At 40.8% G+C, this 72,089-nt stretch overlaps 1 protein-coding gene across 1 annotated transcript; it reads right to left on the bottom strand.

Moving 5' to 3' along the window:
• Positions 1 to 11,704: 11,704 nt before the first annotated feature.
• Positions 11,705 to 40,906, bottom strand: ERICH6 (glutamate rich 6). Its single transcript, XM_019748818.2, has 14 exons — positions 40,222 to 40,906; positions 39,352 to 39,409; positions 34,943 to 35,034; positions 31,759 to 31,821; positions 31,447 to 31,502; positions 31,241 to 31,357; positions 28,478 to 28,591; positions 27,360 to 27,517; positions 26,328 to 26,398; positions 25,309 to 25,454; positions 19,951 to 20,036; positions 17,976 to 18,131; positions 14,831 to 15,059; positions 11,705 to 12,136 (listed from the first exon to the last, which is right to left on the bottom strand). The coding sequence occupies exons 1-14, from the start codon at positions 40,571 to 40,573 to the stop codon at positions 11,873 to 11,875; spliced, it is 1,962 nt and encodes a 653-aa protein (XP_019604377.2). The 5' UTR covers positions 40,574 to 40,906; the 3' UTR covers positions 11,705 to 11,872.
• Positions 40,907 to 72,089: the final 31,183 nt, after the last annotated feature.

The raw sequence follows: 72,089 nt of genomic DNA, 5'->3' as shown, positions 1-72,089 counted from the left end.
TTCTGGTTTTCTTTCATTTGGGAGGTAGTTCTTTGTTTCTTCATTTTGCTGCTTCTCTGTTTGTTTCTATGTATTAGGTAGGGCTGCTATATTCTTTTGCTGGGTGGCCTTACATAGTAAGTACCCTGTGGGGCTGTACCACAGTCTCCCTGGTCACCTGCTCTGTGTGCTCCAGGAGTGTCCCTTGTGTGGGTTGTGTGTGCCCTCCTGTTATAGTTGAGCCTTGATTGCTATTGACACATCAGTGGGTAGGATTGGCCCTCAAGTTGACTGCCTGTAGGGTTTGGCCACATCCATAGCTTATGGGCTGCTGTGTGTGGGGTTTACTACATGGAGTAGGATTCAGCCCAGCAGGCTCTGGTGCCTGTTCAGACCACTGTTTGTGTGTGCCACTAGTGGGGCTAATTGGGTGGTGCTCTGCTGTCATCTGAGCCAACCTTCAAGTATGTTGTTTCTGGGGCCTCTTGGGAGGGGGTCCATTGCAGGCCCAGGTCAGACACTGCCTGTGACTGGCCAGGAATTACCTAGTAAGAGTTATAAAGCAATCCACTGTTGGTTGCTGTCTGTGCTGGACCTGGAGGCATGTGGGAGAGGCCACACTGTGAACTGAGAATGCTGCCACCAGTATCAGGTCTGGGGTAGCTCTGCAAAATGCTAGGACACACTGAAGTGTGCTGCTGCCCAGTGCTAGTTGCCAGCTCCCATAAGGTTCAACCACCAATCAAGCCTCCTGCCTTATGGAATTGGGTGTGGTGGGGTCTCAGTGAGTCAGCAGAGCAGAGCTGCAGAGCTCACCAGACCAAACAGATTCAGATTTGGCCATAAGCGTAGTGGGTGGGCTTAACACAGGAAAGATGGCACTTGCCTGCTGGCTGCACGGGATGAGAAAAGGACCTCACACAGGGAAATTGCCAGCTGTCCTCCAGGCTGCCCTTCAGTCTGCCCCCCGTGTGCCTCTGATGCTCCCCCAAGGCACCATCCCTCTGCCGGATCCCAGGGTGAGTACCTGTGAGTGAGTGAATCTGTGTGTGGGCCCTTTAAGAGGACATCTGGGTTTCCCTCAGCCTTCCATCCCACCTAAAGTCAGAATCCCCACTTTTTTACAGCCAGGTGTGGGGGCTCCTATTTCCAGCACCAGTATTCCTGGGTGGGAAGCCTTGTGTGAGGCTGAGATCTCTTGCTCCTCCATGCGGAATCTCTGTAGCCGAGATACCCCTCCCAATTTTCATCCACCACATGACAGATGTTTGGGACCAGCCCATTTTGTGTCGCTGCCTCTCCTACCAGTCTGAATGAGGCTTCTTCTTTGTATCCTTTGTTATAAAACTTCTGTTCAGCTAGACTTCAGATAGTTCTCCAGGTTGATTGTTCTATAATTTAGTTGTAATTTTAATGTGTTCACAGAAGGATGCAAGCACAGTGTGTATCTACTCCACCATCTTGGATCATTCAGCTCATTGTGGTTTTTATTTACATTTTGTTTTTTGATAGCTAATAACGTTGAGCATCTTTTCATGTGCTTATTGACCATTTGTATATCTCCTTGGAGAATGTCTATTCAGATCTTTTGCTCACTTTTAATTGAGTTGTCTTGTTATTTATTGAGTTGGAAGAGCTTTGTATATATTCTGCATACTAGAATTTTATCAGATATGCAAGTATTTTTTCCTAGTTTGTGGGTTGTCTTTTTACTTTCTTAATGGTTCCTCTGAAGCACAAAAATTTTTAGTATTAATGAATTTCAATTTATCTTTTTTGGGAGTCACTTTTACTTTTGGTGTTTTATCTGAGAAACCATTGCCTAATTCAAGGTCATCAAGATTTATGCCTGTGTTTTCCTCTGAGTTTTAGTTCTTACAGTTAGGTCTTTGATCCATTTTGCATTAATTTTTTTAATATGATAAGAAGAGGGGTCCAACTTTATTTTTTGCAGGTGGCCATCCAGTTGTCCCAACACCATTTGTTGAAAAAGACTATTTTCTCCTTGTTGGAAAATCAACTGATCATAAATGTGAGGGTTTATATCTGAATTCCCAATTCTCCGTTGATCTACATGTCTCGCCTTATGCCAGTATGACACTGTCTCGATCACTGTAGTTTTGCAGGAGGTTTTGAAATAGGAATGTCTGAGTCTTCCAACTCTGTTCTTCTTTTTCAAGATTGTTTGGGCTATTCTGGGTCCCTTGTATTTCCATACGAATTTTAGGATCATCTTGCCAATTTCTGCAAAAAAGCAGCAGGATTTTGGTAGAAATTATGTCAAATCGGTAGATCAGTTTGGAGAGTATTACCTACCATCTTAACAATTTTACATCTTTTGACCCATGAACGTGGGTGTCATTCCATTTATTTAGGTCTTCTTTAATATCTTTCAACAATGTTTTGTAGGTTTCAGTGTACGAGTCTTTACTTCTTTTCTTAAAATTGTACCTAGGTATTTTATTTTTTGATGCTGTCGTAAATGAAATTGTTAATTTCATTTCAGAATGTTCATTGCTCGTGTAGAAATACAGTTTATTTTTGTACATTAATCTAGTATTCATTCTGTAACTTTATTGAACTCATTTATTAGTTCTAATATTTGTATGTATATATGAATTACTTAGGATTTTTTCAATATATAAGATCATTCCATCTGCAAAGAGAGAGAGTTTTACTTCTTTCTGATCTGGATGCCTTTTATTTCTTTTTCTTGCTCTGACCAGAACCTCCATTTCAATAAGTAGAAGTGGCTAGAGCAGACATCCGAGCGTGTTCCTGATCTTGGTGGAAAGCATCCAGTCTTTGATCATTAAGTCTGATGTTAACTGTGAAGTTTTCATAGATGTCCTTTTTCACGATGAGGAAATGCGCTGCTTTTTCTGCATTTATTGAAATGATCGTGTTTTCCCCCTTTATTCTGTACTATTGTCTATTAAATTAATTAATTTTTTCAGATGTTAAACCAACCCTGTATTCTGGGATAAATTTCACTTGCTTAGGGTGTATAATCATTTTTATATGTTGCTAGATTTGGTTTGCTAACACTGGTTGAGAATTTTTACATCTATATTCATCAGCTGCATAGATATTTAGTTTCTTTCTTGTGCTATCTTTGTCCGATTTGGTATCAGGGTAATACTGACCTCATGGAATGGGTTGGGACATGTTCACTCTTCTATTTTTGGAACAATTTGTGAACAATTAACATTAATTATTCTCTATGTTTGGTAAAATTCACCAGTGAAGCCATCTAGGCCTGGGCTCTTCTTTGTGGAAATTTTTAAATTACTAACTTGATCTCTTCATTTATTGTAGGCTGAGTCACATTTTTCATTTCTTTTTATGTCAGTTTCTGTAATTGGTATACTCCTAGGAATTTGTCCATTGCATTTAAACGATCTAATTTGTTAGCACACAGCTGTTCATAGTATTCCCTTATAATCCTTTTTATTTCTGTAAGTTTGGTAATGAATCATGTCCCCTCTTTTATTCCTGTTTCAAGTACTTGGAATCTTCTTTCTTTTTTCCTTTCGCCAGGGCTTTCCTAACTAAGGGCTTGTCAATTTTGTTGTTCTTTTCAAGGAATGAACTTTTGGTTTTTTGTTGAATGTTTTCCCTGTTTTTCTATCTACTAAAAACTGAAAATAAAGAGAAAAATCTTCAAAACAGCCACAGTAAAACAAGACACATTGCTTATAGAGGGAGAGGAAATGCTGCAATACAGGAGATAATGGACTGATGCTACACTTACAACAGATGAATTGATTTTTTTTTTTTAAGTTGATTAAGAAAAACATACTTTCTTTGAGTCTAAGGCTGTCAGTTTGATCTCTCTACAAGACAGTCTGCTTTATCAGGAAGAACTCTTTCCCTGTCCTCGAGTTCCCAGCCACCATGTCCCAGAGTTTCTCATGGTGGAGGTGATTGTTTACCCTTCAAGCATAAAGGGAAAAAACATCCAAAAGAGCAGTGCCGACCCCAGTGTAGGCAGGAGTCTGTGCTGATTATGATGCTTTTAGGGAAATACTATTTTTCTCCCTTATTTTGGTCCTAATCCAGTCGTGATCAACCTTGTCTGCATTTTAGAATCAGCTATGGGAGCTTTAAAAACCTACCAAAATCGCTCTACATCCCAGACCAATTTAAATTTAGAATCCAGTGGTGAAACCAGGTAATCTGAGAGTGTGTGTGTATAAATATAAAATATATGTGTGTGTGTTAATATAAAACATGTATGTATGTTGTGATTTCTTTTTTTACTTATGTGGAAATTTAAAAATATATACCAAAGTGGAGAGAATAGTGATCTTCAAACAGGGGGTATGAGAACCCCCAGGGGTGAAGGCTTCTCCACGGGATCAACGTCAGCTGAATAGCCAGGGTAGAATTGACACCCCAAATATGCTTTGTCCAGCTTCCCCACCCATGTGAGGTGCAAAATGGATGTGGTTCTTGGTCATAAAGCAGATACCATTACACACACACACACACACACACACACACACACGCGTGCGCACACTGCTGTGAAGAAAACTTTTCCTCTATGAATTTACGTCCTAGTGGTTGGAGGCCTACCAGTTAACTGACAACTGCCAGTTTAGAGATGACTGTCCAGTGATTTGCAATTCTTTGCTTTCAACCAAATTTTAAAAGGATGAGCCAAATTTCCACTAAAATTTTACTTTCAATTTACCAAAATTTGTCATGTTGTTGTGATCAATTATGTGGTACTAATAATTGTAATGTTAAGTCAATCAAAAGAATTTTTTTGAACACTTAGAGCCATAAGAAGGTCATAAGAAGTAAAGTTCTAAAATTTTAAAATAATACGTACTTTTGTGGTCAAAAAGGATTAGGATGTAATCAGTAATATGATCTTCAAGCATAAAAATATATCCCAGTCCAACAAACTTCCTTGGAGGAAGTAGAAATGAAAGTATACGTTCAAAAAGAAAAAAAATGTTAAAGAACTATTTTATAAATTTTTTAAATAGATAATGCTGGCTATCATTGCTATGGTATTTAGATTCCATTTGATTCATGTTAGAAAATAGTGTTTTAAACATGGATGGACCTAGAGGGTATTATGCTGAGTGGAATAAGTCAGACAGAAAGACAAATGGTTTCACTTATATGTGGAATCTAAAGAACAAAATACACAAAAGTGAAACAAACTCATAGACACAGAGAACATTTTGATGGCTGCCAGCTTGAAAGGGGGTTGAGGTGGTGCGTGAAAAAGGGGAAGGGATTCAGAAATACGAATTGGTTGTTATACAGTAGTCATGGGGATGTAGGGGATAGCAAAAGGAATATAGTCGGTGATATTGTAATAACTATGTATGATGTCAGATGGGTACTAGATCTATTGGGGTGATCACCTCGTAAGGTATATAAATATCTAATCACTATGTGGTACACGTGAAACTAATATAATATTGTATGTCAACTGTAATTGAAAAATAAAACAATTATTAAATAAATAAAGAAAATCAACTGATTAGCAAAAAAAAAAAAAAAAAAAGTTTTATTCCAAAGTGTCAACATTCACAATACATTGGAAATTACATTCTTCACAATTGCTTAAACTTAGGAATCACTATAAATGTCAACTGAAAAATGTGCAAGGGAGAACATGCATTAAAAATAATTTTTAAAAAATTTTAAAGGTATGAGAAGGGGATAGTTTGAAGGTCACGGGTCTAGATGGATTGCTTTGTTTCCTTTTGGAGGGAGGGCCAAGGACCATTCATTAGAATGTAATTTATTTTAAACCTTGTCTTTGTAGTTTAATGGAGCAGAAATTGATCCATATTTTCATCTGTTTTGGGATAGATAAATAATAAATGTTGCAAAAATTTACATGCGTGCCTATGGAAATTAGGTGGGAGTGTTTTGTATAACACGTTTGATCTATTCTCTGTAAGTAAAGGAGAAACAAAATGTTGATATGGTACAAAGTTACTTTTACTACTTCTAATAATATAGCTTATTTTATAGTAATAATTAAGTCATTCCGTTCAGTCATCAGCTTTTAGTTTCTGTTGATTATTTAATCTAATTATGTAACCTAACTGTAAAATCTATTTCTATCTTCAGGAGAAAGGTGAGTCCATTCCCTAGTTTGGTTAGGACTTGTGAATGCGAGGCTAGGGTCTCTGCACAAGCTTGGCTGGGCTCTGTAATAATCACAGTTGTTTCCATCACTGAGCACAGCTTACCGCAGGCCGGGCACTGTACATATATTCTCTCTACTGGTCACTACCACCATGCAAAGTTGATGTTCTCTTTTTCAGCTTTTATCAGTTTACAACTGAAAGAACTGAGGCTCCCGGAGGTTCAATAACTGGCCGAAGGACACACAGCTAGTTGGTGGAGAGCTGGGACTTGCCCGAGGACTGTCTGGTGGTTTCCACTTCATGCCGGCCCTGGGCAAAGAGCCACAGGCGAGAAATGAGGGAAGAGCCCTGGATGCAGGTCCTCAGACCTGGGCTCGTTTCCTGCTCCCTGGTTAGCTGTGAGGCCTAAGAATGCACTTACTGTCTTTCAGTCTTAGTGTCAGGAATTTGTAGGTTTATGTAAGACATCAACTGTAAGCAATGTAAGAGTACGAAGGAGAATTATTTTACTCTGTCTCCTAACTCTTATTTTAGAATTAATGAAAAGCTATCATACCACTTTTTGGTCTCAGAAGTGTTCGTAAAAGATCATTTGATTTCTGTGGCATTGGGAATTAAGTTGTGTTTTTCCATCTGCTGAATGCTACAGTAAATGGATTATCAAAGCTTAGAAGTGTGCGGAAGTGCACAGTATCTCCACCTAATTTTGGCACTGGGGAAAGAAGTCAGGTTGTGTGGGTGCCGGACAATGGAGCACATCTTTCTTTTTTTTTTTTTTTTTTAAAGATTTTATTGGGGAAGGGGAACAGGACTTTATTGGGGAACAGTGTTCACTTCCAGGATTTTTCTCCAAGTCAAGTTGTTGTCTTTTCAATCTTAGTTGTGGAGGGTTCTGTTCAGCTTCAAGTTGTTGTTCTTTCAGTCTTAGTTTTGGAGGGCACAGCTCAGCTCCAGGTCCAGTTGCCGTTTCTAGTTGCAGGAGGCACAGCTCACCATCCCTTGCAGGAGTCGAACCAGCAACCTTGTGGTTGAGAGGACATGCTCCAACCAACTGAGCCATCCAGGAGCTCAGTGGCAGCTCAGCTCAAGGTGCCATGTTCAATTTTAGTTGCAGGGGGCGGAGCCCACCATCCCTTGCGGGACTCGAGGGATTGAACTGGCAACCTTGTGGTTCGAGGGATTGAACCGGCAACCTTGTGGTTGAGAGCCCACTGGCCCATGTGGGAATCGAACCAGCAGCCTTCGGAGTTAGGAGCACGGAGCTCTAACCCCCTGAGCCACCAGGCCGGCCCTGGAGCACATCTTTATAGCTAGTGAAATATTACCTGTGTGAATTCCTGATCATCCAGAATTGAAAGAACTTGGGTAGAAGACGTCTAAGGGGTTCATGTTAAACTCTGAATCTGGTCTCTATCTCTGGAGAATTATGTATGTAAGCGTAGAGTTCAAAAACAAGAACACAGTTGGTATTAAAGGAACATTTGGGATCAGAAGAAAAGACATTTGTAAGTTCCAACCTTCATGGCCCAATTCCCTAGTCTACTTTTAAGGATTCAGTGAAAGCCTCTGCTGACTCACAGAATTGTTGCTTCTCCCCAGTAACTGCTTCAAAAGTCCTTTCTATCTTTACTTGTCTGCTTCTGGCTAGTCTTTTAAAAAACAACAATTTAGGATATTAAAAATATATGAAGAAGAATTAATAAAGGCCGGTAAACTTACCACCTTGCTTAAGAAATCGTCAAAGCCCCCTGCTTCCTGCTCCCCATCACATGCACCTCCAGGGGGAAGTACCAGCCTGGAATTGGACCTCATTCCCATACCTTTCTTTATACTTTTCCTGCATAGGTATGTCTAACGAAATGATACACAGGATTGTGTTGCATGTTTTAAAACTATATAAATAGAATAATACTAAATGTACTTCTCTGCTCTCTTGATTTTTTCATTTAAAGTGAAAATGGTTTTGGGGGTTGTTCAGATTGATTTAGGTAGTAAGGAATTCCACTGTTTGCATACCATGTCTCAGTTCAGACTGTTACAACAAAGTACCACAGGCTGGGTGGCTTATCAATGACACAACTTTATTTCTCACAGTTCTGGAGGCTGGGAATCTGAGTCAGGGAGCCAGCAGGGTCGGGTTCCGGCAAGAAGCCTCTCCCAGGTTTCAGACTGCTGGCTTCTCCTTGTGTCCTCACGTGGAGGAAAAAGTGAGTTAGTTCTCTGCTCTCTTCTTATGAGGGCACTAATTCCATTCTTAAGGGCATCTTTATGACCTACTTACCTCCCAAAGGCCTCACCTCCAAATCCTACCATGTTGGGATTAGGTTTCAACGTATGAATTTTGGAGGGACGCAAACATTTGGTGCATAGCACACCCCAATTTACCAACTCTTCTGCTGAAGACCATTTTGTTGTTTTGCTATTACATCAGTGCTGCAGTGAACAAGCTTGTTTTTGTCTGTGTACATGTGGGATTCTCTAGGATTTATCTGTGTAGGAATGGAACTTTCGTGTGTTGGGTGAGCACATCCTCAGTTTTACTAGATAAGGCGAATGGCTCTCCAAAGATGGTACCAATTTATAATTTCTGCAAAGCTACTTCAGCATTCCCATTGCTTTCCATCCTTGCTCCCAGCTCTCATTATTGAGTAGGACAAAACAAAAAATACAAGGTGATGAGCAGTCACCTCTGCAGGCTTTTGAAATTGGCACCTCTTGAAGAAAAGGCAAGCGTCTGTGGAATAGAACCCAAGCTCCCTACCATGGCACGTACAGTCCTGCTTTTGGTGGCTTCCTGCCTCCTGGCCAGCGTCACCTGGCACCACACGCCCCACCCTCACAGTGGCCTTCCTTCTATCACTGGAACGTGCAGGCACCCATTCCCACCTGAGCACCTGATGTTCTCTCTGCCCGGACTCCTCTTTTCTCAGCTCGTTGTATGACTGCTTTCTTCTCAACCTTTACATACCAGCCCCTCCACGAGGCCTTCTCTGACCACATAATATAAAGTAGTGCCCCCACTTACCTGCCTACTTACCCCATGACACTCATTCACATTACTCTGGCTTTTTATTGCATTGATCACAATCTGAAATGATGGACTTTGCTGTCTCTCGCTGGAAGGTAGACTCCCTGAGAGCCATGTACAACGTCTTGCATGTGTTACATCTTTAATGAATGAAGGAATGTGCACATGGATGCCTTCTCTACTCGGCAAGCTTGTTACCCTTTCCTGTACTTCTATTCACCGTCCCAGCATGTTGCTGACCACTGGTGTATAGATTAGGCAGATAGGTTCCCAAATAGATACTCTGTCCAATGCTCTATTTCCTTCTGAGCTGTCCCAAGATCTCATACATTGACTCTATCCACACTTGAACCTTCTTCTTTGGACTGAAGCCAGGTCATACCCCTCTATCCTCCATCCTGGAATGATACACACACACATATGTATTTCCTCTAAAAACGATGATCATTTTATCAGTCCAACAATGTATAAATAAAACCTGAAATATGTATAAGCAAAATAAAAATAAAAGTCATATTTCTGAAATCAAGAATAAGAGGAAGCAAGGATTTTTTGTACTACTTTAAGTTTTAGGTACAGCAATAATTTCGTTAATATTTACATCTGGAAAACCTTACACTTTTAAAGTGTTTTCTTCTTCCCTAATCCACTTTTGGTACATATAGGTGCTCAAAATAAGATATTATTGTTATTTTTAACAAGTCAAACCCTTAAATAAATATAACTGCCTTGAAATATGACCTTAATAGATAGATAGTAAATAGATATAAGCATTTTTCACTAGGAAACATTTTCTTTTTAATACATTTTAAGAGACACAACATATATTTATTACATGTAATAAATTATCATTGTTTTAAAAGTAAAGCTCATTCTACATAACCTTCTGGTTAATGCAACATGGTGTAAGATGCCGTCTCCTTATCCTGCCCAGGTCCAATTAATCAGGCCTCATTCAGTACCTACTGTGTGCTAAGCACTCCAAAAATCATTTTTAATGATGTACAGAAACTGATTCCATTAAGGCCTTGCTGTGATTGTTACTTGTTGTACTGTTATGTGCTACTCTTCAGAGATATGCTGATGCATATTAGCTCAATTAATTTAATATTTCTATCTCACTTGATAGAAATGAAAAGATTCTCTCATCAATGAAAAGGAGGAGGCAAAAGGCAAAAGTAAAAAAGAGAGATTTAGCATTGATCAAGATGTAAGTCTAGCAACCTTATTTTCACAAAGACAGCGGTGGAGATTAGCAAGAGTAAAAATGACAAAATAATAAAACTGAATCTTTAGTGTTAACGCAGTTCCTGTAAAGCAGGCTGGCTGACGGCAACATAAAAGGTGGTGAATGGGTTAATACCAGGACTGAGGAGCGTCTCCCGGTAGCTCAGCTACTTCCTTATTAGTCCTACTTCCTAATCGGTGCCCCAAGCTCCCACTTACTCCTTTCCCTTCCATTCCCTGCTTGCACTTCCTCAGTTGGCTCTTAGGAGGAAAACAATATGATTTAATTCTTCACACCAAGTGGTGAATGGTAGATGGGCTCAATCCCTCTTGTGCATTAGCACCGAACTGGGAATTCACTATAAGGAAAGGCCCTCTCAAACTGCATTTCACCCTCTCCCAAAGAACAGTTGGGCGGAAAAGGGGTACAAACTTCCAGTTACAAAATAAGTCACGGGGATGTAATGTACAGCATAGGGAAGAGAGTCAATAATATAATAACCATGTATGGTGACACATGGTTGCCAGACTTATTGTGGTGATCACTTTGTAAGGCATGTTAACATTGAATCACTGTGTTGTACACCTGAAACTAATATAATGTGTATCAACTATAATTAAAAATATATTTAAAAATAGTGGTGAATGACAGCTTTAGGCTATATGTGGCCATTCCATTTCAAAAAAACGATTACAAAATTACAAAAAAAAAGAAAAAGAAAAAGAACAGGGAACCAAGAAGTCTGGGCAAGCCCAAGAGACACAGTGTCCGGGTGCTCCAGCGACCTCTTTAGGGTTGTCCACCTCAACTCTGCTTTCTGCTCTAAAGCGATTTTATCACTGAGCAGGAGAAACTGCTGGGCTGTCCTTGCAGATTGAGCAACATCCATCCCCTCTCCCCTTGGAAGGGAAAAGAAAAAATGTCCCACTGTCTTTTGCCAGTCCGTTCCAGTTACGATTCCCCATGCGAGATGCCTGCCTGAATTTTGCGAGGTGGGAGAGAAGCTGCAGCCATCATCCATCTTTGGCAGGAGGGGGGTGGATATTCAGCTAGATGGCAGTTCCTTGTTATTCCCTCACTCTGATGTGAGCTGCAGCTCTTCCCGCAGAGCAGAGCGCAGAGCTCAGGCCACTTTCTCACTTTGGTGCTCGTGGCTTCCTGGCTTCCTGAGATTCCTTCACTTCCAGATTTCCTGAAAGCCAGCAGGGTTTTCCTTGGCTTTCACTTCCCCAGTCTTTTGCATGGTTTTGGAAGCGTCTAATCCCTCCCTGCAGTTTTCCTCACGGACTCTAAGTGATCGGGATACTTTTGATGATTTACTTATTCTCTGCTGTCCTGAAAGTGAGTTGTTCAGTTTTCTGAGCCAGAATGTAAACCTATGATGACTCAAGATGTGTTCTAAATTTATAAAAAAGCCTATGTCTTGGTCTTTCCTAGTCATTTTATACACTTTTCTTCAACTCTCCCACATCCCCCTTAAAAAAATCAACAAAACAAACGAAAGCACCATCATTCTTAAATTTTTTCATTTATTATAGCTGCTATTGTTGTTATTGTATCTTGCTTTATACCGGAATTGTTACAAAGGGCAATTAGTTTTAGAGCAAGTGAAGAAAGGTAGGAAGGTTGCTTAAATTTTTCCCAAACCTGGCTGGAGGGAAAACTCACACATCCTTCAAGTTTATGAAACAGGCGTCGAATCTTTATTAAACTGGCCAGCAGAAGAAGGTCGTCCCCATTCACGTATCGGAGAACTGGAATCTCCTCAGGGTTTGCTAGCTTTTCAGCAAAGAAAGAGAAGGGAAGCTCAGGGTGCCGTAGTGGAAATGGTGCCTGTGGAACCAAGGAGGTGGAGGAGGCGGCACTAATTTGTAGCTGGATTCCCTCTTGAGTCTAATTATCTATGAACTGCGGGGGTGTTATTCGAATCTGAACAAGGAATGAGCTGAAATGCTGCAGAGACTTGAGAGAGGAGAGCAGGCCAGAGCAAACAGAAGTTGGACACGTCCAAATGCTTACAATGTATTCAAGTAATTGAACTAGCATATCCTGAGCAGAACACAAAGATGCCTTCCTAGGAAGTGCCCAAGCGGGGGGAGCGTGGTAGGTACTGGCCTGAGGCTGGGAGGGCACTGAGGGGAGAGCCTTTGTCAGAGAAGGTAGCACCTGAGCTGATATTTTCAAGAAGCACCTGGGCAACTAAAACTTCTTCAGGCTAATGCTCCTTGCAGCTGCTGGAAGGTGAATATATCTGCTAGGACCGTCTTGCCTAAGGAGTTCCAGTTTGCGGCTTCAGGACCAGCCTGGGAGTGGTGTGTAGCCTTAGTGGGACAGGCTAAATAACAGCTGAACTGCCTCCTGTCGGCACAGTGACTACTTACCTGCAACAGACAAGAGAACTCACAGGATCTGTCTGCCTTTTCATCCCCCCATCGGGAGAAAGGAAGGAAGGTAGGATCAGGAGGGAAGGAAGTAAGGAAGGGAGGGAGGGGTATGAAATGGATGAAGAATGAACAGATTAGCATTTATCCTCCTGCAGCCAGAATCATCTCTTAAAACCCACATCTGGTCCTGCTGCTCCTCTGCACAAAAGCCTTCCTGACCACGGCACTGTGCACCTGAAGCTGAATAATAATGAATGTCAACTACAAATATATATATGATCACAGGATGTGGAGTACAGCATAGTGAACAGAGTAATGACATTGTAACAGCTGTATACGATGTCAGAGGGGTAGTAGGTTGGGGGAGGGGGTTGTGAGGGGTATAAATGTCTAACTAGTACATTGTTTTGTACACCTGAAACTAATTTAAAAAAAAAAAAAGCGGATGGGACCATATCCAGAGTGATAAATGACCAAATGAAACCACTAACCCAAAACATACACATCCTGAGCTCAAAGTCAACAGAAATACAATGCGCAGGAAAGACCCTGAGATAAACACTGGGATAATGTTTGGGAGGCCGCCCCTCCCTCCCCTCTGTGTGGAGCCCTGATTGGGGCTAAAAGCCCGGAGCTGCGGCTAGCCAGTATTACCACTTCTCTGCAGTTACCAGAAGCAAACGTCCCTAAGCAGAACATGCAGGAAAACAGGGATTCTCATACACAAAAATGAACACACAACCAAGAAGCACTGAACAGCTGAGGAAATCTGAGGTCATGAAACAGAGGCATCAGATTCACCCATCAGAGACACTATACTTGGACTCAAGAAAATAGAATTAGTAGCCAGAGGAAGACTTTAGAATAGACATAGTTAATATTTTCTGAGAGAGTTGAAAGTATTGTTGTCAAGGAAGACAAAAAAACTACAGGAATTGGAAGTTTATTCTACACACATGTTAAAAAAAAAGATAGTTAACAATTTTACAGTAACCATTGTAATATTATGTAATAATTAAAAATAAAATAGACAAATATGTTTGGAAATACGATATGGAAAAACCTTTAATACCTGTTAAGTGGAAAACAAAAACAAATAGAATCCCCCAACAATATAATCAGTATGGTATAATCCAATTTTTATTTTAAGAAGATATATGTGAATAATTTTAAATACATAGAAAAGAGAAATACACACCAAATTTTGGGTGGTGGTTACCTTTGGGAAGGGTGTTAGAACAGAAAAAAGGATAAAGGGAGAATCTCATTTTTTACTTTCTGTATGTCTATGTTATTTGAATCTTCAAATATGAGAATGTGTTCACACGTCCCTTTTGTATTTTTAAAACATCTAAAGAAAGGAGGATCATGAAAAAAGTAAAAACTTTTATCATCAAGTTCTTTCTTTTGCATGAGAATGTCTCTTTTTTCTGATTGGAATCCATTTCTGAAGGGGGGGGTGCATTTTTTACATTTTTGGTAAGAATGCACTTGCCATGAATGTAATGTACCAAAAGGAGGCGGTGCCGTACATTTCTCACCAAGAAAGCTTGTGTGGAGCCCCGTCAGCTGACTGTGGCAGTGAGACTGACAGACACAGCCGGAACAGTGAGGAGCGCATTGCAGGCCTCCCGGAGGAGGACGTGCCTGATCCTCAGTGGGCCAAGGGCTAGGGGGTCTGGGAAGTTTCTCCAAGGAGATGGGGCTTCTGCTTCGTCTTGAACATGGTGAGAACCCAGGTCTCCTGACGTAGCGCAGGGCTTTCTACTACAGCACAAAAAAGCACACATAATACGAAATCCTAAAACCAAACTCCCAAAGCAGCCCTACACAGCCACAGAGCAAACATTCAGTAAGTGTTGCTTGGATCCAAGTCCAAACCAAAAGGAATTGCTGAGAAAGAAGAAACAATGAATGAGGCTGCCCCCACTCCATGTGAAACTTTCACCATGTGTCTTTTCATTGAATTCTAAAATTCTTAGTGGACAGTAGATTACACACAAGTATAATTTATCAGTAATAACACTAATAAAAGTTATTTTACTCTTATTATTCTAAATGCTTTAACTGTTTTTAAAAACATGCTTACCTTCACTTTGGTTCCAACACTGATTTTTGCCTGTTGGCCCATTGCTAGAAAAGTGATTGAAATCTTGTCTTGTTCTAAGATACGAACTCCAACATAATGGTTCAAAGCCAGAAAGACAGGCTTAAATGAAACAAAGGGTGAGGAAGAGCCAGAACTGGACCAATTCCAAGCCCTTACTCTGTTGCCAGCTGGATCTGAATATTGACCTCCCAAGATATTGATGTATACCCTGGGTAGAAAGGAAATAAAAAATCATACACAGTAGCATAGTAATTCCACCCTGAAATGAGCCCTGTCATTTGCTAACCAGAGAGTAGCAGTTTATGGTAGCCAATAGCATAAAATGATGGAAAACCTCCGGTAATCCTAGGAGTCATAAGACTGTGACTGAATTCTATATTAATTTGAAGGACTGGGCCCAACTCAAGACCTACTGATGAACCAAAATGGGTCTAAAGGATGGAACCAGGATGGTAAAGCAATTTGGAGAATTTTGTGCTGGGAGGGATGAAAATGGAACAGGGAAGGTTTAGTCTGGACCAGAAGACATACAGGAGAGCAATCTATGTGAAAGGGAAGAAGGCCAGTACTCAGATTTTCCTTGACGAAAATGAAGACCGGGGGATGTAAATTCTGGGCAAGGCCAAATTGGCCACAGTGCAAGAGAGGGGTTTTCTAACGGTATCCAGCAACTGGGCGCCAGGAGACTTTCTAGGAGACCTCCCTCCCATCAGGCTGGGTGTGAGCAGGAGGCAGCGGTCTCTGTGGAGGAGAAGAGCTCTGGACCAGAGCAGAAGGTGGAGCTCACACTGTTCCGGCTCCCCAGTCTCAGCGTCGCCAACGCCGCAGTTTACTGTACACATACAATTTAGCGCTGCACAGTCTGCAGTCTGGTGGTGCTAATGACTTCCATTCTACTCGGTGATCTCCCTCTCCTACTCTCACCTTCTTCCAGCTTGGATCACCATTCCTTTCTTGAGCAGACAGAATTGTTCGAGTTCTGGGTACTTAGAAAGTTGGCTTAATTGGATAATGAATTATGTTTTAAAAACCAGATGAATTGGCCACGAGGACTCCCTAAGTAAAATGACTAATCTTATCCCCCCCAGTATTGATTAGTGGCAGTAACCTAATAGCAAAAGTACAAGTGAGAAATTGAGGTTATATTATATCTGGGAAGGATGATGCCAAATTATCTAGATAAATTATTTAATCAACATTCTTTGAGTCTATACCATGTACAGATACATGCTATGTAGTGGCAAAGGTCCGGGGTGTGTCTTTAAGGAGCATGAGTCTAGCAGGGGAGACAGGCTTGCTTCACAAGAGGCAGCTAGAAGCGGCTAGGAGGGTACCAGGGAGTCCCGTCAGAGGGCCCAGGAGAGCTGGTGGGTGACAGGGCTGCACTGGCAACAATAAAGTCCTAGGAGCTAATGACTATCTGGTGACAATAACATCGTGCCCCCACCCAGTGTAATACAGAGCTGCTGTTGAACCCTGAAGGATAAGTAGAAATTCTCCAATATACAGGGGGGTAGTGCGTTGACTACTGATTTGGACTAAGAACACAAATAGCTCTCTGCGTCCTAACTTTCTCAAGTCCTGGCAGTGTCCCAACTTTGTCAATTATTGGCAGAGTTTCTCAAGATGAGATGGTTATACCTTTAAAGAATTTAAAGGGAGGGAATATCTCTATCTGAAAAGCTCAAGGAGTTTAAATTGTTTTTGCAGTTCGAACCTGAATTTCACTTTCTCAGGCCAAATGAAATAATATGAAGTCACAGAGTATATCAGTTAGTAGATCAAAATGGGATCAGGATTTTAATTTTTCTGGAGATTTTGTTTGTATGTTATTGTTGTTGGGTGTGGCTGCGGGAAGCTTACTAGTTATAAATACATCTCAAACAATACCGCTGTGGGGTACCTGTGCACTGTAAATTATTTCCATGGATGAGGCAGTGTAACATTATGAGGGCACAGGCTGTACAGAGACTGCCTGGGTTCATGTCCCAAATCCCTATGGTGACCATATAATTTACTTAGACGCTTTTTCCTAATATTGAAATTGTATGCTTCGTATTCTCTTGCTGTTTATAGAAAGAATATGATGAGCTTTGTTTTACATAGTTGCCTAGGAGTTTTCCACTGAGAAGCATATGGAAAAGCATACATACATCAAATATTTCTCTGAGTTGAACATTATTATCTAAAGACCACTAGCTTAAATAAATTTTCTTAAAGCCATTTTTATCATTAAAAAGGAAAAAGAAAACTTCCAGTTATAAGATGAGTAAGTTCTGCATAATACTGTATTATACAAGGTCAGACAGTTAAGTTCGCGAACTTGTTGCAACACTATTGCTAACCTTTTTTGAAATCAGAGGGATTGTTCATTATGAATTTGTACCAACTGGACAAACAGTTAACCAAGTTTACTATTGGAAGTGCTGAAAAGCCTGTGTGAAAAAATTATATGATGTGAACTTTTTGCCAACAATTCGTGGCTCTTGCATCACGACAATGCACCAGCTCACACGGCACTGTCTGTGAGGGCGTTTTTAGCCAGTAAACAAATAATTGTATTGGAACACCCTCCCTACTCACCTGATCTGTCCCCCAATGACTTCTTTCTTTACCTGAATATAAAGAAAATATTGAAAGGAAGCCATTTTGATGGCATTCAGGACATCAGAGGTAATACGACGAAAGCTCCGATGGCCATCCCAGGAAGAGTCCCAAAATTGTTTTGAAGGGTGGACTAGGCACTGGCATCAGTGCATAACTTCCCAAGGGGAGTACTTCAAAGGGGACCGTAGTGATATTCAGCAATGAGGTATGTAGCACTTTTGTAGGATGAATTCGCAAACTTAATTGTTGGATCTTGTATACTTAAAAGTTGCTAACAGAGTATATCTTAAATGTTCTCAACAAGAAAAAAGAAATGGTAATTATGTGGCATGATACAGGTGTTAGCTAATGCTACAGTGGTAATCATTTGCAATTTATAAGTGCATCAAATCAACACAGTTGTACACTTTTAACTTATACAATGTTATGTCAATCAAGTTAGAAAAAAATAAAAGGAAAAATAAAATTTCACAAACCCAAAAAACACAATGACAGCAGGAGGAACCTAGGAGCCTACCAGACATTTCCATTTGGATGGTAGCAGGAACTTCTGCCAGAAGAATCCAGCACCGCCAGGATTGCGGGGTTACTGGGCATGTCTTCTTGGACTATACACATGAAGCCATTTATCTTGTTGGGCACTCGGATGATGGCGAGGTTTCCAGATGGGTAGCTGAGATCAGATAAGGTCATTCGAGTGTTCTAATTAATGGTCCTTGGCTATTCTGGGAATAAATTCAATTTATGAGAGAGCCCTTTGAAACTGTAAAGCATTCTGAAAATGGGAGGTACTGTTATTACAAAAGGATTTTTTGTGGATCAAAACATATTTCTGAGACACAAGAAACCTCAACAAAACACTAGCAAATGGAATCTAACAAATATAAAAAGGATTATAAATCAGGACAAAGTGGAGTTTATCCCAGGAATGCAAGGTTTAACATCTGAAAATCAATTAATGAATATACTATGTTAATAGAATAAAGAGAAAAAACCATAAACAGAAAAAACATGATAAAGACTGTTTTTCTTTTAAGATCAGGAATTAGACAAAAATGTCCACTTTCCCCACTTCTATTCAACATTGTACTTCAGGTTCTAGTCAGGAAAATTTTATTAAAGAAGAAATGAAGGACAAGGATCCCTGTTTGCAGCTGACATGCTCTTTTACATATAAAATCCTAAGGAATTTGCAAAACAATATATTAGAACTAACAAACGAGTTCAGCAGAGTTGTAGGCTACAAGATCAATATATAAAAAATTGTATTTCTGTACACTAGCAGTGAACATTGTGAAAATGAAATTAAGAAAACAATTTCATGTCTAACAGCAAAAAGAACAAAATACACTGAAGGTAATTCACTAACTGTTAATACTCAGTCCTATCTAAGCTGAGCAGAAATCCAGAGATGAAGTAAACACAAGATTGATTCAGAATCATTTTGAAAATCATCCACAGCCTTCAAGAGACTCAAGAATCAAAGCCTGGGCATGAAGTGATAACTGAAAATAAAAGTTGGGGAAGTTATTTAAAATGCATTGATATGATTAAAATAAAACCTATAAACTCTTTCTCACAGGGTCTAGGGAACTAAAACTTCATTACACTTCCTGTATGGTGAAAGTCCTTTTTCCGGTTTATTACTGGTGTTTGACTAAACATTTAGGGAACTATGACTAAAAATGACTTTCTCCTATAAGGTGAGGCCTTCAATTCACCAAAACGAACTCTTCCTTTCATAGTTTTTTAAAAAATTATTTAAAAATTGTTTTTAACTTTCCTTGAGATATTAAATTAAATAGACTTGATGTTAAAATACCAAAAGGCCTGGCCATCCATCTGGCAGAAGTTCACATGATCAATAACTCAGAGTTCCATAAAATTAATATTGAATTTTTGTATTAAAAATAACATTCTGCTCATGGATGCGTAAACTGGTACACAGTTTTGGGGGTAGGGGCACAGGCAAAATCTATCAAAGTTTTAAAATGTCCATAATTTCTTACCCAGAATTTTTATCCCTAGGTATTTAATTCGAGGGAATAAGTGATAAATATGCAATGAAATACGCACAAAACTGTTCGTTTAGTGGTTGTACATAATAGCACAAGATTGCAAAACCACCTTTGTTCAGGAATAGGGGATAGGTTAAATTAATATAGTACATCCTATAATGAAATACATTGTGGTTATAAAAATGGTGTTGTATCTCTATATTTATTGTACATTAAAGACTCAAACATTATTTATTGTATGTGTAAAGGTAGCAAGTTATAAAATATAAATAGTTGAAAAACGGATTAAAAAATTACATATATGCTCACTCAGAAAAAAGTAAGACAAGATGTATGAAAAGATGTTAGCTTTTCTTTGGATGGTAGGATTTGGGGGTAATATATATATTTAAAATATTTTTCTTTTTTTTTTTTTATCTGTCTTTTTGTGAAGAAATAAAGCGAATAAAAGTAATTTGTTGCAAGAAAGGATACAATATTTGTGTTGTCCCATCTGGAAATGAAGTCAGAAATTTGCTTCCATGTTTGTAGTGCTTCTCTAAAAGCTCATTCCTCACGATCTATAAACCCCAGAAAATAAAAGGACACTTAACTGTTCATCGTTTCAGATAGCATGCATTAAGTATTGTAACAACAGACATCCTTTGCTTGCTAGACAGTGATACAAACCATTTATTAATTTAAGTTTTTGGCCTTGCTTCAGCAACAGGGAACAATTCTTAGGAATCATTAAAGATTGTCCCTAACCCCTTGAGATAATTTGATAAAATCTTTCTCGCAAAAATATGACATTACATACCTGTTTGAAGGGTTTTTGTTTTACTTTATACACATATTACTAGAAAAACAAAACAGAAGATAAAAGCCAGCCCTACCACAAAGAAAATATTCTATATCCTGATTATAGTGGTGGTTGCATAACTGTCAAAACTCATAGAGCTGTATACCTAAAAATGGTGAATTTTATTCTATGTAAATTATACTACCATAAACTGACTTTAAACCCCAGTAGAAGCTGCAGCATCTGGCATCTCTTCAAGGATGACCTCGACATGCATCTGAACAAAACACTAGTGGAGTATGGGAAGTTGAAGAAAGAAATACAGGGAGATATTCCTTATTATATCTCTAGGTTTAACTCTTTTATAGGTAATACAATATAGGGAGATGAATTTGACCCCAACAATATTTTATAATAAATTATAGATTTAATTTGATTCTATTTATTCCCAATCTTAAATTATAATAAAATGGATACAAGAATTCCTAGGGCTGAACAGTGCAGCAACCTAAATTTTCATGTAAATGTTAGTTAGATACTCTAGAAGACAATACATTTTTCACTTTTAAAAATATGAAATATGAAATAAATTCATATAAGTGCTAAAATATGCAGTTTTGTTAATGAATAATTATAAAGTGAATACCCATGTTATCATTGCTTGGGTGAAGAAACAGAACAATGCTGAGACTCTAGAAGCCCACTGTATGTCTGTCCCAAAATCAATATCCTTCCTTTCTAGACATAACCACTAATCTGATTTCACAGTAATTTCATTGCACTTTTATAATTTCTAAACAATATAGTTTATTTTTTCCCATTTTGAATTTTACACAAATGGAATCATACACTATATATTTTTAATTTTTAATTTCTTTCTGTCAACATTGTTTATGAGATGCATACAGTTCAATGACTTTCATTTGTGGATAGTATTCCATTGTATGAATTTATCACTATCCATTCTATTGTTAATGGATAGTTGGGTTGTTCCCAGTTTTTGGCTGTTATAAACAATACTATGAATATTCTTATGTGCATGTATGCTGGTACCCAGTTCCTCTCAGATATTACGTCCAGAGGTGGCATTGCTGAATCCCAAGATATGCCTGTCTTCCACTTTACTAGATAATGTCAAAATTATTTCTAAGTTATACAACTTACATTCCCACTAGAGGCAAATAATAACGACTTTAGCTCTGTATCCTTTCCAACACACTGTACTATCAGACTTTATATTTTTTGCAAATATGATAGTATGTACTGATCTCTAACTGTGATTTTAATTTTCCTTTCCCAGCTTACTAATGAGGTTGAGCATCTTTTTATAAGTTTATTGACCATTTGAATTTTCTCCTTCGAGAAGTGTGCAAGTTTTCTTGGCCCATGTTCTGTTAGGTAGACTTTTTCTCCATGTCCTTTTACATTTAGGATGTAAGCCCTTTGTGTGTTATGTGTGCTGCATATATTTATCCCTTCTTGGCTTGTCTTTCACAACTTTAATTTTAATTTATCAAATCCTTTATGGACACTGCCGTTTTTCATCAGTTAGTAAATCTTCCCCTAACCTGAGGTAATAAAGCTATTCTCCCTTATAAAATAAATCTTTGTAGTTTTGTATTTCACATTTAGGTCTTTAATCTACTTGAAATTGATTTTTAAATATTCTGTGAAATAGTGGCTCCAATTTCACTAAAAAGTGTATAGATGCCTGATTGTCCCAGCACTATGTATTGAAAAGATTTTTCTTTGTCTATTATTGCGCAGTGCCACTGCTGTAATAAATAAGATGTTTATGTACGCATGAGTCTGATTCTGGACTCTTTATTCTTTGTCATGGGCTTCTTTGTTTATCCTGCCCTCACATTATACTGTCTTAATTAGTATATTTTGTAATGTATCTTAACACCTGGTAGAGCATATTCCCCTGCCTCCAAACCTTCTTCAAGAGTGTCTTGGCTATTATAGATTCTTTCTATTTCCATGTAAATTTTAGAATCAATTTGTCAAGACCTCCCTTCCCCCAAAACACACAAATATGCAATCCTGTTAGAATTTGAAATTTGGGAAGAATGTCATCTTTAAAATATTTAATGTTCCAATCCATGAACAAATTTGTTAAATAGGTTGTTTGAATATTCTATTGTATTATTGCTTCTTTTTTGGTCTACTAGCCCTCTTAGTTATTGGGAGATGTAGGCTAATGTATCCCCTTTATATATTTTTAGGCTATGTTAACATGGGAAAAATATTTTGTATTGTTATATCTTCCTGGTGGATGAAAACTTTTATCATTACGAAGGGCATCATTATGAAGTGACCCTCTTTCTCTCTAGCAATGCTCTTTAGTGTTTTTATGACATATCGTTTTTTCTTTATTTATATTTAATGTTTTTATATCCTTATATTTTAGATGTGTCTCTTATAAACAGTAGACGGTTGAATATTTTTCTTTTTAAAAAATTGTCTGACAGCCTTAGTCTTTTAACTGGAATATGTAGTCTATTTACATTTAGTTATTGACATTCCTTGATGTTTTCTATTTGTCCCCTGTTATGTGTTTTTCTCTCCCCTTATCCTTGTCGTTTTAGGAGATATTTAAAATAAATTATTCTATTTTTTGCTTTACTTCCACTGGCTGGGAATTTATACTCTTTGCTTCTGTTAGTTTTCTGGCTATTCTGGAAATTTCAGCAAGCAAACTTAATTTACCAAAGTCTAAAGTTCAGTTATGTATTTGTCCTTTTTTCAAATGAAAGATTTTAGCACACTGTAACTGCATTTAACCTTCTTCCAAAATCATGTACTATTTGTCATGCATTTTTATTCTATAACTGTTTTTTGAAACTCCATCAGCCATTATTTATTATTATTATTATTTTATCAGCTATTTTTTAGTTTTATTCATATATACCATATATCAGTTTTTTTGCTTCTTATCTTTCTTAAAACTCAGACCACCCAACTACACAAAGAATATTCTTTGGCATTTCCTTTAGTGAGGGCCTACTACTGACAAACTCTCTTTGTTTTTACAGACAATGTCTTTCAGGGGCACATTTTCTTGAAAGTTATTTTAACTGGGTATAGACTTCTAGATTGATTATTATTTTCTTTCAGCACACTGAGGACATTCCACTGACTTCTGGCATCCATTGTTGCTATTGGAGTGTCATCTGATGACCTTACTGTTCTCCTTTAAATGTAAGTGAAACTGTTTCTTTATTTTCTGTTTTTAAGATTTTGCTTTTGTCTTTGGTGTTCTACAATTTCACTATGAAGTGTCTAGGATTTTTAAAAAATCGATCCTGCTTGGGATTCATTGGGCTTCTTAAATATGTTGATCAGTCTCTTTTATAAGTTCTGGAAAATTGTCATCCATTATCTCTCTTTTTTTTAAATTTAATTTCATTTCATTTTTTTAAACTTATTGAGGTGACAATTGTTAGTAAAATTACATAGATTTCAGGTGTACAATTCTGTATTACATCATCTATAAATCCCATTGTGTGTTCACCACCCAGAGTCAGTTCTCCTTCCATCACAATATATTTGTCCATTATCTCTTTAAATACTGCCTCTGTCTGATTATCTTTCTCCTCTCCTTCTGGGATTTTGAATAAATACATTTTAGATCCCTCATTTTATTTGTATATCCTACACTCTACTAAAGTATTCCTTACCTTTTTTTCATCCCCATGGTGAATTTTGATAAATTTTTAATGTCTTGTCCAGGTCATTAGTTCTCTCTTTAGTTGGATCTAACCTGCATTTAACTCTCATCGTTTAAGTTTTTAATTCCCAGTAGTTGTTTTTTATGTCTATAAGTTCATTTTTTTTCTTTTTAAACCTGTTATATCACTTCATAGTTTTCTGTTCCCTCTATATATCTCCAAGCTGATCTTTCATTTTCATGAATATAGTTAGATTACTTCAATTTCCAAAATCTTTGCAGATCTTTTATTATTGGATATTATTCCTCTGGATTTTCAATTGTGGTACTGAGTTTCCTTGTGTTCTTGATTCTTTTTCATGTGTGCTGGTAATTGAACTTGAAAGATCATCTATAGGAGTAATTTGAGGGCTGGATGAATGATGTTTCCCCAGACAGAATTTGGATTTGATTTTGTCAGTCATCTCTGTTCACTGCCTCCCCTCCTATGTCACCCAAGACAAACAAACCTGGTCTCAGTGATTTAATTTCTAGGAATCTATTCTGAGGAACTATACTTATATAAAAATAAACTCATACACAAAGATATTCGAAGCAGTGTTATTTAGGATAACAAAAAATATTGTTAATAACTTGTATGTCCAATAACAAGGGAATGGCTAGATAAACTATATGAAAAAGCACATAGATATTAAAATGATGTTAATATGAGCTGTATAATATCATGAAACATACTTTTTATAATTCAGTTTAAAAAGAGATAAAATTACATATATAATATAATTACTAGTACATTAACAAAACCTATGCATAAAAAAGTCTTGAAGAGTATTGCCTAATAGCACTTTTGGTGACTATAAAATGTTCGGTATCTGTACTGCAATTTGGCAGCTATTAGTCATATATAGCTATTTAGCACTTGAAATGTAGCTAGGGTGACTAAAGAATTACATTTTAAACTTTAACTTAATTTTAATTATTTTAAATTTAGCCATATGTAGTATTTGCTACTATATTGGGTAGTGCAGATCTAGAAAATATTACAATATTAATAATGATTTTTGGGAAGTGGTTGAGACCTTTGTTGATTTTCTCCCCTTCTTTTTAGTTTTCTAAGGCTTCCAAATGTTCCTTAATGTACAATAACCACATTTTAAAGTAAAAAGGCTTTAACCAAAAGGGCCCCCTATAAAACATATGTAAAGCACTGTTGCAAAGTCTAGTAGAAGTTAAAAGGCCAAGTCTATACCAATTCTTTTTGACAATAGTTAAAGGTGCCATGTACCAAGCTGCTATATTCATCATGACAGCATTTATAATTTTAGGTAAAATTGGTTTTTAAAGAGTAGCAAGCAAAATAAAAATCAAAGCTCATTACCTTTCCACATGCTGTCCTAGAATCACAACAAACAATGGATATGTTTCTTTCATCTAGTTGAAAATCAAATGGTCCGTCATCAGTTAGAGCTTTTTCTGGAATATCCATGGAAAGTTGGTAAGAAATTGTTTTCAAGTGCTTTGAATCTAATGGGAAAAGGATCACATGAAAGTACATACATGGTTTAAATTTTCCAAAATCGCTATTCTAACATGAAATTTCAAATACAAATGCATTGATTCATCAGACTATTTTTTAATGGAAGGAAAATGAGGCCCTTCATTAAGTTAAAGTGGGGGCCTTCTTTTGTTAAAAAATGAGATCATTTCTTTGTTAAAAGAAGAAAAATGATGATTTTCATTAAGTGGACTTTTCTGGCATTAGATTTAGTAGGAAACAGTTGAATATCAAGGCACTTTATACGAGAGATTTAATTTAAAAACACAACCAAAAATGTATCTTCTCTAAGTATCTTTGTAATAGCTCAGAGTGGTAGAGGAGGAGCCTGATGTTCAGAAAGATTAAGTAATTTACCTAAAATCAGACAGCCTAAGGTGAGAAAAGCAAGGATACAAATCCAGAACTCTGATTCTAAAATCAGCGCACCTTTAACTATACCAGCACTATAACTATACTGGCCCACCGACTGATGGAAACCACATATGAGGCAAGGACTCTGATTTATTTTTGACAGATTTTACATACCCCAGCTTGAAAACAAAATAGAATGTGTTCTTAATAAAACAAGAGACAATGAACTCAAAAGCTCTTTGCAGCTATCCGTAAAGTGCTCTATAGATCTTGCTAACTTATTTCAATCAGTAACGAGAGGAAGACTAAAAACTTCAAAAGCCAGATGACTTAAAATATCAGATTTTTCTGAGCCATTTTGACTGAAGCATTGACTGAAATTAAAATGTTAAATATTGTTTTTTAAATATGCCAATTTTAGTTTTTGGTCAAACATATGAGCTTTCTAATGTACAACTGATGTATAACATCAGCGTTGATGAACTCACCGTCTTCAGAGGAACTAGTGTGTTCAGTTGTTATTATTGCCAAATGTTTGGCTATTTTTTCCTCCTGTTTTCTACAAGATAAAAAAACAAACATGTAAATCTGAAATGTGTTTCAAGCTTAAAACTGTATACTACAAATTTTAACTGTTTAAATGCCATCCCTTGTTATTTTTATCTGTTATTACTAGTAAGTGCAGTCATTTAATCAGAGTACATGGGTCTCTGTTGTGTGCACACATTTCTCCAATATAGCAATTCTGAATTGCCCTGACAATTTGGGATTGGTAAATTTCTACTTTAAATCAGCAAGTTCACTGACTTTCTTGAAGCTTCTGAATCTCGTAACATCCATCAGGAATTGTAATAGGTTTGCTTTGGCCAATTTTTAGTTCTTCACTAGAAATACCTCTTTGAAATTTTATATATATATATATGTATTTTTTTTTTTTAAGATTTTTTTTTTTTTTTTATTGGGGAAGGGGAACAGGACTTTATTGGGGAACAGTGTGCACTTCCAGGACTTTTCTCCAAGTCAAGTTGTTGTCCTTTCAATCTTAGTTGTGAAGGGTTCTGTTCAGCTTCAAGTTGTTGTTCTTTCAGTCTTAGTTGTGGAGGGCGCAGCTCAGCTCCAGGTCCAGTTGCCGTTTCTAGTTGCAGGGGGCACAGCCCACCATCCCTTGCGGGAGTCGAACCGGCAACCTTGTGGTTGAGAGGACACGCTCCAACCAACTGAGCCATCCGGGAGCTCAGCGGCAGCTCAGCTCAAGGTGCTGTGTTCAATTTTAGTTGCAGGGGTTGCTGCCCACCATCCCTTGCGGAGTCGAGGAATTGAACTGTCAACCTTGTGGTTGAGGGCCCACTGGCCCATATGGGAATCGAACCGGCAGCCTTCGGAGTTAGGAGCACGGAGCTCTAACCGCCTGAGCCACCGGGCCGGCCCTGAAATTATATATTTTGAAGAACAAGGTTCGTTTTACAAAAAGCTGTCTAATTAAGTGGGTCTGAGTTTCAGTAGCAATGGCCCCATGCTACCTCTGCAGGGCTTTCTCCTTTGCTTTGAGTCTGTCAACTTCACTGCCGTAGGCTATATGAGGTTTGATAGAGATTAATTCAGCTTCAGACCTTTGCACTTTTTGTTTTTCCTCATAGATGTGGTCAAGCAGATTTTGGAAATAACTACAACAGGGGGCCTGAAAGACAAAGAGGTCACTTTCATCTCATCAGTCCTAGATAAAGATAATTAGAGGGAGAAAAAAACAAAAATGGCTAATGGGGTTTGAATCTATCATGATCTTTTTGGTAACATCTTTATTGGGATACAATTCATATCCCATATAAACCATCCATTTAAAGTGTACAATGCAGTAGTTTTTAGTATATTCAGAGTTGTGCAATCAACATCACAATCAATTTTGGAACATGAAGCCTGTACCCATTAGCAGTTACTCCATTTCCTTCTCTCCTCTCAGCCCCTGGCAACCCCTAATCTAGTTTCTGTCTCTGTAGATTTGCCTATCCTATACAATTCATATAAATGAAATCATACAATACGTGGTACTTTGTGACTGGCTTCTTTCACTTAGCATCATGTTTTCAAGGTTCATCTATGTCACAGCATGCATTAATACTTCAATTCTTTTTATGGCTGAATAATAATTGATTTTACGGATCCACCACATTTACTTGCCCATTCATCAGTTGAAGGGCATTGGATTGTTTGCACCTTTTGGCTGTTATAAATCATGCTGCTGTAAACATTTGTGTACACGTTTTTGTGTGGACATACATTGTCAATTTTCTTGGGTATGTACCTAGGAATTGAATTGCTGGTTTGTGTGGTATTTATATGTTTACCTTTTGAGGAACTACAAGACTGTTTTCCAAAGCGGCTGCACCATTCCCCTTTGGCAGTGTACAAGGGTTCCAGTTTCTTTACATCCTTGCCAACACTTGCTATTATCTGTCTTTTTGATTCTAGCCATCTGCGTGGGTGTGGAATGCTATCTCACTATGGTTATTTATGATTTGTGTTTCCTGGACGGCTAACACTTAACTTTTAAGAATGGCAGTGCAGGAGAGAATACTGCATATGTTTAAAAGTGGTATTTAAAAATAACATTATTTCCCAGTAAACCTGCTTTAGAACTTACATGTCCTATTGATTGAGAGCTACTGTTGTCAGAGTCAACATCCACACTGGAAAGAAATGGTCTTAGATCGCTCCCACAAAATTCACACCTGGGCAATATCTCCTCCTCTTCTTCCTTCAGAGAGGACAGAAAAAGTGAAGACGTGCCCACAAGAGCCCCTGAGAGTAATAGGAGCAAGGGCTCTGGGCAGGGCCAGCGAATGTCCAGCAGGAAAGCAGGGTGGTGGGATGTGATAACCTATGTGAGGAATTCTGTCAGGCACCATGCGGACTCCCAGAAATAGTTGGTGGGAAACTTTCAGGGGTCTGATCCTATACTAGAAGCATCAAGCCAGCAAGATCTGTATATTCCAGTAATGAGACATCACCTCTGTTTAAGAGCTGGTGAGATCTAAGGAGGCTGAGGTGGTGTTTTGCTGGCCTGTCTGGAACAGGCCACCAGAGCAGAGCTGAGCCCATCAGAAGCCACTCGGTGGGTCCTTGAGAGGCCACCTCAGTGTAAGAAGACATTTGCAGCAATGACTTTGACATCAGAGTCCCTTGTTGGGGTGTGGGATGTACAGTGTGTAACTAGATGCGAGAGACGAGGAGAACACATACCGGATTTCAGGCAAATGGTCTAAGGAGTTTGAATACCATAAACTCTTTCAAGAAGTGTCAGGTAAGAAAAAGCCTTGACATTCCTATGTAGACCACCATTTACAGTGATCAGCTTTTTGAAATAGAATCCTTTTTCAAGGGAAAGCCCAGGTTGAGGCGCTGAATTCTCCTGTCTGGGCTCTGAAGGTAATTCAGGAGGGTGCGGGGCGACCAGGGGAAGCAAAAGGGAGAGCTGGAGTGAGAGGCTCAGGCCCGAGGAGTTGATGCACTGCGGCCACACTGGGGACCTGAGGTCAGGACGATGAGCAGCTGAGCCTCCGCACGGCCTCCAGGAGGAGACCCAGATCATGACTCGCAGTCATGAACACCACCAGGGCATCTGTATGTGCCACAGGACCCTTCTCCGGGACTGGCAAAATGGCCATTGTGGGGCCAAAGGGCAGCTGAGGTGGCCTGTGCAGCTAGGGGTTCACCACCCCAGAGTAATGTGCGACATCTTCAGGCCACGGAAACCACACAATAGCACAGCTGGAAGCAGAACACTCTGGTTAGGGGCTGATAACATCTAGGATGGCTACCAAATGATGGAGCAGGGCAGCAAGAGAGCTTGACAGTGCCAGGCCATCTGCAGCCTGTTCCATACAAGGGTTTTAGCAGTGAACTTCTCGGCCTGGGGTCCCTTTACCCCTTACCAAGGATGAAGCAAGGTGGCAGTGCTTCAAAAGACCACGAGTGAGGCTGTGATCTGCACCGGAAGAGGGTATGGCCGCAGAGGAGAGTGGGCAAGCCAGCAGCTGCTGCTGCTCCTGAACCAGGCGAGTGTTAAAGCCCCATCTCAAAGGTCTGTCTGAAGAGCAGGAGTCAGCTCTGCCCCGCTGCCAGGGAGGGCACAACCTCCTGGAAGAAAGGCCACAGGCCTTCCTTGTGTTCAGGCCCACCTCTGGATGTCAGGGGAAGAAAGCTCAAGACGCTTCCTGGATACAAGCCTTTGTAATTCCGAAAGAGGAGGGTGCTATGTTTGAATAAAGAATTTCCACCCAAATTGTCCATAGGGTGACCATAAAGTTCAGAAACCTGGGCAAATATAAACAATAGATGTTGACTGATATTAAATGATATGCTATAGTAAATGTGTTTGTTGCCCTCATCGGAACTGCACAGCTCAACGTGCTGCTCGAAATGGCGGTGAGCACCGCGTCAGGAAGCGCACCCAGGCAGCGGTCCCATCAGCCCTGCACACACACCGGCCGCGCTCTCACACGCGTGGTCTCTTGCTTTGCGTGACTAAGCCTGCACCTGTAGTGCACCCACAGGAAGTAATCAAAGGGGCTCCGATGGGGGGCCGGTGGTGGGGGGGACATGCAGCTCTCTCCACGTGGCCATAACAGACAAGTTTGGAAATAATCATTCCACCAGTCAGCCCCTCACACTCTGGGGAAGCAGGTGGTGTCCCATCCTGTTGGAATTACTAAGGTGACCTGTCCCTTGCCTATCAAGCACAGGCATTAATTGGTCACTTAACCTGATGAAATATGGCAAACCTATGTTCTACCTATGTTTCCAGGCTTTATGGCCACTGTTATGGGTTGAATTGTGTCCACCCCCAAAAGCCTTATTGAAGCCCTAACCGCTGGTACCTGTGCATGTGGCCTCATTTAGGAATGGGCTCCTTGCAGATGTAATCAAGTTTGGATGAGGTCATTAGGGTGGGCCCTAATCCAACATGATTGGTGTCCTTGGAGAAGAGACACAGTTGGACATTTGGACACAACCACACAAAGAACACCAGGACAGCTAGACAGAGACTGGCGTGATGCAGCTGCAAGCCACGGAGTAAGGGCTGACGACCACAACCGGAAGCTCCAAGAGGCGAAGAAGGAGTCTCTCCTAAGGTCGGACTTGCTGACACCTGGAGTTTGGACTTCTAACCTTCACAACTGTGAGATAGTAAATTTTTATCATTTTAAGCCACCTAGTTTGTGATACTTTGTTACAGCAGCCCTAAGAACCTAGCAGAGCCATCCTGTCTGAGTGTTATTCAAGTAAATGGGCTCTTTACCTGTTCTTTTTAAAAGCATGTTCACTGTCTTCTGTGCAAATCATCATGTGGCTTTTCACATCATTTATTACAGTAAAAAAAAAACAAAAAAAGAATTAAAATCACCTTGAAGGTAATGCCTAAATTGTAACTCTCATGTTTGAATGCCAGAATGGATGGTGGCCCGATGCTGGGTAACGTTCTCAGAGAAGGCTCAAACAGTGTTAGGAAGTCTTCCTCAAACTGAATTTTAAAAAGAGAGAGAGAAAATGAAGATAAATGATTTGTACCATGAGCATAGCATACTAGTTGGACTGATGAACATTTCTTACCTCTAGCTCACATAAAATGTTTAGTTTGGGTTCTTCTGGATTAATTACCCATTTTTCTGAAGAGAAAAGGAGAAATTTAGAAGGAAAGATTTTTCTTTTGTGCAGCGTATCCCATTTTCTCTAGTTTGGAGAGCCTAGCCCATCACACACACTGTGTAAATGTCCTGAAACTCTACCTGTCCACCACCTTCTTGCGTATGTTCTCAGGGGGAGGGCTTTTCTAAGGGGTGTGGGTACCGCCCAGGCTAAGGGGGGTTCCTAACAGCAGTTTGCCTTCGATAGTAGAGGGGATGACTCTCCACATCCATTCACCTCTTAACTCAGAAGCCAGATTTACAGGTTCAGTTGTCTTCGTTACAGAGGATACTTTCTTCTCTGTAAAAAGAGTGTACATTTGTCATTAATCCTGACAAGGTGGGAAAGAAGTTTAATATAAAAGAAAATATGCCTCTTGGAAAAATAAGTACGCTTAATGTATTTTAATATTTTTTTTGCCTTTTTCCAAATAATATTTTATCAGCAATAAGGAACAAACAGAAAATTCATCACTCTAGTGTGTCCCATTTTTAAATGTTCTGTTCCTTTCCAATCCTAGAATACTACACAGATGCCTATTTTACTTGATTATAATCATGTTTTTCAGACCTTATTGTTTTCTGCTTCTCTTAAGTACGATTCTGTCTACTTTATGGTGGCTGTTCTATAAAAGATTTTTCAGGTACATGGGTGCTGGGGTGAGGGGGTCCAGTGCAACAGTGAGCTAAGCCTTCAGGATTATTTCCTCCACGATTCCAGGGCGATACTGGGAATGGGGAAGGCAGCCACCAACAAGCCAGCGACTGTGACTAAATGTCTAGAAGTTTAAGCAGATAGGATTGGAATGATGAAAAACCAGTCAGAACAACCTACAGTGGGAAGAGCTTAAGGGGACAGCAAGGACTGCTGTTGGAGAAAAGATAGGCTTCAGAAGATGACTCATTTACTATGGAAGGACCTGGAAAAAATTTAAAGTTTTAGTTGCTCCATCCAATAGAAATGTAAGTGCAGGCACGGTAAGTCCTCACTTGTCGTCAACAGGTTCTGCGACTTTAAGTGAAAGATGTCTAACAAAATCAATTTTAGCATAGGCTAATTGATGTACAAGAGGTAAGTTCCTTCGGTGTCTCATCAACATCATAATGAAATTATGTTATTCAAGAACCTACTGTATAAAAATGAATGCACCAAGATTTTCAGTATGGCATTATTTGCTGTTGGGAAGAGCTCAAAAAAAAAACAAACCAAACCAAACCAAGACAACCTTGAAATATCTAGCAATCATGTTTATTACATAAGTCACAATACAATAACTGTATATACAGGAATACTGTACAGTCATTTCAAAGAATTAGATCAATCTTTCTTGACATGGAAAGATGTCCATGACACACTGCTAAGTAAAAAAATTAAAGAAGAGGTAAAACTGATGTTATTTATAGGAAATGTAATTGTCTAATAGACTTTCAATTGACAAATCATTAGACTCAATAAGAGGGTCAGAGCAAGTGGGGCAGAGATCCAAGATTAATACATAGAATCAATAGCTTTCTTATACAGTGACAATAACCATTTAGAAAATAGAAAAAATTTTTCTATTATAGAAAAAAATTCCAATTGTTACATCAATAAAAGACTAAAAGTACCTAGGAATAAACTAATAAGAGCTGCATCTGAGTCCTCTATGAAAAAAACAAACAAACTGTAAAAGAAGATTCCCCCAAAATGGGCGATACACTGCTGTTAATGTACTTTAATAATGTAGGTTCCTGCTGTTAAAGTAATCAATCAAGGAGATCATTAGAGGTGGCACCAATGCCTTGGTAGCCTGTGTCAGCAAATTGAAACCTAAGCCAGAGTCAATTCCTGTAAATGCCTCAGTAGGCTACAGCCAATCAGATAATTTCCTTGCTTTGCTCCCATGTCTTCTCTATAAAAACCTCTCCTCCAGTTCTCGTCAGTGGAGAGCTTCTGAACACATCTGGTCTGGTGCTGCACAATTTTCATCAATGTTTGCTCAAATAAACTCTTAAACATTTGAAAATGCTTCCGTTTATCTTTTAACACTGCCAAACGAGATCAAAGACTCAACTTGTCAAATTCCATTGAAAAACCCCATCAGAATTACATTGACCATAGAGATTCATTTGGTAATAATTAACATCTTTTTAATAATTAACATCTTTTTGGTCCATTTTTATGCTAGGTTGTATCATTCCTTTGTGCAAACCCTCCCATGACGTCCCGCTTCATTGCCACAGAGAAAGATTTGGTCTTCGTTGTCTCTGTGACCTTGTACCCTAGGATTTTCCTCTTTATTCACCCCGCCGCAGCCACACTGGCCGCCTCCTTGTTCCAGGAGGCACTTGCTGTTTCCTGTGCCGGGAACACTCTTTCCCCAGAGGTCAACGTGGCTCACTCACTCACCTTTCTGAGGTCTTTGCTCAAATATTTCGGCTTCTCAGTGAATAGTGCCCTGAGCACCCCGTATAAGCTTGCACCCCATCCCTTCCAATATTTTCTATTCCTTTACCTGCTTGACTTTGTTTTCCTTAGCACATACATCACCTAATGTATTATGCATTTGCTTATTTTCTGTGTTATTTATCTCACCTTCACCTCCACCTTTCACACTTCAACAGAAGATCACCAAGATGGGGGTTTTCTTTGTTTTGTTCATTGCTGTTTCCCTGGAACAGGGCTTGGCCTATGCTAGGTGCTCAATACGCATCTAATGAGTAAGTGATATAACACAAAAACATGAAACTTGAAAGGAAAGGCTATTCATAAAGGTTACCTCTGAGGAATATATTGGGATAAGTTAAAATTTTAATTTTTACATTATACACACTGGGGTGGCCAAAAAAATATATACAAGTGGACACTTTGGTCAGCATTTCTCAAGCGGTAGTTCACCATAATCAGATGTGTCTGGGCGCTGATGGTAACCACTTTGAGCACCTCTTGTAATTGCAGAAGTCAAACGTGACTTGTATTCATCTTTTGTTATCGATATATATTGAATAATACAATTTTAGTACAGTTTTCCTTTCTTAAAATGTGTATACATTTTTTTGGAGCCCTCTGTATTTCTTAATGGTTTGACATTGGAAAAACAGTGTGCATGTTACTTCTATAATAAAATATAAAGATATGTATCAAAATATAATGGCAGGTTATTTCTTGATGTGAACATAAATGCCACCATTTCTTAAAGACTAAGGGCCGAGGAGTGTAAATATTGAACCTCATTTTGATCTTCGTAACAGGCCTGTGACAGCAGTGTTATTATTGCCAACACGTGAAGAAACGCACTGACTGAGGTTGGTACCTCGTCCAACCATCACAGTGTTAGTTGTTGGGGCTGAGATTCAACCCTCGATCTGCTGGCCTCTGACACCGTGCTCTTTCCAGTGTGCCACCTGTCTCCCAGCAAAAGCTTGGAAACCAAACTACTCACCGGGCTCCTTTTTGTGAGACAAGTCTCGAAGCCAACTTTCTTCTGTTTGTACTGATTTTGGAGTTCCTGGATACAAACTGTGATAGATCATCCTGCAATTTAGACAAAATGCTAATTTTGAGTATACCTGTGTAGTTGTCGGCAGTTCTAAAGATAGTACATTTGACAATCAAATAACAAATGCACGTAGAAGATCCTGAATTCCACTTTATTTGAAATGTTCTCTTCCATTTTTATCTCTTCAGTGAAGTCAGGCACCGTGTGTTTGCATCATATCTGTTCTTTGGAAAGGACTCCTTTCTAAATCCCAGAGGCTCCTAGTACTATATTATTTCCCTCAGGGAGTAAATTACTACCACTCTGTCTGTGCATGTGTGCTGCCAGTGGTGGTGGCAGCTATGATGTGTGTGTTTAAACATTTCCTTGACTTTAAATGAGAACATATCATCTATTTTAAGTAGCTTAAAAACAATCCAAACTCTTTCTAAAAAGCTGAAGTTAAATGCATTGTAATTAAACAATCTTCATTCTTTCTACAAGTAGTTTAATCAGTTAACTTGAGTTATCTTAATAGGAAGGCAGGAATTTGTTGACTTTTACTAGATAAAATGACTTACTGGCAAACAACTATTACTTTTCAAGTTCTTTTGCCTCTTTGAATTTTGCTATTTGTAATTTGTTGCATCTTCTAAAATTATCAAACAAATTATTTTCCAAATCATTTAGTCAATTTTAGGATTGTCCCCTTTTCACCTTTCTCCATTCTCTTATGTCTCTACCTTCCTTTTTTTAATGCTTTGTTCCTTGGCATACCGCATCAGTGGGGTGTTTTGTCTTAATTCTGAAATGACTGTGTCCTGTAATGGGCAAAGTATTCCTCTGCTGAAGCCATCTGTGCAAATCTCTGGAAAGTTCTGTTTATATAATCCCTCAGAGAAACAAGTTCTAGGGAGCAGGAGCACAGGGACACTGAAGAGGAATCCGAGACAATATCTAATGACTGGATTTTTTTTCAATGCAACAGTTAACTAAATCAATACATTATTCATCTAGGTCTCTTTGTCTTCCTTACACCAACATCAAAGATTGTTTGAAATTCTGTGGCAATATGGCAGATGACCAAGGAGAATACCAAAATTAACGTTTTCTAAGAACTTAACTATATAGTCATATATCCATAGTAGTTGCTTTCTCACATTAGTTCATTCATCTTTGCAAAAACCAATCAAGGCAGGTACTAATACCTGTAGGGACTAATATCCTTTCTACAGGCAAGGAAGCTGGCTTTAGGGAACTTCTCCGAAATTATGTGTGGCAGAGGCATATGGGGACCTAGACCTGTTTGGCTCCGAAATCTGTGTTTCTGCACACTCATCAGCTGCTAAAGTTTGCCCCATATTCAACCAGAAGAGTAACAGGGCAATTAAAAATAGAAATTGAGCCAATATTGGTTGTATTTTTATGACTCTTTAGGATAGATTTCTTTAAAAACACAATCTAACAAAATTCACCACAGAATTCTTTAAAATGTAAAAGAAGTATTTTCTTAGGAAGACTGATGAGATAATTAAGAATTTGATCTAGGAAAGAGAGATTCCCATACTGAAAAGTCCAGGTCAAGATGGCACCTGAGCATACAATTCTGCCCTTGCTTTTGGAGATAACAAATACTTACAAACAAACAAAAAACAGCCCTGGAGAACAAGAAAGCTTATTTACTTTCTTATAAGGACTTCAATATTCCTTGCCATCAGTAGACAAGGAATATTGAAGTCCTTATAAGAAAATAAATAAGTGGCCTCAGGTTGATGGAAAACTAAAGCGGAGCACATCACAGCTCAAGACCAGAGGACAAGAGAGTAAGTAAGTAAAGTTCTTCCAAAGGGAATTCCCAACAAGCTCCTAGCTTAGACTCAACCAAATGCAGAGAGGAGGAGGTTGGGGACTGTCATCCAAGTAGTTCAAAGAATGAACTTGGAAGAGCTGGCCAGGCAGGCCCCTTCCTGTCCCCTTATTCAGGACATGTGGCAGCAGTTGCTTTTATTTCCACATGAAGCCCAAAGAACTGCTTTCTATAAAGAGTGGGCAGCCTGCCTGAGGGGTGTTTAGGCCTGAAAGAGAGGCCCAGGGCAGTATGAGGTTACTTAGGACCTGCCCAACGGACTTGGGTGAAGGGACAGGGACATTTCACCCATAAAGAACTCCAACCATACGGTAAAGTGTCCTTATGCTAACTCTAGTAATAGGGGGGTTACCCAGCTTGCTGGGAGCTGCTGACACTCCACAGGACGCTGGCTCTGACATACCCCATCACCCACATAGGACTCAGTCAAGCTTCCTCTACAAGCCGTGTTAGAAAACAGAGCTACTCAGCTGCTGAAGGAGTCCATTTTAGCTACCTACCAGTCATTCATTTACAAATACAAATGGATAACCGAGGATTACCAGTCACTTACGGACAATCAGTAGCATGGAAGAGTAGCACCAAGATAGACAGAACAACTGATCCTGAAATAAAAAAGGAATACAAAGAACAAAGAAGACCTTCAGTATAAGAGTACCCCCTCAAAGAAATTAAATACACACACACACACACACACACACACACACACACACACACACACCTATTTGAACAGCAACAGAGAACAAGAACCAGTTCTTGGAAATTACAAATAGGAATTCTGAAATAAGTTCTGTGCAAGGGCTGCATTGCAGCACAGAAACGCTGAAAATCTTGAAGCTATCCAAAGGCCCAACAGCCATCCATTAGGAATTCTGAAGGAAAGAACAGGCTCAGTGAAGAAGAGGCAATGATCAAATATCAGAAGGGTTTGAGAATCAGACTAGTATCCAGCAACACTGGCTACTAGAAGGCAATGAAGCAATGTCTCAGAGTGCTGAGGAAAACTGGTTTCTTCTTTTATGCCAGGTTATATGATTAGTAAAGTATGAGGGCAAAATGAAGAGATTTCAAGACAGGCAAGAACTCAGAAATTTGGCTGCCCATGAGAGCTATATGAAATCATTACTGAGGAGTTTCTCCAGCAGAAAGAAAAAAAATAAAAGCAAGCAATATGGGAATCAAGAAAGTGTGGTCACTGAGCCCAAGTCAGAAAAATTGAAGACAATGAAAAACAACTGAGAGTTGAGAAGTTCTCCTTTTTAGGAGCCAAGTTTTACAAACATAGGATTCCATTTTCTTATGCATAAATCCAGTCACATTATTGGGCTCTCAGCATGAAATTATGGGTATTCATCCATTTTCAATTTTTAGAATCATCCTGTACCCAAAGCACTAAGAGTTAATTATAATTACAAAACATAGTACAAACATAATAAAGCTTGGCAAAGATATATGACTTTGTATAAATACATAAGTTTCAATATAATTTGTTGTTAATTAGGAGAGGAAAGGATGAGGTAGAAGTAGTACATTAATGTGTTAATTTTTCATAATAGAGTTAATTCTCACTAAAATAGATAAATCAGAAAGTAGAGGTTAAAGTCCTAAAGGTCGGAAAAACTAAAAATAATTTAACTACCAAAAATGGAAAGGAGGGAAGTAGTAGAAGTTACATTTATCATCTTTCATGGTGGGAAGTCAGTATTTATGTCAAAAATTGATAAATCATGCAAAGATGCTACTTAAAATTATACTGGAAGCAAAACAAACTGTTACAGTATGTTAATTCTGGTGAGTGAGAATGGCGGGTGAAGAAGAGTACAAAGATTTTTAATTTTACACCTTTGTATACTTTAATACTTTAACCATATACATATATTATCTTTTATGAAAATGTTGAATTAAAGGGGGTAAATACATATACGTATGTGGAACAAAACAATTCTCCCATACTTAAGAATTTAAAAGTTGCTTGTAAAAGCAAAACTTAGGTGAATATTAAGTACTTCAAGATTGTGGATTCAAGTTTGGTGTGAGATTTCAGGGAAGATTTATAAAGATATTCCACAACATGTTTCTCTGGTGTCTTCCTATTATAGTTAAAGTGTTTGAAGATTAATAGCAACAAGAAGAAAAAAGAGAGAGAATCAAAGGAAAGATCATCATTTCCACTCTTCCATAGGTGTACTCGATCATTCTCAATTTTAGCCAGTACAGACCTATGCTGTAAACTTTCATAGCACTAACTATTGTACACATGGCATACAGTTATTATATCATAAGATTAACAAGTGCACATGTCATCTCTACAGGTAGGTAATAAGTTGGAGATGTGCATGGACCTTTTCTCTATCTCCTCCAAAGTGTCTAAGAGTGTAGATTTAAAAACTTAGTTGTAAATGTTCTGGATGATTTTACTCCACTTCCTGACATGTCTATCAAAAAAAGTAAACATAATCAGCTTCAAAAAATAATAATAATATGAAAACTGAAAACATTCTCTTACCTATCTGGTTTTATTTCAGACACGTCTTTCCTAAATCTCTGAAATATTTTAGGAAAACCTGTCAAATGAAACATTAAAATTTTTAGCCATTCCCTCTAAATCAGTGGTTCTCAAAAGGGCAATTTTGCCCTCCAGGAGACATTTGGCAATGTCTGAAAGTATTAAGTTAGTGCAAAAGTAATTGCGGTTTAAAAGGTTAAATTGCAAAAACCGTAATTACTTTTGCACCAACTTAATATTTTTGATGGTCACAATACCGGGTAGGGGCTAATGGCACAGCCCGGGATGCTACTAAAAATCCTATAATGGAGAGAACCTTCCTGCCCCGCCTACCCCCCACTCCCCAACAAAGAATTATCCTGACCAAAATGTTTCTAAGGAAGTGGTTTCAGTACAGGAAGTTAAACACAAAAGGTGAGTTGTTTTGCAGGGCTCTTTTGGTAGCATAGCACCCTTAAGGCACTACTCCTGCGGGAGTGGCACTTGCCAGAGAGTGAGTGTGTGTGTGTGTGTGTGTGTGTGTGCGTGTGCGCGCGCGCGCGCGCACGAGGGGGAGGAAGGAGGGGGGAGAAGCGCGGTCGCTGCGTGAACGCGTGCCAAAGTGTTACAACAACGAGCACTCCGTGGGCCCTGCCCACGTTCCCACTTGTACGAGGCGTTCACCTATATCCTACATTGTGAACCATCACACCCGCCCGCCAAGATTTCAGTGCCTCTGACAGAAGGGGCGAGAGAGACTGGGGTGTGTGTGGTGGGGCCTGGATTTAGACATCGGACGGACACCAGGGTGGACCGAGGCCCAGGGGTCGGCGGGCCAGCTGCCCCCGAGGGCCCGGGAAGCCTGCGAGGAAAGCGCGGGCAGGGCGGTACTTTTCTGGGAGCCGACGCTGAAGGATGAGGTCGCGCTGGGAGTCGGGCTGAGCGTCGGCGTCGGGCTGAGCGTCGGCGTCGGGCTCAGGCTGGGGCTCACGATGCTGGCTAAGCGGGGGCGGAAGGCCTTCAGGTTCTCGGCAGTGCTGTCATCGATGTCCACAATCTTCCAGAAGTCATCGCCGAGCGTCCCGGGGGCCTCCAGCCCCTTCTCCCCCTCGTCCACCTCTTCCTCCTCTTCCCCTTCCTCTTCCTCTTCCTCTTCCTCCTCCTCCTCCTCCTCCTCCTCCCCGTCCTGGCCCTCGTCCTTCTCCGGCTTTCCGAAGCTGCGACCCGACTGCAAATTGGCCATGGCGGGCGGGATGCGGGACCGCGCCTGGCGCGGTGGCCGCCGCCGCAGGGGGTCGGGGCCCGGGGCGCGCGCCCCGCTGCGCGTCCGTCTCCCTAAGCAACGGCCTGCGGCGCGGCGGCGCCTCTGGCATTTAAAGCCACAGGACCCTCTTAGCCGGGTGGAACGGCGGTGCCAGGACAGGGGCTTTGGGGCTGGAAGCTGCTGAGGGGAGCTGGGACCACTGCAGGCTTCTTTCGCACCTGCTTTCCGTGGTCTGCTGGGAAATGAGCTCCCTTAACTCTCTCAGCTCCTTTGGAGCAAGTTTTTTTTGCGTGTGAAGGGGATAGGGGGCGTAGCGACTAGAGACGGACACCCTGGAGGCCACTTCTTTTTTTCTTCTCATTTTCAAATAAATGGTATTTTACATTTATAAAGCACCTTATGTAATCAAAGTGCTTTACAAGCATTATTACTTGACAACCATTCATCAATGTAAATAAACATGGTTTACAATCTATCAACAAATCTTGTTTTTTGAGAATGTTGGGGTTTGGTTTTTGTGGGTGCGTAGACAGATGCTTATTGGAACTTAGGATAAAACTTTATAAAAACAGGCACTGGCCTTTGGGTCCTAGTTTGCTGATTGGATTTTTTTTAAATACTGCCTTAAATGTTACCTATCTTGGTTAGTGAGCTGGAGTCCTGTTTGTTGCTTGTGCCACCGTTTATACAGGAGGTGGAAAAGACTGGCATCTAGCCTCTTTCTGGGGCTTTGTTCTCAGTTCATTGTACTTAATACAAATTTTGTAAAATATTTATGTACACACAGGTAGGTATACCGAATAATATAATGGACACCCGCTAACCTACTACCCCGACTGGAACACTCATACACCTTCACTGTAGAGTTCAACTTCCTTTTAAAAGCTTCTCAAGACAGAAATGTTCCTGGTTGAGGGATTTTGTTTTTGATGTTTGATTTCACTGATAAGATTTAAAGAAAGCAAACTAAGATTCTAGTGGCTGAGGACATCTGGGTGTTGTGAAAACGACCTGTGCAGCCCCTTACATTAAGTGACCAGGGTTAGGACTAGAAGTCCCCTTGTATGATCTCTGAATCACCTGACCTCTTTCAGCCTCAGTTTCTCTGGGTATTGATAATGGAAAAAAATAAAATGGAATAAACAGTACTAAGAGAGTCACTTAAAATAGACTCAGGAGGCTATTAGGGAGGTGGGCCTATGCAGATCTTGTGCCTCAGTTCTCATAGCAGCTATTAAATTGCTAAACCTGTTACCAAACTCAGTTCAAGGCCGAGCCATAAACATCCTGGAACAAACAACCGCTGTATGGACACATAGAGACAGTACCTCCTCCTTGTAGTTTTCATCCCCTTCATTTGCATATTGGAACTAACCAATCCCTGTTAACCTGGCCAGCGATCCTTCATTTGCATGAAAGAATTAGATTTTGTGGCTTTTGCCTTGATAAACCATGCCTTTCCTTGTTCTCTCCAGAGTGCAGTTTGAGTTACTGTGTTTCCCCCAAAATAAGACTTAGCCGGACCATTGGCTCTAAGGCATCTTTTGGAGCAATAATTAATATGAGACCCGGTCTTATTTTAATATAAGACCGGGTAGAAGACCAGGTCTTATGTAATAATATAATTAATATAATACTGGGTCTTATATAATATAGTATAATACCGGGTATAATATAATATAATACCGGGTCTTATATTAATTTTTGCTCCAAAAGACATTAGAACTGATGGTCCAGTTAGGCCTTATTTTCAGGGAAACACGGTACTTGAATCTACATCTATCAGATTGCAGTTCTTTGCTCAAATAAATGCTTTTTGTTCTTTATTACAGCCTGAATCTCTTCTTTGGTTAACAGTATAAATTGGGAATACTATTACTTACCCCTAATATGTTTGTGGATATCAGTGAATGTGAAATGACTGTCTACAATGGACAGTGCATTTCAGCCAAAGACCATTAAGAACACCTGTGCAGTTAAATACGTTGGTTTATTACTCATTGCAGTAAGATGCCTTAGTAACAGGATGCTGGAAAGAACCTACAGGATTTAGGCTTTGATTAGATGATTTGGGAGAGGGTCTAAGAAAGCGGGGTTTTGCTCTGAGTTGGGGGCAGTTCTAGGATGGGGTATATTGTAGTGGCACAGTGACCTCAGTTTTGTCTGTGCTTGGACACAATTATGAGGTGGCTTTGTTTTGTTTCTTTTTATCATAGTTTCAGAGTAACCTTGTGTCTATTCTGTTTGTGCTGCTATAACAAAATATCATAAACTGGGTAGTTTATAAACAACAGAAATTTATTTATCACAGCTCTGGAGGCTGGGAAGTCCAAGATCAAGGTTGTGACAGATTTGGTGTCTGGTGAGAGCCTGTTTCCTGGTTCATAGAGCTCTGTGTTTTAGCTCTGTCCTTACATGGCTGAAGGATCAAAGGAACTCTTGGGGGCCACTTTTATAAGGGCACTAATCCCATTTGTGAGGACTCTGTCCTTATGACCTAATCACCTCCCAAAGTCCCCAGTTCCAAATACCATCACATTGGAGGTTAGGTTTCAACATAAGAATTTTAAGAGGACACAAATATTCAGTCTATAGTGCCTTGTCTGTGGTCATTATTCTTCATGAATGTTTCTGTCCAAAACGAAAAGGAAATGGCCTGGCTGTGAGTGTCACACCAGCTTTTAATAATATTGAGGTCTAGTTGTGAATATCACGTCAGTTACTGGCATCAGGGACTTCTAGCTGTGAGCCTTGCAGTAACAGGGCTCTCAAGGGAGCAGAGAGTGAGACGTTAGGTGTCTAGAATTGCTAAGCAATATTTTATGACTGTCAAAACAAACTAGTATTTATTAGCACTGGGAGCCAGCACTCTGCTGGGTGCTGGGGCGCAGCAGGGAGTAGGAAAGGCTGCTTCCTGACCTGAATGCCTGTCAAGGGCACCTGAGCATCTGGCAGGAGTCCCAAGAGCTTGCAGGCACTGGGGCAGAACAAGGCAGGTGAGAGGCACAGCACTGCCTGTGCACTCCAGGGAGTCTGAGAAAAAAATACACACAATATGATTAGAAGAAGAGAGCTTGCAGGCCGGTGGAGCAGGGGGCACCGATGACAGGAGACATTTTGAGCTGCACTGGAAAGAAGGGTAAAACATGGGTGTATGGAGAGGAGAATGAAAAGTATTCAAAAGCATTCTAGCGGGCTCAGGGCAGGAAAGAGCCTAGGACAGAGAAGTATGTGTAGAGATGTTGAGGTACAAATAACATAAGTGGAATTAGAAAAAAGAAAGAATTAGCCCAACACTTTTCTGGGCAATAAAAGCATTTTGATGGTAGAAGGGATGAGAGGTCGTGATATACAACTGGCTCTTTTTACATAAGGGAAGTGACTTGTTCCAGAGGAGGCAAGTTTGTTTGTGTTCAGGGTCCTCAGAGAGCAGAATGGAAATGGGGGTGGGGTGAGGGTTTCGAGAGAGCAAGTATAAGGGTACTGTACTTATCCTGAGTTTTGGCCTCTATCGCAGTTCTGTGACTGGTACAGCATTTTCTCAGTTGCATGGTGAATTGATTTTTTAAAGTACCCTTGTTTAGAACCTTTACATCCTTTTTGAAAGTCTTAGGGGATCTCCTTCCCTTGGATCCATGTACTACACAAAGAACACCTTATTTTCCCAGAACGGAACGTCACTCTCTTGTTTTGGCCACTCAGAGACTAGACGATGCTGGGCCATTTGGCTCTTTCCCTGCTTCCATTTCCATTTCCGGTGTTTCACCAGCAGGTGGGAGAGACTTGGGATTTGAGAGTCAGGCACCACCCCTCACTGGCTGAGTGACTTTGAGCTTGTTGAGCCTCCCATTCCTCCTCTGAGATCCCTCATCTGCCTATTTCATGGGGCTATTTTGAATTAAAGTTTAATTATTTTAATTTTTATTATATTATAAATAGAGATACTCTTATTTTCTCTGTGAGAACTGATGTAGTGTTTTATTTTATTTTTAAGGAACATACAATTTTGTTTAAAAAATGTTAGTTCTATAATCTGTAAAACAATGTTTTAGAGATTTCTGATGTAAATGGATGAAAAACATTTTTTTCCTATCAAAAGTACATCATATTATGTAATTGTTCTCTGTCACCATCACTTGGTATTTTGTTTCCCTTCCTATTTACCACGTTCTCTCCGAAGACTGCCATGATTACAACCACTTTGACAAAGGCGAGAGAGCGATTTTCTGCCCAGTGCAAATTTCTTATTTGCATGTGGAATATTTTGAACACGCTATAGATAGCTCTCTGTTCAGGAAGAACGCGCAGGGTCTCTTCACAATGCTTTTGCTAAGCGTTGCTCTCATTTGTAGTGGAAGAACAATAAATAGTGAAGAACCACAGCCTTGATGAAGGCTGATTAAGAATGCCTGGCTGCATTAGTGTCTTAGTCCATTCAGGCTTCTGCAACAAAACACCAGAGGCTGGGTAGTTAACAACAGAAATGCATTTCCTAGGGTTCTAAAGACTGGGAAATTCAAGATCAGGCAGTGGCAGATTTAGTGAGAGCCCACTTCCTCGTTCATAGACCCCTGTCTTTTTGCTCTGTCCTCCCTTCAGCAGATGGCTAGGGAGCTCAGAGGGTTCCACACTCAGGAGGTTCCACCCTTATGACTTAAGCACCTCCCATAGGCCCCACCTCCAAACACCATCACATTGGGCTTTAGGGTTTCAACATGGGACTTCTGGGGGCACACAAACATTCAGACCATGGCAATTAGCTATGGGGGGCACCTTTCTAAATGTCAGATCCCCCTTCTTTCCCACAAGCTCCTTTCAGATGACCCCTGAAAGTATGTTTAACGCCTCTTAATTAGCAGTGATAGCCACTTTATCTTTCCCCTTAATATTTTCTATGGCGCGCTCGCTCCCTGATTGCTATGCAACCAGCAGAGACTGCCGTGGGAAAGGGGCAACGCAGCAAACGCTTTTCTACCCTAAGTCCCTAAATCCGCCTGCTTTCTCCTCCCTGGCTTCATACCTTCTTCTGAGTTCTTTTGAAGTCAAGCCCAGCTTCATCACTCTTTGGCTCCATCTCTTTCAACCTGTATGACTAACTCTGCTTCATATTTTTGTCTCTGGACTGTCCCTGCAGTTACAGAGCAGTAGATGCCCTTTATCCCTGCTGAAACTAACCACTCCAGGGACATCCCTCTCCTTCCTGCCTCCTACAGGACTTCCCATCCAGCCATCCATCCATTCATTTAGCATTCTCAGTAATTCATTCATTCAAAAAATGTTTATTGAGTGTGTGCTATATATAGCAGGCACTGTTCTAGGCCCCGGGGAAGCAGCAGTATATAAAGTTTATGCTCTCTCTCACGGTGCTTAGATTGGGGGAGGAACACACAATAAATCATGTGTTTGAAGGTGATAAGTGCTATGAAGAAGAATAAGGTGAATGTGAATGGGAGGGATGCAAAGTTGTAGGCAGGAATAGTCGCTTTTTTGTAGAGGTGGGCACGGAAGACCTCTCTAGTAGGGTGATATTTACGCCAAGGCATGAAGAAATTGAGAGGGAGCTGGCTAGGGGGATCTCTGAAGAAGAATATTCCAGGCACAGTGAAGGGCCAGTGTGGCTGGTGCAAGAGCAAGTGATGAATCATGTAAGGCCTTTGGCTTTTCTTCTAAGATGGGGAATCATTGGAGGGCTTTGCACCAGGTGTGGTTTATGTTTTAAACTAGGCTCAACTAAATTAGCCTCACTAGATTATGGGAGAGCAAAGGCTTAATTAATAAGAAGACCTGATAGAAGGTTATTATAATGGGCAATATGCTTGGCAGCATATTAGAAGTACGAGGCCAACAGCAAAAGAAATACTGTTGGGAATACAGAGATGAATGCTGAAAGCCCACTGCCCTCAGAGAGCAGAGTGGGAGGGAGATAGGACAAGGTCACAAATAACTGTGACAGAAGACAAAATGTGACTTCTGCCACCAGACAGGCAGAAGGATGTCTTGGCACTTGAGACTGCTCCTTGGCGGGGACAAAAGTATGGAGAATCAGGAGACACTCAAGAAGGAGACAGCCATTACCTGGTAGATTACGTCTAACCTATAGCCTCAGACATGTAAAAAGTAATACATGTACCAATTATACGCCAATAAAGCTAGGTAGGGGTGGGGGAAAAGTAATATACACTCATTACAGAAATTTTGGAAATGCAGAAAATAAAAATAAAAGGAAGGAGAGGGAAAAATCCTATCCATACTTCTACAGTCGGAAGCAAGCACTATTAACATTTTGAGGCATTTTACTTCAGTCATCTTTCTCCGTACAGGTATACCTCAGAGATATTGTGGGTTTGGTTCTAGACCAAATGTACAGAGGGTGCCAAAAAAATGTATACACATTTTAAGGAAAAAACTATTAAAATTGCAATATTCAATATAGAGTGATAACAAAAGATGAATACAAGTCACATTTGACTTCTGCAATTACAAAAGGTGCTCAAAGTGGTTACCATCAGCGTCCAGACACTTCTTATTTTGGTGAACTAGTGCTTGAGCAACGTTGACCAGCTCTTAAAATGTGTATACATTTTTTTGGCACCCCCAGTATAACAAAGTGAGTATCACAATAAAGAGAGTTGTGATCTTTTTTTTACTAGTGGAGCGTCTTGGCTTTAATATGTAAAAAATGCAACATCTGTGAAATGCAATGAAGCCAAGCACAGTAAAAACAAGGTGTACCTGAATATTTATTTTCCATCTTGTGAATATGTACAGTTTTGTATTATGCATTTTTTCATTTAACATGACATCATAAACTTTCTCATTTTATTAATCTGTATATCACATCAAGTAGCTATACCCCCATTTATTTTATTATTTTTGCATTCAGTTAGAGAATGATCCAAAAAAATATCTGATCTTAGTACTTTAGGTTCTCAGGACACAGCTGGGAATAAGACCTACAAGTCCCATGCCTTCATATTCTGGAAGAAGTTAAACGAAAGAATTAAAGAAGGAAATGAGTAAATAAACAGCTCTATCCATAAGATAAACTTAAGGTGTTTTAAGCAACTAAGTTTGTGGTAATTTGTTACAGCAGTAACAAGAAACCAACACACTAAGCTCATTTCCACCTCAAGGCTCTTGCTCTGGCTCTTCCCTCAGCTGTTTGCATGGCTGATTCCTCCTCATTCAGCGCTTAACTTACATGCCTCCTCATAGGGAACTCCCTTTCAGGCCTCCATGACGTTACACCACTCTCCCCGCCCCCAAATTCTCTCCTAGAAAGAACCAGCCCTGCCAACATGTTGACTTTAGTTCCATAAGACTCATTTCAAACTTCTGACCTTGAGAGGAAGGAGAACTGACAAAGGAGTGGGCGCAGGTGAAGGACCAGGTTAACCCGCTGTGTCAGTCTGTTCAGGCAAAATACCACAGACTAGGTGGCTTGAACAACAGAAATTCATTTTCTCACAGTTGTAGAGGCTCAAGTTTCATGATCAAGGTGCTGGGAAACTTGATTTCTGGTGAGACCCGTCTCCCTGGCTCACAGATGGCTGCCTTCTGGCTGTGTCCTCCACTGGCTTTTCCTTGCTGTGTGAGCATGGGTTGGGGGTGGGGGAGAGGGGATAGAGAGGTTAGGAAGAGAGAGAGAGAGGGGAGAAAGACGGAGAGAGAATGAGAGAGTTCTTCCAAGGACACTGATCCTGCCTGATCAGGGCCCCACCCTCATTCCACCTTAATTACTTCCTTAGAGGCCGCATCTCCGGATACCACCCCCTCAGGGTTAGGGCTTCAACATGCGAAAGTTTGGGGGGACACAGTCCATAACACCCACTTTGTGGAAAACAAAGGAGCTACGATTTCAAGTGACCATCGTGAGGACAGAGCCAGGAGTGTAGTTTCCAGGCTCTCGGCCTCATGTGGAAGGTGCTGGCTCAGGTAGTAAATGGCCATCAACTGTGATTGGATGGCCATCAGCTGTGGCTAATTGGCCATCAGCTGTAACCAGTGAGCCATTGGCCACTAATATAACTGCCGTTGCTACGCTAGCAGAAAATGGGGGCTAGCAAGAAGATGGTGGCTGGCAAGCACGGATTGCAGTTAGTACGGCAGATTGCAGATTTTGTGACTCTTGGTTCCTGTGTCTCCAGCCCAGCCATTAGTGAGAATATAGTAGTATGACTCCCCTACCTATGGCTCTGTGGGTGTTCCTTTTTGGCCTCAACATGTCCTGCGTTCTTATGTGGGGAGCAGGACTAAAGACCCCACCTGTCACCCTGCATGACACCATTGTGCCAGAAGTGGTGACCAAGGCCCAAGAAAGACTACTGGACCTTGGTGACTAGGTCATTGACGTTTGTAAGAGCAGTTGCAGGGACCCAGCAGAAGTCTACACATCCTTTAAGATCTTTGCGTTAGTTTGGGTTCTCCAAGAAGTAAACGCCAAGGTGGGGAAAACCCCTGTGAGAGCATTGCTCTTGCAATTGCGTTGCAGATCTGAGGTCTGTGGAGGAGAGGTTGAAGGAAGGGAGGAAGAAAGGAATGAAGGCTGGCTTGTTGGAAGAGTGTAGGCAAGCAGTATGGTTCTGGGGAAATTTGGCAAAGCTGTCAGGGACACCATGAGCCAAAGTTCCAAAGTTGTCCATCAGGGGAGTGCATCTTGCAGGAATGCCCCTCCTGGGAGGGTGGTGGTGGGGATTTCCCTGTCGCGCTCAGTCATTGGCTGGGAGCTGCATTGGGAAGTGTGGTGGGGGATTCAGAGAGTGGCCTCTGGAGCCATCAGGCAGTTATGCCGCTCCTACACCCCACCCCCAGCAGCAGGAGATGAATGCGGACATTTTCACGGCGGTCACAACCTGCTCTGCTCAAGTATGCCTTCCCCCATGAAATCACCCGTGACTCCTCTCCTGGAACTTAGTCACTGTCTTCCAGAGCACTCTTTGTTGTTTAATCAGAACACTTAGCAGGTGGTATCAAAAGGACAATCGTACAATTGTTAAGCACTTGGGTTCGAGGAGCAAGAGTCCTTGGGTTTAAATCCTGCGTTCAAAACTGAACAGCTGCATGACCCAGCTAAGATACCCAGCTTCTCTGTCTCCACATTGTAATATGGGAAAGTACTTAACTCCTCCTGACAAGCCCATGAAGTGGCCTAACAGCCACTTCTTTGAAGTGGTACAAAAAACTAATATTCTTTGTACCTGTTTTATAGGCTGGTCATGTGGGTTCAATTAGTTAATATATGTAATAACTTAGAACAGCTCCTGGCACATTGTAAATACTGCATTATCTATTTACATTTCTGATTGTCCATTATCTTACACTTAGAATGCAATAAAAGTTTGTGGATAGAGGCAGCCATGTAGAGGATCCTTTCAAAGCTTGTCAGCTGTCCGAAAAATAAGTGACAAGTTTAAGAAAAGAGATTTAACAGGGATACATATAAAAACCCAAGTGTATTTACAGGCTGAGAAGGAAGTGGCAGCTTGATTGTAAACTCTTTACCAAATCGGACTCTCCTCTGCTTGTTAGCACTCTATTCTCCCAGCAGCTTTTAGCACATAAGCAACTTAATAAATGACAGCTGAACCTATATGAATGTTGTGTGTGGGAAAATTGTAGCGGTACAACATCTATGAGCAGGGGACACAGCACTGGTTTCCTCCTGACTCTTTTCTGGATTACATTTTTAATTTCATCCTTTGACTCAAGTAAGTGTTGATAATGCACCAGGCTTTGGACTTGCCATGGAGTTAGAAATCCTGCTTTATTTCCTAGCGTGGGTTTAATGAGGAGAGTAAGGCATATGGCCTGTTAGTACAGGAGAGGCCTTTGAGTGTGTTTCAGGAGCCTGGATGGTGTTTACATATTTACCCTGTCCTGTCAATGATTTCTGTTGGAGAACTGGTCAGCCAGAGTTCAGGTGTAGGCTGATTTAATAAGCCGCTGGCCCTTATGTCTCCAGCTGTGTCTCAAGACTCTTACCACTTCTTCTGTGATCAGGTCCTCCCAGAAGTCTTTGCGTTCCTTGAACTTGCCATGCATCCCTCCCCTCGGGGCTTGTGGCATGCTGTTCTGGTACCTGTGTGCCTCCCCTGGCTAACACCCCTCATCCTCCATGATTCCCAGGAGGCGCCACAACACGCCCATGGCCCCTGCGCCAATCCTTTCAGAGAGCAGAGATCCCAGGCAGTTTCTACTTGTTGTTTGTCTGTGTGTCCTTACTACCGCAGGTTGTCAGTCCCATCTTGTCCTCCAATGTGCCCCGAGAGCCTAGTATTACTTAATAAAAGTAGATAGACCACACAGAAGTAAATGGGTGGTAGGTATAATTTGATTTAACCCCTCACTTTACAGTCAAACAACTCTGGCTCAGACACTTGGTGGTTTATCTCAGCCCAGAACTCGTTAGTGGCCGCATGGGGACTAGCACTCAAATTACCTCGCTCCCGAGACAGTGTCGGCCTCACAGCACTGCACAAGTCCCATATGCCCTTGGCACTGTTATGATTAACTTGGGGCAATTTTAAAAAATGCACACATTTTATTAAAATGTATGTGTAGAAAAGTGTACACATTGTATGTATACAGCTTGTCAAATTCATGAAGTAAACACAGAACAATTTTAATGATTAAATATTAACTAAAATAGATATAATTAATAAAACTTTCTTCATAAACATGGTGTGAAAAGAGTCACAATCAGTTTCTCTTTCCAGTTAGTTACTTAAGCTCTTAAGTTAACTCACCTGCACAGGCTGCTGCCCTGGGTTTTCCAGAGATGATAATGTACTTGCTGGTTGCTAAGCCCCTCACTTGGGTTCAGAAAGATACAACTGTTCGCCCTTTCTCTTCCCTTCATAGGGGCCCCACGCCAGGTCCCAGTAGCCACCACTGTTCAGACCCAGAAACCCTGTCCGCCTTCTCTCTCTAGGCCTCCAGGCCTGACATGTGAAGGAGGAGGCTTCCCCTTAAATATCCAGAGCACAGAGTGTGGGTACAGTTTCCAGGCTCTTGGCCTCACATGGAAAGGTGCTGGCTCGGGTAGTAGATGGCCGTCGGCTGTTACCGGTTAGCCATTAGCCACTAATATAACTGTGGTGGCTAAGCTAGCAAGCGCGGATTGCAGTTAGCAAGGGGTTGGTTGGTTGGCAGAGAAGCGGACTGCGGATTGTAGATTGTGTGGCTACTGCTTCCTATGTCTCCAAACCAGCCGCCAGTGAGAATATAGTGGTATGACTCCCCTGTCTATGGCTCTGTTGTTCCTTTTTGGCCTCACCATATCCTGCGTTCTTGTGTGGGGGAGCGGGAGCTGAGTCCCCGCATTAATTACACAGAGCATCTGAAAAGGAGGTGTGCCTTTTCCCTGGACATTGAAACTACTGGCCCATCTGACCAGGTGATCTAGCTTCTGAGAAAGACAGGCCCTAGGAATTCCCAGGAGCCTTACACATGCCCTCAGGGGCTTTGGTGGATTGAAGCGATGGCTATAAATTCCTCCCATCCTTGTAGCTACAGTCCCTTGCAATGTAACTTGGCTACTTCTTCCATCAAGAGGTGGAATCATCTGTTTCTCTGCTCCTTGAAGCTGGGTTTGATCATCTGATTTCCTTTGGCCAATAGGGCATTAGCAGATATGATGTAAGCAGAAGCCCAAAAGCACCTATGCGTTGGGCAGTTTGCCTGCTTTTGCTGCCGCAAACTCTGAGATCACCATGTGATGTAGCCTGGGTTAGTCCACTGGAGGGTGCGAGAGTGTGTGGAGCTGGGACCAGCTGTTGTAGCTGAGTGCCCTTGCACCGACCAGGCTGCCAACCAGGGAATGTGAAGGACAGCTCCAGCCCACCCACTGGCTGGTCCAGATCAGAACAACTGCACGGCTGAACCCCAGAATTGTACGTGAAATAAAATGGTGAGTTTTTTGTTTTGTTTTTCAAATCACTGGTTTGTTATATGGCAATAGATGACTGAGTTGAAAGTGATTTTCTGTTCCAGCCTGGATAGTACAGTAGCTGGCGCTTCTCTAAAGAAATAAATAAACACACATTCAATACCCCTCAGCACGGCAGCACCCTAGATACAGATAGAAATAAACACACACAGGTACACACATACTTGCAGGAGAGAACTTTTCTTTTTTTCTTTAATGTTAGAAATAAATACCTCTGGGGAGCAGGGAGAGTTGGTGGTGGGGAGAATTAACTTGAGCACTATATATACCTCTATATACACATTTTTGCAACAAATATACATTTACAGTATCATCTGAGTCATTTTTAAATTAACCTTTATTTAACATATTTAACTTTTATTTAACATAAATACCCACATCTTGCTGAGGAGTTTTCATTGTATCCCCAACTTGTGGCCTGGAAGACAAGTCCCCTTCACTCTCAACCACAGGACTGAGGGCTTTCCCTTCCCTCAGGAGGAGGGAAGAAATGCCTTCTCTGTGTCTTAGCAGCCTGGAAAGCTCTCTGCCTCCCTTTCACACCGGTGTTATTGGAGGGAGGAGGATGAGTGGTGGGTGTGGGGTGGTAGAGAAGGTGGGGGTTAATGGGATGGAGGAGGAAGAAGTAGAAATGTGTTCTACTGTTTCCAGAGGTAAAGATAACCTCAGGAGTGAGAGGTCGGCCAGTAAAGGAACGCGCATGGTCAGGCAAGTTACGCAAGTTTATTAAGAGAAAGTCTGTTTTATTAAGAGACAGTCTATCTGGCTGAACAAAGATGGCTACAACCTGGGCTGCATGTCTAAAGGAGACTTGTGGCCCCGAGGGAGGAGGTGAGGAGGGTTTTTAGGGGCTGTGCTGCCAGGGGAGCATTGTTTGAACAGAAAATGCTGACTGCCTGGAAGCCAGTAGCTCTTTTGTGGTGTTTTCTGTCATTGCAAGTTTGGCTCTGTCAGGTGCAGGCCAACAGACATTTTGTTGTTTTCTTGCAGACATGGCTCTGTCCGAAAGTCAAGGTCTCTGAGACCTAACATTCAGACACCTAACATTATATCAAGGTCTCTGACATTCAGAGACCTATCAAGGTTTTTGGGGGCAATGCCCAGGGGCTTGTTCTGGCCTGTTCTGTCAACCCATTTGCTGACCCAGAACTCCCAGATGACTTAGTGGAAAAGTTATGAGAGTTTATATCTCAAATGCAGAGCAGAACAGAACAGTTGTAAGCAGATGGGTTCTGGGATTTCCAGGGGCAAAAAAAAACAAAACAAAAAGGCAGGGGGCTATGTACAAAGGAGAACATGGCTGAACACAGAGGAAAATCTAGGTAGCTAAAGGTATGAGTTTTATTTGGAAACTTTCTGAAAGTTTATGTTTCCTCTTTAATTTTATTAGATATCCACGCTCTCTGTTATTAGTACAGTGGGTCTTTGAGTAATGTCATTTCATTCAATGTCATTTCATTACAATGTTGATGAGAATAAATAAAAAAAAATCGATTCTGTCCAGGGCCACTGTCTGTGTGGAGCTCGCACATTCTCCCCATGTCTGCGTGGGTTTGCTCAGGATGGTCTGATTTTCTCCCGCCTCCCAAAGATGTGCACTTGAGATGTATGGGCGTATCCTCATTGTCCGCGTCTGAGTGAGTGCGGTGCGGGTGTCAGTGGCCCCGTCTGAGTGAGTGCGGTATGGGAGTGAGTGGCCCCGTCTGAGTGAGTGAGGTGTGGGTGTGAGTGGCCCAGTCTCAGTGAATGAGGTGTGGGTGTGAGTAGCCCAGTCTGAGTGAGGTGTGGGTGTGAGTGGCCCTGCGATGAATGGAAGGGCATCCAGGGTGGGTTCCCACCTGGCTCCGTGAGCTGCTGGGAGAGGCTTTGGACACCCGCCACCCTGAACTGGAATAAGCAGGCTGGAATATAATTATCATACTTGTTTTTCATTTATCTCGTAAATGTTTGTATTGCTGACATTTAATTTCAGTGTTTAATATTAGAGGTGTTTTGGATCTTTATTTAGAAGTTTGGTGATGTTTTGTGATCAGAAATATGCAGTAGGAACTTAACTCTTGTTGACATCAGTTAGACTGTGGTGAAATTTGTGTCATTATACATTGCTTCGCTTAAAGTTGCAGTTGAAGAACTTATCAAGGACATTAAATGAGGACTTATTGTAGTTTTAAAGCCCCTGGGGGACACTGATTGTTTTGGGTGGTCCAGTGTTTCTCTCTACTGTTTCTTGTGAAGAACCCATTTCGTGGGATTTAGAGGTAGAAGATCTCTCAAAACTTTTCTTAATAATCAGTAGTCAGCATATAGTTTCCTAATTCTAGGAAATTCCTATTTCTTTGGAAATGCTAGAAGTCTAGAAATTTTAGAAAAAAATCTGTCCTTTTTTTATGTTTTCAAATCCCCTGTTGAAATTCAGTCTCATTTTCTGTCTCCTTTAACATTGTAAGCAGTTTTGTTTTTTGCATTTTTAGAAATTATTTTTTTCAGTTACAGTTGACTTTCAATAGTATTTTATATTAGTTTCAGATGTACAGCATAGTGGTTAGACATTTGTATAATTTATGCAGTTGTCCCACTTATTAGTACACCCCTGGCACTATGCATAGTTGTTGAAACATTATTGACTATAAGCTTACTTTACATTCCCATGACTATTTTGTATTTATCAATTTGTATTTCTTAATCCCTTCACCCTGTCCCCCAACCCCTCACCCCTCTGGCAACCATCATTTTGTTCTCTGTATCTATGAGTCTGTTTTTGTTTGGTTTGTCTGTTTGTTTTGTTCTTTAGATTCCACATATAAGTGAGATCATATGGTATTTGTCTTTCTCAGTCTGACTTACTTCACTTAGCACAATATCCTCTAGGTCCATCCATATTGTCGCAAATGGTTAAGATTTCATTCTTTTTTACGGCAGAGTAATACTCCATTGTATATATGTACCACAATTTCTTTATCCAGTCCTCTATTGATGAGCACTTGGGTTGATTTCATATCTTGGCTATTGTAAATAGTGCTGCAATGAATCTCGGGGTGCATATATCTTTTCAAATTAGTGTTTTGGATTTCTTTGTATAAATATGCAGGAGTGGAATTGCTGAGTTATAAGGCAGTTCTGTTTTTAACTTTTTGAGGAACCTCCATTCTGTTTTCCATAGTGGTTGTACCAATTTGCAATCCCACCAACAGTGCATGATGGTTCTCTTTTCTCCACATCCTTACCAACACTTGTTGTTTGTGATTTATTGATGACGACTATTCTGACAGGTGTGAGGTGGTATCTCACTGTGGTTTTAATTTGCACTACTCTGATGATTAGTGATGTTGAGCATCTTTTCATGTGTCTATTGGTCATGTGTATGTCCTCTTTGGAAAAATGTCTATTTAGTTCCTCTGCCCAGTTTTTAATTGGATTGTTTGTTTTTGGAGTGTTGAGTTGTATGAGTTTTTTTTTAATAAATTTTGGATATGAACTCTTTATCAGATGTATCATTGGTGAATATCTGCTCCCATTTAGTAGGATGTCTTTCTGTTTTGTTGATGGTTTACTTTGCTGTGCAAAGACTTTTTAGTGTGATATAGTCCCACTTGTTTATTTTTTCTTTTGTTTCCCTCATCCGAGGAGATACATCAAAAAAAAATATCACTAAGAGTATGCCAGAGAGTTTACTGCCTATGTTTTCTTCTAGGAGTTTTATGGTTTTGGGTCTTACATTTAAGTCTTTAATACCTTTTGAATTTATCCATGTATATGGTGTAAGAAGGTGTTCCAGTTTCATTTTTTTGCATATATCTGTCCAGTTTTCCCAACACCATTTATTGAATAGACTGTCCTTACCCACTGTATGTTCTTGCCTCCTTTGTCATAGACTAAATGACCATGTAGATGTGGGCTCATTTCTGAGCTCTGTCTGTTGCATTGATCTATGTGTCTGTTTTTATGCTGGTACCATGCTGTTTTGATTACTACAGCCTTGTAGTATACTTTTATATCAGTAAGCATGATACCTCCAATTTTGTTCTTCTTTCTCAACATTGCTGTGGCGGTACCCTATAAGATTTAAGATTATTTGTTCTAGTTCTGTGAAAAATGTCATTGGTATTTTGGTAGGATTGCATTAAATCTATAGATTGCTTTGGGTAGTACAGACATTTTATGTTAATGCTTCCTATCCATGAACTTGGTATATACTTCCATTTATTTGTATCTTCTTCAATTTCTTTCTTCACTATCTTATAGTTTTCTGAGTGTAGGTCTTTTACCTCCTTGGTTAAATTTATTCCTAAGTATTTTATTTTTTTGATGCAATTGTAAATGGGATTTTCTTAATTTCTCTTTCTGACAGTTCATTATTGGTGTATAAAAATGCAACTGACTTCTGAATATTAATTTTGTATCCTGCTACTTTATTGAATTCATTTATCAATTCTAATAGTTTTTTGGTGGAATCATTTGGGTTCTCTCTATATATAGTATCATGTCATCTGCAAATAACGACGGTTTCACTTCTTCCTTTCCAATTTGGATGCCTTTTATTTCTTTTTCTTGACTGATTGCTGTGGCTAGGACTTCCAATACTGTGTTGAATAAAAGTGGTGAAAGCGGGCATCCTTGTCTTGTTCCTGATCTTAAGGAGAACACTTTTAATGTTCTCTATTGAGTATGATGTTAGCTGTAGGTTTGTTGTATATGGCCTTTATTATGTTGAGGTATGTTCCTCTAGTCCCACTTTACTAAGAATTTTTATCACAAATGAATGCTTGATTTTGTTAAATGCTTTTTCTGCATCTATTGATATGAGCATACGATTTTTATCTTTTGTTCATGTGCTGGTATCACGTTAATTGATTTGTGGATATTGAACCAACCTTGCATCCCAGGAATAAATCCCACTTGATTATGGTGTATGATCTTTTTAATGTATTGCTGAATTTGGTTTGTTAATATTTTATTGAGGATTTTTACATCTCATCTATGTTTATCAGGGATATTAGCCTGTAATTTTCATTTTTTTGTAATATCTTTGTATGATTTTGAATCAGGGTAATGTTGGCCTCATAAAATGAGCTCATGAGCTTTCCCTCCTCTTGAATTTTTTGGGATAGTTTGAGAAGTACTGATGTTAATTATTATTTGAATGTTTGGTAAAATTTACCTGTGAAGTTGTCTGGTCCAAGACTTTTTTGTTTGTTGGGAAGTTTTTGATTACTGATTCGATTTCATTAGTAGTAATTGGTCAGTTCAGATTTTCTGTTTCTTCTTGATCCAGTCTTGGAAGATTGTATGTTTCTAGGAATTTACCCATTTCTTAGAGACTGTCCAATTTGTTGGCATATAACTGTTCATAATATTTTATCACAATCCTTTGTATTTCTGTGGTGTCAGTTGTCACTTCTCCTCTTTTATTTCTGATTTTATTTATTTGGGTCCTCTCTTTTTCTTGATGAGTCTGGCTAAAGGTTTATGAATTTTGTTTATCTTTGCAAGGAACCAGCTCTTGGTTTCATTGATTTTTTTTTTTTTTTTTTTTGGTATTTTTTGTATTTTTTAAAGACTCTATTTCCTTTATTTCTGCTCTGATCTTTATTCTTCCTTCTACTCACTTTGGGTTTTGCTTGCTATTCTTTTTCTAGTTCCTTTAAGTGTAAGGTTAGATTGAGATTTTTCTTGTATCTTGAGGTAGGCCGGTATTGCTATGAATTTCCTTCTTAGGACTGCTTTTGATGTGTCCCGTAATTTGAGGTTGTTGTGTTTTTATTTTAATTTGTCTCAAGGTATCTTTTGATTTCTTTCTCAATCTCTGTTGTTGATCCATTCATTGTTTATTAGCATGTTGTTTAGCCTCCATATGTTTGTGTATTTTTCAGTTTTTTTTTCTTGTAATTGATTTCTAGTTTCATACCATTGTGGCCAGAGAAGACAGTTAGCATAGTTATTTTTAAGGCTATATCTGATACCTGCAATATCCAAAACCATTTAGGGCCTTGTTTCTTTTTCTCCTAATTTTGTTATTGTTGTTATTGTTCATATAGTCTTATCTCTTTAAATGTCTGGTTATTTTTTTTATCATGTGCTAGATATTGTTATTTGAAAAATTGTAGAAGTAATTTGAGATTTGAGATTATATAATCTTTCTCTGGAGAGGAATTATATTTGCTTCAAGAAGGAACTTAGGAGTGTTTGTAACTCGGGATCAGTGATTACCATGATTCAAAGCCAGATTGCAACCCTTCCACTTCATCCTATACTTGAAATGCGGCCCACAATGTCTCAATCTCAAGTGTGGATGTTACTAGCACCTCTCTCTCATACTAGGTGGGCTTTGATTCTCATTTTTTTTTTTTTTTAAATTCCCTTAGCCCTTTCTAGACTGTCAACAATCTTGCTCAGCCGCTCAGTCACCTCTTCTATAATTTGCAAGTGCCCATGGAAAAAGCAAGCCCAAATGCATCTCTTTGGGTTTCCCTCTTTTCTGTTAGCTTAGTTATTTTAATTGCCTTGCTACCTCTTCAATGTCCTTAAGTAGATTTTTAAAAAATTAAGTACATCTGTCTGGCTTTTGTAGAGGTCCTCAGTAGGAAAGTTGGTCCAAATTACCTAGACCATCGGTATTAGAAGTAGAAGTCCTTTATGTAAAGTTCATTATATAAAAGGTTCATTTTATGGGAATGATTGCCTGAATTCTCAGCTTTATGAAAGGGAATAGGATTGAAGCTGTAGGCAGGAAACTCTGCCCTCTAAAGAAGATACAGGCTAGATTGTAACAAAGAGAAACAGTAATTCAAACAAAATCACACTCTGTTTCTCTCTCACATAACAGTCCAGGAGAAGGTAATTTAGGTTCCTATGGCAGCTCTGATCTAGGAGCATCCAAGGACCCAGGTTTTGTCTATTTTGTTCCTCCACCAGAAAAATGTGGTCCTCATCCTCAAAGCCAAATATCCACTGTATTAGCATTCCAGTTGAGGAGTGGGGGAAGAGGAGGAGGGCAGCCAGGTCTTTTTTTTTTTTTTTTTTTAAGATGTGATTTGGAAGTTGAAAACATCACTTCCACTCATGTACTCTTGGTCCAAGCTAATTATTTACACATCCCTATCTAGAGGCAGGAGAGGATTGAATATCTAATTTCTCGCAGGAAAGCCCAATGGCCTGCTAAAAGTTGTGGTGCAGTGTTGGGGTGGGCAGTGATTAATAGTAGGCAGGAGAAGGGTGGAAATATTCCTGAGGAACAATTAGCAGTCTCTATCAGTGCCTCTGGTAAAGAGAGGTAGAGAATGACATCTCATCCAGGATGGGTTAATGGGACGAGAAGGAGGGACACCAGCAAGACTCACACAAAAGCAGTGGCACCTGATGTTTCTGTGTGTTAGGGGAGGATGAATTCGAGTGGTAGTTGTCAACCATGAGCATGCATGAGAATTATCTAGAAGGCTTGTTTATGTGTTAGTTACTGTGCATTGTCTGCCCCCCCCCCCCACCCTCCGCCGAGTTTTGCTTCTGTGGGTCTGAGGTGGTTCTGAAATTTCCATTTCTAACAATTTTCTGGATGATGCCAATGTTACTGGTCCAGGGATCAAACTTTGAGAACACTGTGTCTGTGCCCAGTAACCTGGATTAGCTTTGTTTCTGAGAGTTGACAAAGGGCTGTGTATAACAACAATAGTATAATTGAGCCCTACGTTTTCAGTTGTGAAGTTCTGGAATCCTTCACCATTGTATTACTGACAGGATTATTGCAGTCTAGACTAGATAAACTCCTTCAGGTAGATGAGCTTAACCACTTTACTTTTGGTTTCCTCATACCCAGCTTCTCTCTCCTGGCTAATTCCAATAGAATATCCTGGAAAGCTGTTTAAAGCTCTTCATTTGAAGCATTTCTGATAAGCAGATTTCACTGTGTGTTTACTTTACAAAGTTATGTGCAGTGTATTATTTTTCTTGCTTTTTATTTATATTTTACTGAGAATTTGATGAATCTAGTTCTTGGTTCTTCAGGAAAAAATGAAACACAATTTATTTAGTTGCTTCCTCCCCATTTAAAAAAAATTAGGAAAGATATTGAATTTACTAAGTGAAGTTACTGAATTTCCATATGCTAATTTATAGAATGTAATTGAAAACAAGGACAGATCAATTTGAATATAACTGTTTCCTGAGAAAATTATCAAAATTGAATGGAATCTATTTACTTACAGGCTTCATTTTTCATTATTGATATCTACAACCTAGCTGACTTTGGGTTGTTTTATTTCCAATTCCAAGTGGCATTTAGTGGGCAGGTAGAGAAAAGAGAGAAAGTAATCTTTAACCTTTAATCTTTAGGTTCAGAACTTGGTCATGCAAACCATTCTGTCAGAAATCCAGGCAAAGACTCTGAATGGAGAGAAAAACAAGGTTAAGAGACTCCGGAAAGAGAAGGTCAGGTCAGACTATGGCTGCCAATCCAACACTGAAGCATTCAGGGATTTAGATATCAGATGAGAACTGTCAATTGAAGCTCTGCTAGTTTCTGGGCAAGCATGTTGTAGAGAGGATCAGGGCAGCTTCTCGGCACGTGGATGGTGTTTCAAACAAGCAGGTAGCTGCCAGGGCTGAAACAGTGACCTCCATGGGGTTGAGGTGTTTTAGACACTCAGGCTGAGTCAGGAAGATTTTTTTTAAAAACCTACCCATCCAGAATATCCTGAGTAAATGGAAGACCTCAAGTCCTCAGAAGGCAGGAGTCTTTCCTCTGAAAGGCAGTGCTTCTTAAACACCTTTGGTAGAGGCTGGGATTATTGCCTTCGTAAGAACAATGCAAAAACCTGTTGTTGCTTTGCATGTCAGAATGTATGTATTTAGTGACCTGATAAAGGAACTTGAATTTGAGAGATGGCTGTGGAAAGTATCAAGCAGTATTTTTTCCTAGTATGTCCTTTATTTAATTTAAAAAAAAAAAATCAAAGTACAGTTAACCCTTGACGAATGTGGTGGTCAGAGGGTGCTGGTGCCCACCCCCTGTAGTCAAAACTTAACTACTAATAGCCTACTGTTGACCAGAAGCCTTACCAATAACATAAACAGCCAATTAACACATATTTTGTATATACTGTATTCTTACAATAAAATAAGCTACAGAAAAGAAAACACTGTTAAGATTTTCATAAGGAAGAGAAAATACATTTATAGCATTTATTGAAAAAATCCACATATAAATGGACCCACATTGTTCAAACGCATGTTGTTCAAGGGTCAATTGTACATACAAGCCACCTCCTGGGAAACTCCCCTTTTGTGCAACCCTTCCTCCCTTCTATTCACTACCCACCCCGAAGGAAAATTGCTGTCCGTATCTCTAACAGTATTGATTAATTTTGTGTGTTTTTGTCTTTTATATAAATGGAATCATACAGCACGTGCTCTTTTGTATCTGGCTGCTTTTGTCTTTATTGCTGTGTGTAGTTGTGGATTGTGTATTCTTGTTTCTGCATAGTATTCATTGTCTGAATATACCAGTTTATTTATTGATTTTTCTGTTGATGGGTATTTGGGTAGCTTCCAATTTGGGGCTATTGTGAGTCATGCTGCTGTGAACTTTCTAGTTTATGACTTTTGGTGAACATATGTTCACATTCTGTTGGTAGTTTATTTTTAATTGTAGAAATAGTTTACCATCACCAACACCCCCCTTTTGAGTCAAGAATCATCTGGTAGTTGCTGTGAGGAAATTAAAAGGGAGCAGTCTCGAAGGGCAGAGCTCAGGTGAAGGGTGAAAATGGTCTGAATGGCTTTAGCATCCTGCATTGCCAAAATGTCTCTATCCAAACCTCAGCCTTTCCCATACATTCTCTTATTTAACCTTCCCAATGGTAGTTCCATTTTTTGCTCCATTTTACAAACAAGGAAACTGAGGCTTAGAGTCCAAATACCCTACCCAAACCACATGGGCAGCAGGTGGAGGTGCAAGAATTGAACCCAAGTGGTCTAGCCCCAGAAGCCAAGTTCTCTACTCAGACTTGTTGCCTCTCTGTATCTTCATCTTCTTGTCTCTGCCAGTAGGGTGGGTCCTTCTCGTCTTGCCACCTCTTTCCAACCCCTCCTGACCACACCTTCCAGCTACTCCCCACCACGTTCATGATGGTGTTGCCTACTTGCATCATCTCAATTTCTTCACCTCCCACACACTCCTCCCCTCACTCCAGCCTGAGTTCAACACCTACCACTCAACCACGTTGGATCTTGCTCGTGTAGGGGAGGAAGAAACTTTCCTCTGCCTGTCTAGGTTTTTCTGGCTGGTCTAATCAAATCAACACGAGACAGATTAACAAGAGAAAATAACGCAGTTTAACTACATATGTAAGTGTGGGAACCCCACATACAGGAGAGTCAGAGACCCCACATAAATGAAAGGTTCAGAGACAGCAGGTAAAAATAAGGCATATTTGGCATTCTGAGCTAAGGATGAGGTAACACACCTTGAGGCTTCAGAGGGGACAATAAGAAGAGCAGATGTTCAGTAATTCAGTAATGTCCCTACCCTACAGATAGATCATAAAAACTTATCTTTGGTAATAACTCTTACTATGGGCAAGGCTTCTAATTTAAATCCTTTAAGGGAGAGGTGAAAGTTTCTCATGAGTCCGCAAGGCAAAATAATTCGCAGACCAAAGGAGCACATCTTGGGGAGGCCTGTTCTAAGTCCCTTCACTAAGGTCACTGATGACCTCTCTGTTGCTAAATCCAATGGTCATCGTGTTGTACATCTCTTGGCAGTTTCCAATCATGTTGATCACGCTCTCCTTGAAACTCTCTTATCTCTTAACTAGAATAACTTTCCCAGTTCTCATCTTACCTCTTTGATCTTTCCTCAGCCAGTTCTGCTGGCCAATCCTTTTCTATACCACCTTCAAGCATTGCCGTGACTTATGCCTCACTCTTGGGCCCCCTTCTCTTCTAATTCCATACGTTTTCCATAAATAAGCTCCTCTCCATCCAATATCACATTTACCATCTATACCCTGAGCATTCCACTTGTTTACTTCTAGTTTGGATCTTTCCTCTGAGTTCCAAAATTGTATATCAAACTTCCCACGCCACCTCTCTACCTGGTGTTTCCCTTTGATTTCAAATTGTATTCTTCACATTGCAGCGAGCATGATCATTTAAAAGTGCCAATCCAATCCTGTTAAACTTCAAAGCTTAAACTTCAAAACCTTTAAACAATGGCTTCTTGGGTGGAAGGGTGAAACCCTGAACACAGGTGATAACACCTCGCATGACCTGGCTTGTGTCCCCAGCCACCACGCAGCCACACCCACCAGCTTTCAGTCCTTCATACCTGTCTAGCTCCCCCACCCTTGCTGACCCCCAGCTCATCCTGTAGATCTCCACTCAAACTTTGAGATCTTCCATGAGCCCTCTGACCAAGTCAAGACCCTCCATTATATGTCTCAGAGCCTCTGCGACTTCTCTTTCACAGAGCTTTTCATGATTGTCATTATTTCATTATGTAAGTAGTTGCTTAGCCAGTGTTCCCTGCCAGAATATTAAGCTCTGTGAGGGCAGAAACTACCCCTGTGGGGCCCTCTACTTTGTTCCCAGCAATCAGAACAGTTTCTGACCTCTAACAGGGGCTCAAATCAATGAAAGAATTAATGAGTTGCCACCTTCAGAACTTTCAACTCCATCTCTTCTGATTGGTCCTTACTCATGTTTTATCTGATATGTTTAGAATGTTAATAAAAGTAAGACTAGATTATCTTAATTTGTCCTTTTTGGCTACTAAGCCAGTATCAAAAAGAAGTGGTTTATACGCTCAACACCATTAGCCAGATACATGCAAGACAAAAATCACAGGAGATACTATGCTACACTCACTAAGATGGTTATAGTGAAAAAAAAGACATGTGTTGGGAAGAATATGGAGAAACCAGAACTCTCATATACTGCCAGTGAGAATGTAGAAGAGTGCAGTCACTTTGGAAAACAGTCTGTCAGGTTCTTACCAGGTTAAACAGGGAGTCACTATATGACCCAGCAATTCCACTCCTAGGAATAGATCCAAGAGAAATGAAAACATATGTCCATAAAAATACTTGAACATGAATGTTCATATCAGCATTATTCATCATAGTCAAAATGTAGAAATAACCCAAAGGTTCATAAGCTGATAAACAGATAAATAAAATGTGATATATACACCCAAAGGAAAATTATTCGGCAATAAAAATAAATGAAGTACTTATACATGCTACAATGTGGATGGACCTTGAAAACATGCTGAGTGAAAGAAGCTAGTCATGAAGGACTGTATATTGTGTGAGTCCATTTTTATGAGATGTAGAGTAGGCAAAATAGGCAAATCTACAAAGACAAAATAGATTAGTGGTTGTCGAGGATCTGTGGGGTTTGGGCAAACGAGGAGTGACTGCTAATGGGCATGTGGTTTCTTTTAGGGGTGATGGAAATGATCTAAAGGTGGTGGTGGTGGTGCACACCTGTGAGCATAAGAACAACCATTGAATTGTACCCTCAAGTGGGTGAATGGTATGATATGTGAATTATCTCAGTAAAGCTGTTTTTTTAGGAAAAAGATGGTTTGTTTTTGAGGGTATCCTGAAAACACCTCGCCCAGACATGAATAACAACTCACGTGACAACACTAGGGAGCGCTGGATGTGGTTCTGCAGGTGGTGCTTCATTCCAGGGCCCCTCTGTCTGCAGATCATGGCCCCCTTTGCTTTGTTTTGATGTGAGATTTTATGTCCGTCCCCTCTCTTGAATTGTGAGGCACTGCACAAGCTCAGACTAATACTTCTCCCCTCTTAGGATTGTTCTGAGGGTGGAATGAGTTACTATATGCGATGCTATTAGCATTGTGCCTGGCACATGGTAAGTGTACACTAAATATTGCCTATTATTATTATCCTGACCACAAATTAGCAAAGTTTATATTGTTACCAAAAAACAACAACAACAAAAAACAGAGCCATGGCTTATGTTTTGCAATTTAAGTGGCTATTTGTGTACTTTGGAAAGTTCTATCACACATCCAGTACATTTATTTTTCCCCTTCTGGGGAGTTGAGCTCAGACCTTCCTCCACCACATCCTAACCCTGTACAACGGGGTGCAATAATATAGATGAACACTAGGGGGCAACATGCAATTGCAATGAAAATGAAATCAGCACACTTGAATCTCAGACCAGAAAATATAAAATGTCTAGTTTCAAGGGAAGTGAATCAAGGAGAGTGAAATGTCTTCCTTTAAGATAGTGTCTTGTAGTATTCTTCTATAGGAGAGGAATATTATTACCATATCAGAGGGGAAAGATGGCCGCAGTATTACTCAGATTCTCCTTCCGTGTGCTTGCATAGAGAAAGCATACAGCCCTTCACTTGCAGGCCCTTCGCTCTGTAGACTAGCACTCGTGAGAACATTTAGCTTTTCCTGTGAGCTGGTCCTTCTGAGCGGAGGCTCTGGTGGGAGGCATCTGGGAGCCGACATTAGCGCTTCCTTTCAAAGCACTTTAAAAGCATATAATGTCTGGTTCCTGGGAGGCTCAGTTGTGCTTCAAATGCTAGGCTTCGCTGGGATGGCTGATGGCTTTCTATTGAGTATGTGTGTCCCTGCTTGAGTCCCTCAAGGGCAGGGACCATACCCCACCTTCACCACTGTCCTCAGAAGTTTGCATTGTGTGGCATGTTCTAGTGAAGCTGGGTACATGTTTACAGGACTAACCTGCTCCATGAACTGAAGCTAGAAAAAGGGAGACATTATGACCACCTTGGGCACAAGCAGCGGGACTCCCCTCAGGGAGACTATTCTTTAACTCTTTCTACATTACAAAAGCAGTTCACATTCATGATGAAAAAAGCAAGCAAAAGAATATCTAAACTACTCATAATCCCTTCCTCCCAAACTTGGGGAATACCATGGATTCTTTTCCACTTACGTCAGAGAATAATATATAAATGTGTGTGTCTGTGTCTCCGTGTATGTGTGTGTGTGTGTGTGTGTGTGTGTGTATATGTATTTACATCTATGGAAGTGTGGAATATAGTACTCTACTGTATGGTGGTACTATCTTTAATTCCCCGCTTTGGGAAATTTATGCTGTTTGTAATTCTTTGCTCTTTTAAAGAGCAGTGGTGAATATGCTTATAACTAAATCTTACCCAACATTCTTTATTAATTCCTTAGGCTAGATTCTCAGAATCAGACTTTCTGGGTGATGGGTGATTGACATTGTCACCAGCAGTGACAGTGCCCTTGATCAGATGAAACATTTTCATTACACATCACACCAGAACTCTCTAATGTTGTCTCGGGAGTGACATCACCATTCAGAACACTTGGTGAACTTGGTGTTTGGTGACCCGGGCTATGATTCACATAAGAAAAGAAATCATCTCTCATCTTGCCTTTAATCTTGGACTGTTCAGGTAAATCCAATCTACCTCGAAAAGACAAAGAAAGCAACCCTGGAGGATAGTCATATAAATGTGCCACAGAGTCAGGAGGTAAGAGAGAGAAGCCCTCCCACACTGTGGGAGCAGGGAACACATCAGAGCATAAGTGTCTGGTGCTCCAAGGGCCAGCTCTCATTGACTGTGTCCTGAAAGAATTTTTAGCGGTGGCTGGGTGGCTCGGTTAGAGCACTGAACTACAGGGTTGCCGGTTCGATTCCCACATGGACCAGTGAGCTGCGCCCTCCACAACTAGATTGAAGACAATAAGCTGCTGTTGAGCTTCTGGAGGGGCGGCCAGATGGCTCAGTTGGTTAGAGTGCGAGCTCTTAACAACAAGGTTGCCGGTTCAATGCCCATATGGGATGGTGGGCTGCGTCCCCTGCAACTAAAATTGAAAACAGCAACTGGACTTGGAGCTGAGCTGTGCCCTCCACAACTAGATTGAGCTGATGGGCCCTGGAGAAACACACTGTTCCCCAATATTCCTCACTAAAATTAAAAAAAATAAAGATCGAGGTAACATAAAAAAAAAAAGGAATTGTTTAAAAAGTAGTGTCATTGCACCCCATGTATTCTCCAGATGCCTCCCTCTGGATTCTTTTCCAATTTGAAGGTAGGATTTTTGGTTTGTTCCTTTCCCCCATTGTTTTTTGAAAACTCTTTGGGGATTAGACTGGAACTGACTGCTCCCCTATCATCTGAAGACCCCTGATGGGTTGCAGCAGGGAAGTCACCTCTTGACTGGTTTCTTTCTTGAAGTGTCCCAAGATTGTGTTCCTGTAGATCTTTGTAAGCGGGCATTTTCCCGCCAAATCGCGTCATAACGCGGGGCTTTTTTGACATTTTCTCGCCAAAATTAGACTTTTTGTAAAATATTCATATCTTTCTATCTATTTGATATTTTTCTATGAAACTTTCAGTGTTTTAGTTTAAAAAGAGGTGCAAAATATGTGTTATTCTCGTCTCCCGCGCTTTGGTATAAAAAGCGATATGACGAGTTTACTCGTTTCCCGCAAAAAATGTGTTAAAATTACACACAAATAAAGAACTAAACATTTAAAATGTATTTATAGGGATTTCTTCATAGGAGGGTAGAGACAGCAGCACCCAACTGGGGCATAGTATTTTTACATACTATGTAAAAATTTTACATAGAGGGGCTTAGGCCTGGCTATTCACTGGTGAGAGTTGGTATACAGGACTTGCACTGGTTTTGACTAAGATTATACGTTTATTGGGTGAGGTCTTGGGGGAAGGGCTGATTATTTATGGAGGGAGGGGACTAAAACTAACTGAAACCACCCGTTGGTGTTGCCATTTATGTTACTGCATTGCAGAAATGCACGGTGGCTCTTGGTAGCTTACCATAAAGCCGAAACGCTTTGGGCTGATATTCAAGGCCCTCACTGATACCACCTGCTTTTCCAGCCTTAACATCTCCTACTCCTTACAGACCTGTGTGGATGCTCTACTTCCTTTGGCCCTGCTTCGACTCTAACCATTGCTGTGGCAACCAGCTTCCTGCACGTGTAGCTTGTCACCTCTCGCTTGAGCTGCATGGGGAATTGCTCACTTTCTGGTTGACATCTCCCTGACCCTGCAGTGTGGGACAGAGGACACACTTGATTCCTGGACTTGTGAGGGCCTTACCATGCTGTGAACAACCTTTGACGAATGAGGGCTGGGAACTGGAGGGTTAAGACCACCCCCTTGTGCCTGACATGTGGGCGTTTCTGAGGCCTTTCTCCCCAGCGGACTGAGCTGCTGCAGATGCCCACAGCTGTGACCGGCTGAAAATGCAGCCCATGCTGGCTTTCCCTTCTTGCCTCTTTCCCTCTCCCCAGCCCTCACTCCTGTTCCTTGGGGTCACTTTCCCAAATGCACTGCATCTAAGCCTCTTCTCAGGCTCTGCTTGCCGGGGAAATAGTCACTGTCCTGTTCCGATTATGTTCCATGCTCTTCATCTGTGCATTTCTTTAATACTTACTTGGGGACCATATAATATACAATAGTACCTCGGTTTTCGAACGTCTCCGTTGACGAACATTTCGGTTTACGAATGCCATAAATCTGGAAGTAAATGCTTTGGTTTTCGAACACACCTCCGAAGTTGAACATGTCACATGGCTTCTGCTGAGTGCAAGATCCTGAGGCCTAGCTGTCGGCTGTTTTCGAATGTTTCAGAACTCAAATGGTCTTCCGGAACGGATTACATTCGAAAACCGAGGTACCACTGTATTCCTGGCCTGGGGAAGGGCCCAAAAATGTAAGAAAGAGTCAGTGCCAGGCCTTGCTCCCGAGGAGCTCGTAGTTTCAGGGAGGAGACAGACAGTTAAAAACTGGCAGTGGGACATGGTAAGTGCTATTCCAGAGAACCAAGAAGGGGGAACACACGTGATAGGACAAGTGATCCGGTTTGGGGTTTCTGAGGAGGTTTCCTTGAGTGGAAAGAAATTTGCTGGAGGAAAGTGGAGAAAGACTTTCTGGGCTGAGGGAAGGATTGGGGCATAGACAGAGAGTCATGAACGTGGTATGTTTGGAAACTGGGAAGTTTAGGGAAACTGAATGTGCATAGAACAGTCTGTCAAAATCCGGGTACCTGTCATACCCCGAGAGGTCAGAGAAGGGGCCCTTCTTATTGTTGCTGGCTTAGTTCTGTCCTTTTGTACTAGGTAGCCCTCCCACCCGGCTGCAGCTGGTCAGGGGTGGACATTTGCCGAGATGGACTTGGGGCAGGTTGAGACCTGAGTCTGCTGCGGATGCTCCTGGGACACTAAGTTTCGCTTCCCTTAGCCTCACAGTCATGTGCAAGAGTTACTATGCATCAGTGTCTCCTCTGGGGCAGAACCAGCATGCAGCCAGCGTCTCTGGAGCAGATGGGAGGGGTGAGAGGTTGTGTCCCACGAGGCTGCCCATCTCTCTACCCCAGAGCAGGCTGTGCAACCTCCTGCTTGTGTGTGTTTCTGTTTTCTTTGCCGTGAAACAATGCTGCAGTGGGGCCGTTGGTGTCTTTCCACTGACTGCTATCTCCTTGTGGCAGCCTCGTAGCTCCTGACTCAGGGACAGGCCAGTGACTTTCAGAGTTAGGTAGACTGGTGACTGTCCCACTCAAACAGACCCTGTCTTGGGGACATTGAGTCAGCAGCAGTTGGTGGAGGGTAGAAGTTAAAGGCGCTGGGCAGAAGCAACGAGGATAGAGAAGAACAGAGAGGAGCAGCGTGCGGGGACAGGACGGGCAGAGAGAATGTGGCTGAGTGACAGTGATGGGGCAGTTCTAGGATCTGTGAGACAGTGAGACATCCTCAGAGGGGCCTAGAGGACCTTTCTGTCTCTGAACTGCATTCCAGGCTCCAGAAGCCTAGGTGTATGGCTGGCCCTGTGCTCCCAGGAGCAAAAATACCCGTGGACACATCCCTATCCCCTTACCTGTCCAACACAGAGAAGTGACAGTGGCCACACTGCCTGGGTTTGAATGCTGGCCCTGCCACTTACTATGGTGTAAACTTGGTCCAGTAACCGACCTCTCGGTGCCTCAGTTTCCTCATTTGTAAACCAGGCTACTACTGGTATCTACCTCGTAGAGTGTGATGGCTGAATGAGTTAGTGGATATAAATGCAGAGAAGAGCCTGACATATTAAGCGCAGTATAGCCAGGCAGCAAGCCCGGCTTGGGCAGGACACTCAATTGGGTGATTGAGGAGAATGTAAGGGACCAAGTATAGACGTGTGCGTAAGCGACAGGGACACTGACAGAGGATGGTGGAGCACCCCAAGCCTAGTACCCGCAGGAAGGCTTTACCTGTCCTAGGCCTGACCGGGGTGAGGGGAGGGGCAGTTAGCAGACACCCTCCAGGGCAAAAGTGGAGGGCATACATACCCCCAAGCCCTCTCTTCTCCCTTGCTCTGATCTCCTGCTCATATGCCCCAAAGACCAGTCCGGTTGGAGGACAAAGGGAAAGACCGTTAGGTGGATGCAAAACACAGAAGTCAGCCTGCCAGTCCCAAAGCAGGTGGTGGTGGGAAAGGATGGGGCAGCCAGTGCTTTCCCAGACAAACGCCAGCTAATGTGGCTGCTGCTGTGGTGCTTTTGTGATTGTTACAACAAATCCCTGTCACTTGAGGACTTGACTGATCTTCATCCCTAGCAAGCAAAACAGCCCAACAATCAGGGAACACAAAGGTGAGACCTCTGCCCCGCGCCCCCTCCCGTCTCTGGTGTCACACTGTTCTATGCTGTCCACAGCTGGTCTCCCTCACTAGCAGGCAGAGACAGAGGCCTTTGCCGCTTTGTAGCCTGAGTGCCCCACACAGAACCGGGCCCACGTCACTGAGGGCTCTGCTGGGCCATGGCTGAAGGAACCGTGAGAAGCACAGTGTTACCAGACTCAAGGGGTTTGCTGCTTGAGGTGCTGCATTCAAGAATGAGAGGTGGTTGTTAGGTAGTTTGATTTACTTGCTGCAAGTAAAGGAGACAGAGGATTCGCATCCAAAGCTCTGTGTTCCCAAAGGGAGGCTTAAGCCATTGCTTATACTATTTGGTTAGTTACATGCTGATTTCTTCTGTGCAGTTGGCTAAACTTATCCGTTGGGTCAGTCAAGCTCATCCTGTTACAGCTGCAAATACTATGCTCCATTTTAATATTGAGCAAGAATAGCACTTAGTAAGAACTGCCCAGACCTTGAGACCCTTGTCCTAGCTAAAAATAGCGCCTTTTTATTTAAACCACAAGCTGTTTGATTCACCCAAGGGATGAGGACTCTTACAACTGTATGGACACTGTATGTACCTATTAATATTAGAGTTACTTTTACCTACTCAAAAAGTGCCCTTTGATCCTCCCCTCCCCCCAGGGAAGTTAAAAAAAAAGGGTAAAAAGCAAAACTCATATAATCAGCTGGCGGTGGGACTTTCATCTGTCAGGGCAGCCAGCCTCCTGTAGGAACCAGCTCTTCCAGCAAACAAGCAACTTGGGGCTCAGAATGCTGAGTCATAGAGAGCGGTGCTGGCTGCTGCGTGTGGTGAGGCAATCACTGAAGAAAATGCTGTGTGTTGTGAATATTTACATGATATTCAGGTGGGGAGAGGAAGTTGA

The sequence above is a fragment of the Rhinolophus sinicus genome, linkage group LG01 (genome assembly GCF_036562045.2).
Source record: "Rhinolophus sinicus isolate RSC01 linkage group LG01, ASM3656204v1, whole genome shotgun sequence".
NCBI classification, from domain to species: Eukaryota; Metazoa; Chordata; class Mammalia; order Chiroptera; family Rhinolophidae; genus Rhinolophus; species Rhinolophus sinicus.
The sequence above is the reverse complement of the archived record's forward strand: the minus strand, read 5'-3'. Positions and strand labels throughout refer to the sequence as shown.

Bases quoted from the DNA above. Each gene is read 5' to 3' on its own strand.
- ERICH6 (XM_019748818.2), bottom strand. From the start codon at position 40,573: ATGGCCAATTTGCAGTCGGGTCGCAGCTTCGGAAAGCCGGAGAAGGAC. The intron at 18,132-19,950 runs GTATCCTTTCTT...ATCTGATCTCAG, and splicing joins GATGGGACAACACAAATATT to CTACCCATCTGGAAACCTCG. The intron at 15,060-17,975 runs GTAGGCTCCTAG...CTTTCTACCCAG, and splicing joins CATCCAAATGGAAATGTCTG to GGTATACATCAATATCTTGG.